The sequence below is a fragment of the Scyliorhinus torazame genome, chromosome 5, assembly GCF_047496885.1.
Source record: "Scyliorhinus torazame isolate Kashiwa2021f chromosome 5, sScyTor2.1, whole genome shotgun sequence".
NCBI lineage: Eukaryota > Metazoa > Chordata > Chondrichthyes > Carcharhiniformes > Scyliorhinidae > Scyliorhinus > Scyliorhinus torazame.
This window is the reverse complement of record NC_092711.1, coordinates 186676333-186748421: the sequence shown is the minus strand read 5'-3', so window position 1 is coordinate 186748421 and position 72089 is coordinate 186676333. Positions and strand designations below refer to the sequence as shown.

The following is a 72089-nucleotide window of genomic DNA, read 5'->3' as shown; positions in this document are numbered from 1 at the left end:
TTACCTTGTTGGCCCTTCCAAAATTAAGCACCTCACATTTTTCAGGGTCAAATTCCACTTGCCACTGTTCTCCCCGCCTGACCATCTCGTCTATGTCCTTTTGTAATCTAAAGCTTTCCTGAAGTATGCCGACCAGTAAAGAGGAACCTGCAGGTTGTGATGTTCTCATGTGCCTGCTGCCCGTGTCCTTCTAGGTGGTAGAGGCCAGAGTGTTGGAAGGTGCTATTGAAGACGCCTTGGTGAGTTGTGCCGAATGCAGGGAGGGAGGAGCTATGAGGAGCGGTTGAATAAACTCGGTTTGTTCTCACTGGAACGAAGGAGGTTGAGGGGAGACCTGATAGAGGTATACACAATTATGAGGGGCATAGACAGAGTGGATAGTCAGAGGCTTTTCCCCAGGGTAGAGGGGTCAATTACTAGGGGGCATAGGTTTAAGGTGAGAGGGGCAAGGTTTAGAGTAGATGTACGAGGCAAGTTTTTTACGCAGAGGGTAGTGGGTGCCTGGAACTCGCTACCGGAGGAGGTGGTGGAAGCAGGGACGATAGTGACATTTAAGGGGCATCTTGACAAATACATGAATAGGATGGGAATAGAGGGATACGGACCCAGGAAGTGTAGAAGATTGTAGTTTAGTCGGGCAGCATGGTCGGCACGGGCTTGGAGGGCCGAAGGGCCTGTTCCTGTGCTGTACATTTCTTTGTTCTTCTTTGTTCTTTGTTGATCGCTATTTACCAGACAACTAATTTCGTATCATCTGCGAATTTGCTGATAATAGCTTCTACTTTTGGGTTCAGATCATTAATGAAGACTACAAACAGCAAGGTATCAAGCACCGATCCCTGTAGTACACTATTGCACAGAGGTGTCTGGTCACAGAAACAACTTTTGACCATGAACTTTTGCTTTCGAGCACTGAACCAATTTTGGATCCAATTTGCCACAATTTGCATCACCTTGTCAAAAGCCATACTTTAATCTGGCCCCTTGCTTGCCAAACCACCCTAGGGTACATCTCATCTGGGCCTAAGGAGGTACGGGCAGAGTTAACCTAGCTTAGTCATGAACCCGTTGCCTTTTATTTCCTTTCCGGACCTTCTTCATGAGAGACGAGTTCCTCTGAAATGATAACAGGTTTAGGTAGTGATGGTCAGCCATTGAGAACAATAATTGTGTTAAATGATACATGAAATCGTTCCACAAGCTGCTGATGTGTAACTTTCAATTTCCAAAAACTACAAAATTAATCGCAGCGCTCCTGGGAAATTTGCGTCAAACGACAGATACCCAGCACTGAAAGTATCTGACACACATAGAATCATAGAATCATACAATTTACAGTGCAGAAGGAGGCCATTCAGCCCATCAGGTCTGCACCGGTCCTAGCAAAGAGCTCAAGCCCACGTATCTACCCTATTCCCGTAACCCAACTTAACATTTTTTTGACACTAAGGACAATTTATGAAGGCCGATCCACACGATCCACACCTAACCCGCACGTCTTTGGACTGTGGGGAGCACTCAGAGGAAACCCACGCAGGCACGGGGAGATCGTGCAGACTCCACACAGTTAAAGGGCTACAGGAAGAGATCAATCATGGTCTGATCAAATGGCAGAGCAGGCTCAAAGGACTGAATTGTCTACTTCTGTTCCTAATTCCTATTTTGCATCCCTGAAGGACATGAGTGAATCAGATGGGGTTTCATTCGGCAATGGTTTCATTGTTAGTTGCAGATTTTTATTGAATTCAAATTTCACCACCTGCAATGGTGGGATTTGAACCCGGGACCCCATGCATTGCCCTGTGTGTCTAGATTCCTAGTCCAGTGACAATACCACTATGCCACCACCTACCCCTTGTCAAATTGTAATCAAATTGTAATTGTTTGATCAGTTATTTGTTTCTGAATGGAGTGGTTGTCACATCGCTTCTTTGAAAGGGCCAACAAGATTTTAAATACCTGCTCATCTCGAAACGTTTTGTTGCACATTAACAGAATATATAATGACAGCCATTACTCTTCCTCCAAGAGACAAAAATTGGGATAAATGTAATTTTTTTGATTCTGATGTTAGATCAATTTCTCTGCTGCAGACCGAGGGTTTTCAGCCGAATTGTCCTTCCAAAACAAGATTCTGAAGTGGAATCAGACTGCACGTGTTGATGTTCTAGTCTGCTCACTTTGGTCATGAGTCGAGATTCTTCTAACCTCGTTGTCAGGTTTGCCTTATATGTGAAAGGCTCCCTGGTTCGAAACATTATCAAAACTCATTGTTCTAAAGTTCTCAAACACAGGTTCGTTGTTGAATGTGAATGATATCAATCCAAATATTTGCTGTTCACCATTTCTTAAAAAATACATTCAACAAAATAGTAAGTGTATTCTGCTGGCAGCAGGTACGTAGAGAGCTTGGGATTCCAACTTTTCCCTGTCTCACTCACTGTGGAGCTGAGAGGATCGAATCTGCACCGATCCTCCGAAAGGGCATCCCACCTTGGCCCAATTGGTAACTCATCCCCTAACCTTTGGCCACGAAGGCTGTGTTTTTCAATCTTTCTTTGCTCGGACCCCATTTTTACCAACCGACTATTCTTCGGGATCCATGGCAGCCGACGTTCGCGGCACACGCCCGCCGACCTTCGTGACCCATGTCACCGGAATGCCACGATCAATGCCACTTGGACGTCACGACCCACCATTTTTGCTTAACTTTAATGTGACAGGTGAGACTGCTTGGCCCTCAAGATCTCACTTGCTTTGGCATTGAATGTTGCACTTCTGCTAAGGAGGACAGCTGATGTGTTAAGTTCTCACTGTATCAGTTGAAAAACGTCAAGAAGCTTGTCCTCGAACTCGCCATGCTTCGTCTTGAAATGCTTTAAAGTTTGAGGGTTTTAACCTTTCATTTGTCATTTCTTCCCTGCATATAACATTCGGGAGCTTTGCACCCGGACCTACTCTATGGGCCAAATGGTCTCCCTCTACACTGCAGGAATTCTATGATATTCTATGCAGGCTGCTATAAAATGGAGGACTCTCTCTCGCGCCCAGAGCACGTGCTGTCTGTGTTCGGTGTATGTGACCTGCTCTCCTTCTCCTGGAGAGAAGACTCCATAGATGTTTAAAAATAAACTGCTCTTGGGTCAGCGCGCTGACGTCAGGAGGAGGTGGTCTGCCTCGCTGGGTCCTGGTCTGCGCACTGCTGAGGGGACGCATGCACATAAGTGCCGGCATTCTGAAAGTCGGTCGCGGCAAGCATTGAGGCCATTTCATATTTCTCCCCGCGATCAGGAGCACGCGACCGATGGCCCCGCGACCCTCCCGAGACCCGCCCGCTACCCATCCGTGAGTTGCAACCCTGTGTTTGAAAATGACTACTTTAAACCGTACAAGAATAAAGTAGTTTAGATGCCATTAATACAGAAAAGAATGAGTGATTTTCAGAAAGAAGGTTCGTCATAGAGTATTAATGGACAGACGAAGAAATTACAATATGAAAACAACTTCCTTGCATTTGCCACCCATAAAGCTCTCCACGTATTGCTATCATAGAGCAGAGAATTGTCCAAAGTACACAACACGATCTTGGTTATAACGCATTCTGTCCGGCAAGAATGGTGTCTGGAAGACGTTAGGATCAGGCTGAGGCTCAGGTACTTTGTAGGAATTCCATACGACCTGGGAGGAGCTGGAGTGCAATATCCCAGGACCTGCATTGTGTCCTTAAGTAAATATGGATTTTCATATCCTTCCCATTGATTGTGCCAGAATACCAACCTTCTTCTGATCCCTCTCTCCCGACTGACCGAAGTGACTAAGCCCACGCGTCCCCAGTATGCCTTGATGCTGCCAGATTCCTGTTCCCAATTATCGGCCTTATGGTGACTCTGGCTGGGCTCAGGCGAGGAATTCCAGAGCATTAATGTGAGTAATGCTAAGCTGTTAAAATTGGGTCTCCACACCCACAGATGTACCGCGTGTGCCATGCTACTTTGGTATTTACACATAAGGAAAATCTCCTCTCCTCACTCCCCCCACCCCCCAATTAAAACGAGAGCTATATAATTACTGGGAAACTAATGTCGCAGATATCAAGTCAGTTGATGATTGATGTGGCCATGCCAAGAATCATCACGATTGTAAAGAGAACTGTAGGTGAGAGTGCTGCAAACCAATGAACAGGAAACTTCAAACACCTGACCAGTGCTGGCTTTGTGAATTCACAAGTCTAATGTTCAAAAAAATAAGCAAAAACATGTTATACACTATTACAAGAAACCAGCATATTCTTATGTATTCGTCTGCGAGTCACATTGCCACTGAAGAGAAACATGATGTCTGCAATGTTCTTCGGCAGTCACTCTGGGATTTGTTCTTAAACTCTGCCGCACACATCATGTGCGTACAGTGCAGCAGGAGTAAAATTCAAGCAGAGTCGGTCTCGGTCCTGGGAGGTAATCTGAAAAATTGGGTATACATCATTTTGCACCCAAATTAAAACAAAATATTGTGATGAAAGCTTGGCCCTTAATTAATTCCTCACAAGATTGGTTTCTTCTGAGCGGCCAGACAGTTCCGTTATGTGGTGCAATTGCTCTTTAACTTCTGACTGAACACCACTGTGTCATTACTGTGTATGGAAGTGACTCCATCCTCAAATCACTCTGTTTGTGAGGCTTGGAATAGTAAGGGGTAGGGTGGAGTACTTCCATCCGAAAGCCTTAACTTTTGATGGATAAAGTCCTCGAAGCATCACGTAAACAGTGATCTCCTGCGCCTTCTCAATCACAAGTGTTTGCTAAGGGTCCTTTCGCAAGGTCATGTTGATGATGAATTAGAACTATTCACCTCATTCTATGCCGTCTTCCAAACGTTGAATATGAAACGAGTCCCGCAGGGCTACGGCAGTTGCCCGCCGGTAGTCCACGCACCGTCTCTGGATTCCACCCAGGTCGGGCAACATGACGACAGGGGAGATCCAATCACTGCAACTCAATTCAATAAGACAGCCCTGAGCAGATACTCAATTGTCTTCTGTACCTGCGAAAGGTTAGCTGCATTTGACCACCATGAATGTCGTTTGATTGGAAACATGTCCTCCACAGCTATGGCATTTATTGCTAACCCCGTTCGATCTAGTTTTTTTCCTGTGAATACATTCATAGAACTGCAGTGACTCTGTCACATAGCTCCGGCTCCTATCTAGGACATGGCGCAAGCATTGCTTTTAAATGTTCAGTACTTCCGAATTGTCCAAAATAATTATTGGGAAGTCACTGTCAGAATTTGATCGTCGTTTTCCCTTTGCTTCGTGACTAACAATACTTCCTGCTTGTTCTCAGCTCCTCTCACTCGACGCTTTTTAACCTGATGACTTTACGTACTCTGTGTGATTCGTATCAATCTGGAGTGAATACCAGACAGTTATCCTCGTTCACTTTCGTTTCAGTGGACCATAGCCCACTGCATCGAACTATCAGGGGTTTGCGTGACACAGTTAATAACATGAGCAACCTTCCCCTCTCTGGTTATTAAATACTGAGTCTGTGTGTTCGTATCAGTCCTGGCTTGCACTCCCTGCTGGGATGTCTTTACATTTGTTACGCTTGTTTCCCTCTGTTTTAATTAAAACAACCTCTGAATTTAATATGTTGCCTGTGTGTCTATCTCATTGCCATTTATCCAGCTAAAAAAATGATAACTTTATCTTGTTGTCTGTCTCATTTTCATTCAGCATGCTAAAGATGGTATTTTCTCACCGGTCCCACACTGGGTTCACAATTTATTCTTCTTTTGGCTTAGCTTATGAGACACGCAATCCAAAAATATTCCACGGGGGACTGTTTGCAATTAACCAGCGGCAGGATTCTCTATCATCTGTTAGACTACGCTACGCATCACTACCATCTTGAACCCTGTAATATCATTCCGTTAAATGAACTGAAAGCCTGAAATATACAACATTTCTACGACGCCTGTCATATACTTGCCCGATCTTCAATCTCCACTGAAAGTTTATTTTTTACAATAATAATTTATTTCCTTCCTCCGAGAATGCTACTGATCAGCACCGTTTCTTTTAATATCCCTTATGGACAACACATGTGTTTATCCAACGACATTATGGATTGAATCGCTTCTTTATCTCTTGACATTTTAATGTATTGTCCCCGTGGATGCTGTCCTTATGGAAATATTTTAGCCTGGCAGACAAATACCTTAAACACGCCACCTTCTTGTCATTCTGTCACTGTGCAGGGTTTGCACACATGTGCAGTCCTACTGTGTTCTCCTTTACATCGTGTAAACTCCCACCTGCTTCTCCTGCTCTCCAGCCCATAATTTCATATTTCCAGTTTTAAGATTTGTAACATCCCATGGACAACCATTTATTTAATTATTAGCATGGTAATGTGGTGTGGCCCAGATTATTACAACGAATATATCTGACATTTTACATATTTCACCCATTCAAAAGATTCTGTTGTATTTTGACGTGAAAAGTCGTTGGAGTTTCCGACCCCTCTTATCTGGCTGACATATACTCTCTTGCACCTTCCTGGTCTCTGAACCAGCTCATGGTTGCTTAGAAGCTCCGTAGCTTGTCTGACAGTCTGCTCTTCAACATGAGATCTAATCATTCTGGATAATGCATCTTTCAATTCCCCTTACAGAATTATTTCTATAAAGTGTTCATGGGTTTCTTCTATTTTCTAAACTCTTAACCACCTATCAAAATTATTTTCTTTAATCTTTCCGAATTCAAGGGAAGTCTGATTAGACTGTTTTCATACAGCTCTAAAGTGCTGTCTGTACACCTCCGGTACAAGCTCATCCTAATATAACTTTCTTTCCTGTCTCATAGTCTCCAGACCTTTCTTCTGATAAGGACACAGAGACTACATTAGCTCTAGCTACAAGTGTTGTCTGTAGGAGTAGGGTCCAATTATCTTAAGGCCATCTCAGCTATTTGTCTATTTTCTCAAAACCACAAAAAAAGCCCCGGGATTTCTCTCATCAAATTTTGGTAGAGCTTGTACATATCTTGACATGTCTCCACCAGGCTCTCTTTTAGAATGATCTTCTTACACCGTCTGCTCTAACCATTTGTTTGCCGGTGCCAGTGTGCTGAGTTGGAAATCTCTCCCTCGCGCTTTCTCTCTTTTCCCATGCGGCTTTCTCCATTTTCTATTTAAAGTCCCTCCCTTTTCGTTCCCGTTGAAACGCTCTCGCCATCTTTTCCCTGCACCTCTAAGTTCTTAATTTATATGCTTCTTTGTAATTGATGCTTCGCTAATTCAAAATGTTCACTTCTTGCAATTGTGGGTCTGGATAATTCCACTCGTATATTTAAATGTAATGTTAGGCTTTCAATTATTTCAGCCTTCTTACATCCTGTCCTAAGACTTCTTCCAATTTATCTGCCAATTCCCTCAGTTTGGCTTTAGGCACACCTTTCCAGCACACACTACAAGAAAGATGTGGCGACTTTGGAGAGGGTGCACAGGAGATTGCCAGGATGTTGCGTGGTCTGGAGGGTGTTACGTATGCGGAGGGCCTGAATAGGCTCGGACTATTTTGATTAGAACGACGGAGTTTGAGGGTGACCTGATAGAGGTCGACAGGATTATGAGGGCCATGGATTGCGTGGATGGGCAGGCGCTCATTCCCAGGGTGGAGGGGTCAGTCAACAGGGGGCATAGGTTTAAAGTCCGTTGGGTGGAGTTTAGAGGAAATGTGTGAGGCAGGATTTTTACTCAGAAGGCGGTGAGTTCCTGGAACGCGTTGCCAGCAGAGGTTGCGGAAGCAGATACATTAACAGCATTCAAAAGGCATCTTGACAAATACATGGATAGGATGAGTATAGAGGGATTCGGCACAAGGAAGTGCTGAGGGTTTTGGCCAAGGTTAGTATCATGACCGGTACAGGCTTGGAGGGCCGAAGGGCCTGTTCCTGCTGTGTCGTTCATTGTTCTTTTCTCATGCTACATTTTTATAATTTACTTCCAGATAAGTTCAAGTTAGATCAAGAGCAATTTTCTTCAGTCTTTTAACGTTGATATGACACGTTCTTACTTGGTTCCAGTTGTTTTTCACTGTCGTTAGGTTCAAAATTACAAAATCCCTACACCCAAAGAATGAAGCCGTTTAAGACCCTCGGCACGAGCCCCCAAATTCTGTCAAGTAGCACGTTGATGTTATATGCAAAGGTATCCCAACTTAGAACACCGGTTCGCGGGGGTGTATGGTTTGTTTGTTTTAATTTGAAGGGACAAGTGAACCTCCAGGGATAATAAATAGCCGAGTCGTTGTGTAACAAATAATACAGACGACATATTAAATTAAAGAAAAGACAAATACACTTACATAATTAAGATGTATGAATTACCAACCGCACACAGTTTGCAGAAACATAGAGACATAGAAAAAATAGGAACAGGAACAAGCTATTCGGCCCTTCAAATCCGCTCCATAATTCATTTTGATCAGGGCTGATCATTCAAAATAGCCTAATTGAGCCTTCCCCCTATCCTTTGACCCCTTCGCTCTAAGTGTTATCTTCTTGAAACCGTACAATGTTTTGGACTGAACGATTTCCCGTGGTAATGAATTCCACAGGCTCACCACTCTCTAAATGAAGAATTTTCTCCTCATCTCAGTCCTAAATGGTCCACTCCGTATCTTCAGACTGTGACCCCTGATCCTGGACACACTCACCATCAAGAACATCGTTCCTGCATTAACCCTGTCCTGGCCTGTTAGAATTTCATTGGTTTCAATGAGATCTCCCTCATTCTTCTGAACTCCAGCGAATGCAATCCTAGCCGATTCAATCTCTCAAAGTACTTCGTAGTGCAACATTTTTTTCACTCCTCTAAATCATTAATATATATTGTAAATAGCTGTAGTGCGAGCACTGATCCCTGTGGCATCCTGTTAGTCAATGCGTGGCATTTTGAAAAAGACCCGTTAATTTCTACTCTTTGTTTCCTGTCTGCCAACCAGTTTTCTATCCACCTCAATACACTACCCCCAATCCCGTGTACTTTAATTTTACATGCTAATCTTTTATGTGGGACTTTGACAAAGGCCTTCTGAAAATCCAAATACACCACATCCATTGGCTTCCCTTCATCAATTCTACTCGAGACATCATCGAAGAATCCCGGTAGATTTGTCGAGTATGATTTCCCCTTCATAAATCCATGCTGACTCTGTCCGATTCTGCCACTGTTTTCAAAGTACTCAGCTGTAAAATCTTTGATACTGGATTCTAGAATTTTCGCCTCTTCTGACGTCAGGCTTACTTGTCTATAAATCACTGCTTTCTCTCGATCTCCACTTTTAAAAAGTGGAGTTACATTAGCCACCCGCCAATCTTCAGGAACTGTTTAACAGTCTATAGAATCCTGGAAGTTGACCACCAATGCACACGCTATTTCGAGAGGCACCTCTTTCGGTACCCTGTGATGTAGATTATCAGGCCCTGAGGATCTATCAGCCTTCAATCCCATCAATGTCCCCAACAACTTTTCTCTACTGATATTGATCACCTTCAGTTCCTCTTTCTCACTAAACGCTGCATTCGCCTACATTTCTGACATCTTAAGTGTATCCTCATTTATGCAGACAGTATCGAAGTAAGTATTGAGTTGCTCAGCCATGTCTTTATCCCCTATAAGACTTACCCGTTTCTGACTGTAAGGGGCCTATATTTGCCTTCACCAAGATTTTTCTCTTCACGTACCTGCAGAAACTTTTAGAGTCAGTCTTTATGTTCCCTTCAACTGACTTTTGTACTCTACTTTCCCCTTCTTAATCAATCCCTTGGTCCTTCTTTACTGAATTCTAAACCGCTCCTAATCCTCAGACCTGTTGTTTTTCTTGGCCAGTTTGTATGCTACTTCCTTCGATCGCATCCCATCACTAATTTCTCTTGTAAGCCATGGATTGGCCACCTTTTCTGTTTTACTTTTGCAGACAGGAATAGACAATTCTTGAAGTTCGCCCATGTGCTCTTTGAATGTTTGTCATTGCCAATCTACCGTCATACCTTGAAGTAAAATTCCCCAATCGATCACAGCCAACTCACGTCTCATTTTATCATAATTTCCTTTGGTAAGATTCAGGGCCCTCGCCTCAGAATCAACTATTTTACTCTCCATCTTGATGGAAAATTCTGTCATATTATGGTCGCTCATCCCCAAGAGATCTCGCACAACTAGATTGTCAACGATTCAGTTGTCATTGCACAGTACCCATTCTAGTTTGGCCGGTTCTCTAGTTGGCTCCTCAACATATTCATCCAGAAAACCATCCCGCATACACTCCAAACATTCTTCCTCTTAGATTGTGTGCCTAATTTGATTTTCCCAATCTATATGCAGATTAAAATCACCTAGAATGACAGTTGTTCCGTTATAACATGCGACTCTAATTTACTGTTTAATGCCGTTCCCAACAATATTACTGTGGTTCGGCGGTCTATATGTGACACCCACTAAAGTTTATGCCCCTTACTGTTTCTCAGCTCTACCCATACGGACTCTGCTTTTCCGGAACTACTGTCCTCCCCCACTACAGTGTTATTTTCCTCCTTGGCCAGCACTGCAACCCCACTGCCTTTTCCTTTTTGTCTGTCTTTCCTAAACATGGGACATTCCCTTCACATCCCTGGTCACACTGCAGCCATGTCTCCGTAATTCCGACTATATCATACTGTTCACATCTATTTGTGGGATTGGTTCATTCACTTTAAATCGAATGTTCCATGCATTAACACACAGAGCCTTTCAGCTTGTGTTTTTAACATTCCTAGTTTCGCTCCCTATATTTTTCTCTGTGGCCCCATTTGAATCTGGCTCTTGGTTGACCTGCCTCTGACTTTTCTTATTCCCTTTTCTGTCTTTTGTTTTTGTCCTTCTTTCCTCCTCCTCTGACTCCGTGTATCGGTTCCCAACCCCCTGCCATATCAGTTTGAACCTTCCCCCAAAACGCTAGCAAATACTCGCCCGAGGACATCAGCTATAGTCCTGCCCAGGTGTAACCCGTCCAGTTTGTACTCGTCCCGCATTCTCCAGAACCGGTCCAATGCCCCAGGAATATGAATCACCCCCCTCACACCATCTCTTCAGCCAGCTATGTATCCGATATATCCTGTTATTTCTAGTCTACCTCGCACGTGGCGCTGGTAATAATCCTGAGATCACTACCTCAGAGGCCCGAGTTCCCAACGATCTTCCTAACTTCCTTTTTTACGCTTTCTGAACCTCATCCCTTATTACCCATGTTATTGGTACCAATGTGCTCCACGACCTTTGCTATTCACGCTCCTCCTCCAGAATGCCTTGTAACTGCTTTGAGACAGCCTTGACCCTCGCAACCTGGAGGCAACAGACCATCCTGGAGTCTGGTTTGCGGCCACATAAATGCGTATCTATTCCCCTTACAATTGAGTCGCCTATAACTGTTCGATTGTCACACTTTGTATTGCTCACCTCTTCAGCAGAACCACCGTGGTGAAACGAATTCGGCTGCTGCTGCTTTCCCCTAAGAGGTTATTGCCCTCATCAGTATCGAAAGCGGTATATGTTTTACAGAGGGAATGGCCACAGGACATTCCAGCACTTCCTGCCTATCTCTCTTATTCTGCCTGGTGGTCACCCATTCCCTTCCTGCCTGTGAATTCTGAGCCCGTGGTGTGACCACCTCTGTATGCATGCTATCCACGACATTCTCTGCTTTGCAGATGTTCCACAGTGTCCCAAGCCACCTCTCCAGCTCCGGAATTCGGGATTCCAAGAGCTGCAGCTAGAGACACTTCCTGCACACATATTGGTCCCGCGCATTGGCAATGTACCCGGCCTCCCACATTGAGTGGGAGGAGCAAACCAAGGCTTTGAGATTTCCTGCCTTGACGTGACCCTTTAAATTAAATCTTTAGAAGATGCTTAGAATCAGATTGTATCCAATTCTCTCGGGCACTTCTTTCCTTGTTCTCATAACCACCAATTATAGCCCTTGCAGATTCTGAACCTCAAAACGGATAGAAGTGACTCTGGTTACAAAACATGTCTGTGATACGAACCTCTATCAAACTTTCACTGTTTCCAAATCAACATCCAATTTGAATTACCAGCTGTAGTTACCACAACATACAAGGATGATACTCAGATCTGGTAAATGCATTAGCCTGGTCTAGTGAAGACATTTTAATTCATATTACGAAGGTTTACTTGGACGCTGGTTTTCAGGAGTCAGAGTGGGCCTAGGTAGAATTATCTTTCAGAGGGTCGGTGCAGCTCGATGGACAGAAGGCCTCTTTCTAAATCGTAGAGATTCTATGATTCTAAGTCAATGTGGCCATTCAGACCATTCAGTCATTACGTTTCCACACAAATTTCTACTGTGCTCATGAAACTCTTTCTGAAAGTTGCAAAGTTCAGCGAAATTAATGATTAATATTGAGCTGACCATTCCTCCTTGTAAGGACGCCTATCCAGATCCATAGGTAATACCCAGGCTGTCATAATATAAAACAATTGACATTTATCAATGTCATTGCTCATGCTGTGATGTGGAAATGCCGGCGTTTACATAGAATTTATATAGAATTTACAGTGCAGTAGGAGGCCATTCGGCCCATCGAGTCTGCACCGGCTCTTGGAAAGAACACCCTACCCAAGGTCAACACCTCCACCCTATCCCCATAACCCAGTAACCCCACCCAACACTAAGGGCAATTTTGGGCACTAAGTGCAATTTATCATGGCCAATCCACCTAACCTGCACATCTGTGGACTGTGGGAGGAAACCGGAGCACCCGCAGGAAACCCACGCACACACACGGGGAGGATGTGCAGCCTCCACACAGACAGTGGCCCAAGCCGGAATCGAACCTGGAACTGTGAAGCAATTGTGCTATCCACAATGCTACCGTGCTGCCCCAGAAAATCGCTTATTGTCACAAGTAGGCTTCAATGAAGTTACTGTGAAAAGCCCCTAGTCGCCACATCGCCTGTTTGGGGAGGCTGTTACGGGAATTGAACCGTTCTGCTGGCCTGCCTTGGGCTGCTTTCAAAGCCAGCGATTTAGCCCTCTGCTAAACAGCCCAACAGCGTTGGACATGGGTGAGCACGATAAGAAGTCTTACAACACCAGGTTAAAGTCCAAATGGTTTGTTTCGAATCACTAGCTTTCGGAGCACAGCTCCGTCACCTGAGGAAGGAGCTGTGCTCCGAAAGCTAGTGATTCGAAACAAACCTATTGGACTTTAACCTGGTGTTATAAGACCTCTTACATTGCTCATGCTGAATAAACATTAAATATTAATTTGAATTCATAACGGTTTCATTCCATTGGCAGTTAAAAACCTAAATTTTCCCCACACAATGGATTGAGTACATCTTACTTATGTCACTCCATCTTACAATAATCGCCCACCCCTTCGTCATTCCTAATGAATTAGCATTGCAAAAGTTTTAATGATTTCCATTTTTTGAACAATTCATAATCGGATAAAATTCCTTCCACAAATCCTATGTATGATTGCGCAGTTCTTGGTTTAAATTTTGCAGCACAATTCATAGCACAACTATTCTCGCCTGGGATTCAAGGTATCTCTCCCGCATACAAACACGCAGACACACAAACACCCAAACATACACACATAAACATATACACAGATACACCGTTACAGACAGACACACATACATACACGCACACAAACAGAAATACACACATACATACATATAGAACATAGATAACAGAGAACATACAGTGCAGAAGGAGGCCATTCGGCCCGTGGAGTCTGCACCGACCCACTTAAGCCCTTACTTCCACCCTATCCCCGTAACTCAATAACCCCTCCTAACCTTTTTTGGTCACTCTTGGAAAGAGCACCCTACCCAAACTCAACACCTCCACCCAACACCAAGGGCAATTTTGGACACTAAGGGCAATTTATCATGGCCAATCCACCTAACCTGCACATCTTTGCACAGTGGGAGGAAACCGGAGCACCCGGATGAAACCCACACAGACACGAGGAGACCGTGCAGACTCCGCACAGACAGTGACCCAAGCCGGGAATCGAACCTGGGACCCTGGCCCTGTGAAGCCACAGTGCTATCCACTTGTGTTACCGTGCTGCCCCTAAATATACACAGATACATACACACTAAAACACATAGCTACACACAAAAACACACACATACGCGCACACACGCATATATACACACATGCGCATACATAAACGGACACACACACAAGAACATACACAAAGACATTTAGTTTTGTACCTCCGGCTTGTCTGGGGCGTGGCTGGGGCGTGATGCTGGAGGAGGCGTAGGGCTTTGAGGAGGGGGAGATTATTTCGGAGGCTCGAAGTCAATCTGATTTAACGATGTATCCATATCGAAAGTCAAGCCGCTGAATCATTGACATTCCATTCATTTGTGTCTTCTTGATTTACATTTTTATTCGCAATAGAACATTGTTATCAGGAGCTCAGTTGGCAAAACTTTCTCCTCTTGATGTTATACCGAGGGACCGTCTTCTCTGCCGTACGGAAAGAACAACCCCCTCGCATTATTTCGAAGAAATGGAGGAGAACAACCACGAGCAATGATGGGCAATGTTCATATCCCAGTCAATTTTAAAAACACGACCTATCAGGTCAATATTATATTGCTGCCTGTGGGAGATTGTTGTGCGCAGATTGGCTGCTTCAAAGAATGATTAACTCCCCCATTTACTTAGCTGGAATATTTACGAACAGAAGAAATAGGAGCAGAAGTGGAGCACACCGTCCATCGAGCCTGCTCCACCATTAAATCGAATCATGTCCAATATTCGGTTTCAGATTTATTTTCCAACTACTCCTCGTTTGGCTAAATTCCACTAAAGACTGAAAATCATTTTATCACAACCACAAATGTACGGAACGATGGAGCAAGACTTACAACGGTGGTGGTCGAGCATTAAGCTATTTCCAGTGACACGTGAAAGGCACTATATTATGTTTTCCCTTCTTAGTTTCATTTATTCTAATAGCTGCAAAACAAATTATTGTGTTGAGCTACTAGCTCATCGACTTCTAGAATTATTCTAACCCCAAGGTGAGAAGTGGAGGGCATTTAGCTCCTCAGGACTGGACCAACGCTGTGAAATAACTTTCCTCTGCTGTTTTCTCCTAGTCCTGTTTTGCGTTTCTTGGCTCCAACTGTCGCGATTGGAAACATATTTCAGGAAATAATAGATTGATCACTGTGGTCTCACTTATGTAACTGCAGAGCAAGACATATTTCTATTATGTTAAATTGTCTGTTATATTATGTTAATCCGTCTTTTCTGATATGTTAAACTGTTTTTATAACATGTTAAACTGTTTTTCAACTATTGCTTCACTAGATCATCCCAAAGTTATTGGAAGCCGTTGGGAATGAGGCACGGAATATAGCAGAGTAAGAAAGGATAATGTGGAACCAGGGATCACGCGAACCTGGCTGAAAAATGTGTTCCATTCCTTTCCAAGCAAGGGAAATAATAAATCGGGAATTTATTCTTTATTTCATTCACGTTAGGTGGAGGTAGCCGTATTTTCACCATCACTTGCACTTATCAGCATACTCTTGACATAAATATAAGGAACTTCTGTTTAATGCTGAGCTGGTCACTATTGAAGCACGGGCGCCTCTGCATAGCCGCCCCTTCTCTTCGGCTAGATTTAATCCAATTTCCAACGGAAAACTAGGGACGTTTGTAATATTTTACAGAAAGAATGGTCAATGCGGCAGCAAACAATGCCAGCAATATTAGCAGAACCGACATTGCTGCCACGGATATGAAATATTGAGCGAAATCCGCCTTAAATATTGTCCAGGTGGTATCATGTATCAAAACCACTTCCCAAATCATTTCTGCTCATACGGAAATTAAAACTCCCACGGGCGCCACAGATTGCCCTGGTGATCGCCAATAAAGATCACACCTATTACATTAACAACAATTGAGATATTTAAGCCTTTTGCTAATCTTAAGGTGCACAGATCGTTACATTAGCCTATAGTTATATGCATCTAAAATTTTTGGGCCATCAGGAAAATATGATGAGCTGCAACATCAATGAAAGTGATTCCTTGTGATATGTAACGATCATAGATTTTATAAGGGGAAGTCTTGCTGAATTAAATTACTGGACCTTTGTTTAATGACAATCATAGAAGGTTGACGAGAATAATACTGCAGACTTAACCTACATGGACGTTCAACAGCACTTGATCAATTGCCACGCAATAGACAAATGAGCAAATAAGGAGCTCATGGAATAAAAGGACTTTGCAACATGGACACGAAATTGGCTACGTGACAGGAAACAAAGGGCTGGGTGAGTGGTAATTAATCGGACTCAAATCGGTTTTAGTGTGGAATTCCCTGGGCATCGTGTATCGGGACACGTCCTTTTCATGATATCCATTAATGGCCTAAATGTTGGTGTACAGGACGCAACTTCAAATTTAATCTTGACGCATTTCGAGCAGAGAGGGATAGCACAGAAATTTAAAATGGCACAGTTTGTTTTCTGGAAGCAGACAAGTGGAAGATGACAAATGATACAGTGAGCGCGAAGTGATGAATTGGTTCGGGTGTTTCTGTGCATAAAACTTTGAAAGGTTCATTTAGAAAAACAGACGGTTTCACTGATTAACGAATAATCGCACAGAGATAGAAGCAAGCAAATTGCGTTAAACAGTGCATAAACCATTGGCCCGTCTTCAATTAAAGTGTTGTGTCCAGTTCTGGAGACCACGCGTTAACAAAGACGGGAAGGCATTAGAAGTGGTGTGGAAAAGACTCATCGGAACTGTTCGTAAAATAAGAAACTTCAAACACATAGAGAAAATGCAGAAGTGGCAATGGTCTCCTTGGAGCAAAGAAACTTGAAGAGAGATTGTGATAGAGGTGTTCGCATTGATCAGTGGTTCGGACAGAGTAAATAGAGAGAAACTGTTCTTATTGGTGAAAGGATAGTATACCAAAGGACCCCGAGGTAAAATAATTGGGAAACAAAGTACGGCGACCTGAGGGATATCATCTTTCACGCAGTGAGTGATTGGTATCTGGGATGCATTGGTTGAGGTTTTGGTGGAGTAGGCCACCAAATCATTACCAAAATAAATCGGGTCATTATCATAACTGGAAACCAAATTCTTCTACCACGGGACAGATGCTTGGTTCCTTCAGGGGCTGAGCACGGACACGACTGACAAAATGGACCTCTTATGTTCAATAAGAATTCGATCATGCGATTATTATGATCAGAAACAGGAGTGGAAAAGGGCGTTTTGACATAAACTACAATAGCAAGGGTTGTCCAGCAGATGGTAGTGAAATAGTGATAGTTTGCATTACATATTTCGGTTATGTCTAAATCATCACTGAACTGGGCCCTGCCCCTCTCCATATTAAACTGGAACCGGCGCCTGTTTCCATTGCCCCATATCAGGTCTCTAGCCGTATTAGAGCAAGTCATTTTCAACTGTTTCTATACGCGGCCCGATCTCTGTTGTTACTATACTCGACCAAGACCCTCCTTGCATTCCATGCTCCATTGCATGTTATGACCGCTCTGAACCATCTGTCAATTGGTATGAAAAAAGGGCAATGCCTCAAATATAACTACATTATACCCTGTCTCTCTTTGCACTAAACCTGACCATGTTCCTGTTTCCTTTGGACGAAGCTTTGTCGCAGTTATAATTCTACCAGCCCCTGCCATAGTTCTATTAAACTCGAAGATTACCTAGTTAATGCTGCACCAGTCCATTTCTGTGCTTTTATCACAATGTGCCCATACATGATGTTCTTCTTGATATAATAGATAATACAGCATGTCAATACAGCCTTTATCAATAGAAGCATTGAGTTCAAAGGCAAGGACGTTATTTAAACAGTAATTCAGTATCAACTTGAGGACTTCCCTTGGTGCTTCGGAAGGGTCTGAAGATACTCGTGCTAGTGCAGAACAGTTTCGCAGGGATGATTCCAGCGATGAGGAAAGTTAGTTGGAGCGATAGATTTTAGATGTTGGGACTGCTTTCCCTGGAAACGTTGAGAGAAGATGTGATAGAGTTATCAAAATAAAAAGGGCTTTGGACAGTATGGAGGGGGCGACACTGTTCATTTGGTGGAAGAATCAAGAACCTAAGGGCACAAATGTAAGTTAACTGGGAAGAAAAGAGCAACGGCGTCATGGGAAAGCTACTTATTAATGCAAATAATGATGACGATCTGGAATTGACTGCCTGATGGTGTGGTAGAGGACTGGACAATCGAGGTATTCAAAATGAAATTGGATCATTAGCTGAAAGTACAAGGGACAAAAACTGGACCGCAGGGAAAATGAGAGGGGCTACTCAAGGTGATATGTCGAATGGTCTGTAGGATGCTGACAATACGACCAATGTTTTGCTTTTATGTTGGTCTTAAGTCATATTTATGGATTTTATCGTGATCACAGTTGAAAAAGCTCAGTTTAAGTTTGTGCTGGAGGTCTTCCAGTTGCGGCTGTGCAGAGCTAAGTCGCACGTTCGGCAGCTCCCGCTTGGAACGGACCTTTGGGCTCTTTTCAGGGCCCCAATGGCATTTTTCCGACATTTCCCAGTGTGGGAAGAAGACTGCAACATTCACCCGACAGTGTATGGCTTTGACCAGGAGCGGGGCGACTAAAAAAAGTGGTGGTGAAGCCAAAGAAAGTGCGAGGGAAAAAGAGCAAGATGGCGGCGGGCGGGGACCAGGCAGCGTGGATGCAGTGGGCGCAGGAGCAGCAGGAGGTTATCCAGCGATGCTTCAGGGAGCTCAAAGCGGACCTGATGGTGCCGATGAAGGCTTCTATTGATAAGCTGCTGGAGACCCAGATGGCCCAGGGGGTGGCGATCCGCGAGGTCCGACAAAAGATCTCAGATAACTAGGACGAGATCTTGGGCCTAGCGGTAACGGCGGAGGCGCACGTGGCGCTCCACAAGAAATGGCAGGAACAGTTTGACGAGATGAACAATCGGTCAAGGCGGAAGAATCTGCGGATCCTGGGTCTCCTGGAGGGGCTGGAGGGGTCGGACGTGGGGGCCTATGCGGTCACCATGTTAAACTCGCTGATGGGAGCAGGGTCCTTCCAGGGGCCCCTGGAGCTGGAAGGGGCCCATAGAGTGCTGGCGAGGAGGCCCAAGGCTAACGAGCCACCGCGGGCGGTGCTGGTGCGGTTTCATCGGTTCGCTGATCGAGAGTGCCCAAGAAAGAGAGGAGCAGCAGGTCGAAGAATGCGGAGGTTCGAATATGTTAGGACTGGAGCGCGGAGGTGGCAAATAAGAGGGACGGGTACAAATGGGCGAAGCTGGTGCTGCACAGGAAGGGTGTGAAGTTTGGCATGCTGCAGCTGGCGCGTCTGTGGGTCACCTACAAGGACCGGCACCATTATTTTGAGTCCCAGGAGGAGCAGGCCGAGAAGCTGGACACAAACTGAGGGTCGGGATGGGGTGGGGGGGGGGGGGGTGACGGGGCGGTGGGGGGGGGGGGGGGGAGGTCGGGCATGGGGATGGTCGGGGATTGTTCTTGTTTGTTACATTTTGAGGGGGGTGTTCTTTGTTCTTGTTTATTTTTTGTTCGGTTTGGGTGGTTAGGGTGGGTTGGGCACTGTTTTGGTTGGGTCTGTCGGGTGGGCTCTTGGAGGGGGGCAAGTAACAGAGTAGGGGGTGGATGGCCGGTAGGAGGGATGGGGCCCCGCGGGGGAGGGGGAGGCCCGAGTCGGGGCTGAGGGGACTGGGCCTCTAAAAGGAGCTGCGCTAGAGGAGGCGGCGCCGGGCAGGTGGAAAGCGCAGTTTTTTCCCCGTGCTGAAGGCTGGAGGGGGTGGGGCCGGAGCGGGGAAGCGCAGGTTTTTTTCCCGCGCTTGTGATGGAAGGGGGAGGCGGAGAGCCTGCTGGTGGGTAATGGAGGGGGAGGGGACGTCCCACAATGGGAGGAGTCGAAGGAGAGGCGGGAGCGGCTGGGGTCAGCAGCAGTCAGCTGACTTGCGGGAGTACAATGGGGGGAGCAATGGAGCTAGGAGGGGTCCTAGCTGGGGTGGGGGGGGGTGAGGGGAAAGTGGGTTGCTGCTGGTATGGTCAAGGGGGAGCTGGAGCAAGTAGAGGGGGTTGGGACGGGGGTCTGACGCCGTGGGGAACGGGCCGGGCGTGGGGCGCGGGCGCGTGGCTGGCCGAGGAGGGATTATGGCTAGTCGGCGGGGAGGGGCCGTGTAGTCATCTGATCCGTCTGATAACCTGGAACGTAAGGGGACTGAATGGGCCGGTTAAGCGGACCGAGGTGTTCGCGCAACTGAAGGGGCTGAAGGCGGATGTGGTCATGCTTCAGGAGACACACCTGAAGGTGCAGACCAGGTAAGTTTGAGGAAGGGGTGGGTAGGCCAGGTGTTTTATTCGGGGTTGGATGCCAAAAATCGGGGGGGTGACGATCTTGGTGGGAAAGAGGGTGTCGTTCGAGGCATCGAGCATTGTGACACACAATGGAGCAAATGGTAAGTGGTAAGCTGCAAGGGGAGAGGGTGGTGCTGGTCAACGTGTACGCCCCGAACTGGGACAATGCGGTTTTATGCGGCGCATGTTGTGTCGGATCCCGGACTTGGAAGTGGGGGGCCTGATAATGGGGGGGGGACTTTAACACGGTGTTGGATCCTGCACTGGATCGCTCCAGGTCTAGGACGGGTAGGAGGCCACCGCCGGCCAAAGTGCTGAGGGGGTTTATGGACCAGATGGGAGGGGTGGACCCTTGGAGATTTGCAAGGCCGGGGGCTAGGAAATTTTAATTCTTCTCGCAAGTTCATGAGGCCTATTCCCGGATCGACTTTTTTGTTATGAGCAGGGCGTTGATTGCGAGAGTAGAAGATACCGAGTACTCGGCGATAGCCATTTCGGATCACGCCCCGAATTGGGTAGACCTAGAGCTTGGGGAGGAGAGGGATCAGCGCCCGTTGTGGCGCTTGGAGGTGGGACTGTTGGCGGACGAGGAGATGAGCGAGCGGGTCCAAGGAAGCATAGAGAGATAACTGGAGGCCAACGATAACAAGTAGGTCTGAGTGGGGATGGTCTGGGAGGTGCTGAAGGCGGTTGTTAGGGGAGAGCTGATCTCCATTAGGGCCCACAAGGAGAGGAGAGAGCAGAGGGAGAGGGCGAGGCTGGTGGGGGTGATGGTGAGTGTAGACAGGAGGTATGCGGAGGTGCCGGAGGAGGGACTGTTGAGGGAGATGCCTAGCCTCCAGGCCGAATTCGATCTGTTGACCACCAGGAAGGCGGAGGCGCAGTGGAGGAAGGCCCAGGGGGCGATTTATTTATATGGGGAAAAGGCAAGTCGGATGCTGGCGCATCAGTTTCGGAAGCAGGACGTGGCTAGGGAGATCGGGGGAGTTAAGGATAGGAGAGGGAGTGTAGTGCGGAGTGGGGTTCGCATCAATGGGATCTTCAGGGACTTTTATGAGGAACTGTATCGGTCCGAGCCCCCACTGGAGGAGGGAGGGATGGGCCGAGTTCTGGGTCAACTGAGGTTCCCGAAGGTGGAAGAGGGACTGCTGGCGGGATTAGGGGCCCCGATTGGGCTGGAGGAGCTGGCCAAAGAGATAGGGAGCATGCAGGCGGGGAAGGCACCGGGGCCGGATGGTTTCCCGGTCGAATTTTATAAAAAATATGTGGTCCTGTTGGGCCCGTTGCTGGTTAGGACCTTCAATCGACATAGAATTTACAGTGCAGAAGGAGGCCATTCGGCCCATCGAGACTGCACCGGCTCTTGGAAAGAGCACCCTACCCAAGGTCAACACCTCCACCCGATCCCCATAACCCAGTAACCCCACCTAACACTAAGGGCAATTTTGGACACTAAGGGCAATTTATCATGGCCAATCCACCTAACCTGCACATCTTTGGACTGTGGGAGGAAACCGGAGCACCCAGAGGAAACCCATGCACACACTGGGAGGATGTGCAGACTCCGCACAGACAGTGACCCACGCCGGAATCGAACTTGGGACCCTGGAGCTGTGAAGCAATTGTGCTATCCATAATGCTACCGTGCTGCCAATGAGGCAAGGGAGGGGTGGGCTTTGCCCCCGACGATGTCCCGAGCACTGCTCTCCTTGATCCTGAAGCGGGACAAGCACCCCCTGCAGTGTGGGTCTTATAGGCTGATTTCGTTGCTAAATGTAGATGCCAATGTTCTGGCGAAGGTCTTAGCCACGAGAATTGAGGATGTGGTGCCGCAGGTCATCCACGAAGACCAGACTGGGTTCGTGAAGGGGAGGCAGTTGAACGCAAATGTGCGGAGGCTCCTGAACATTATCATGATGCTGGCGAGGGAGAGAGAGGCGGAGATACTGGCGGCGATGGACACTGAGAAGGCCTTCGATAGGGTAAAGTGGGGGTACTTGTGGGAGGTGCTGAAGAGGTTCGGGTTTCGGGAGGGGTTCGTCAGGTGGGTTAGGCTGTTGTACGAGGTCCCGAATGCGAGTGTGGCCACGAACAAGAGGACGACTGAGTACTTCCGATTGCATCGAGGGATGAGGCAGGGGTGTCCCCTCTCCACCCTGCTCTTCACACTGGCAATTGAACCCCTGGCTATGGCACTGAGGGAGTCGATGAACTGAAGGGGGCTGGTGCGGGGTGGGGTGGAGCATAGGGTTTCTCTCTATGGGGATGACTTGCTGCTATATGTGGCGGACCCAGTGGGAGGAATGCCGGAGGTTATGAGGATCCTCAGGGAGTTTGGGGATTTCTCAGGGTACAAGCTCAACATGGGGAAGAGCGTGTTGTTCGTGGTTCACCCAGGGGACCAGGAGAGGGGGATTGGCGAGCTCCCACTAAAAAGGGCGGAGAGGAGCTTCAGGTTTTTGGGGGTCCAGGTGGCCAGGAGCTGGGGGGCCCACGCATAGGCTTAATTTCACGAGGCTGGTGGAGTAAATGTAGGAGGAGGTTAAGAGGTGGGACGCGTTGCCGCTGTCCCTGGTGGGTAGGGTGCAGTCAGTCAGGATGACGGTGCTCCCAAGGTTTTTGTTCCTGTTCCAGTGCCTCCCCATTCTTATCCCGAAAACCTTCTTTAGGCGGCTCAACAGGAGTATAACTTGGTTTGTGTGGGCGTGAGGGACTCCGAGGGTGCGAAGAGTATTCCTGGAGCGGAGTAGGGATGGGAGGGGCTGGCGCTGCCTAACCTCTGTGGGTACTACTGGGCCGCTAATGCGGCGATGGTGCATAATTGGGTGATGGAGGGGGAGGGTACGGCGTGGAAGTGGCTGGAGACGGTGTCTTGTGAGGGTACGAGTCTGGAGGCGCTGGCAATGGCGCCGCTGCCGCTCCCTCCAATGAGGTATACCACGAGGGAACCACCGGTTTGTCCCAGGGAGAATATATGGAGGGTTTTCGGGGTGGCACAGGGCAGGGATAAGAAGGTTGGGGAACCTGTTTGTGGATGGGACGTTCGGAGCCTGGGTGAGCTGGAGGAGAAGTACGCCCCCCCCCCCCACCCCGGGAACACCGTTAGGTATCTACAGGTAAGGGCGTTTGCCAGGCGGCAAGAGGTGGAATTCCCGCTGCTGCCACCACTCACGGTATAAGTCAGGATGCTCTCAGGGGTGTGGGTTGGAGAGGGGAGGAATTCGGCAACATATCAGGTGATGCAGGACGAGGAGGAGGCCTCGGTGGAGGAGCTGAAAGGTAAGTGGGAGGAGGAGTTTGGGGAGGAGATCGAGGAGGGGACGTGGGCAGATGCCCTAGGGAGGGTGAATTCTTCCTCTTCGTGCACGAGGCTCAGCCTCATACAATGTAAGGTGCTGCACAGGGCACACATGACTGGGACAAGGATGAGCCGTTTTGGGGGGGTGAGGACAGGTGTGTTAGGTGCTCAGGGAGCCCAGCAAACCAGACCCATATGTCCTGGGCATGCCCAGCGCTGGAGGAAGTTTGGGAGGGTGTAGCGAGGACGGTTTTGAAGGTAATAGGACCCAGGGTCAAACCGGGCTGGGGGCTCACAATTTTTGGGGTTGCAGAGGAGCCGGGAGTGCAGGAGGCAAAAGAGGCTGGTATTCTGTCCTTTGCATCCCTGGTTGCCTGGCGAAGGATTCTTCTTCAGTGGAAGGATGCGAGGCCCCCAAGCGTGGAATCCTGGGTCAACGATATGGCGGGGTTTATTAATTTGGAGAGGGTGCAATTTGCCTTAAGGGGCTCGGTGCAAGGGTTTTTCAGGCGGTGGCAGCCGTTCTTAGACTTCCTGGCAGAACGGTAGACAATGGTTAGCAGCAGCAGCAACACTGGATGGGGGGGGGGGAGTTGTCTATTTTATTTTTGTTTGTGTATACTGGGGGATCTGAGGGGGTGTATATATTTGTTATGTTCGCTATGTGTTTTGGCGGGTGTTAATTTATTATTTATGTACAGGGGGAGGGGGGCACAGGGCTGTTTTGTTTTGTTTTGTATTTCATTCTATTGGGTTCCTTTTACATTTTGTTGTTGATATTTTGTGACAACCTTAATAAAAATTATTTAAAACAAAAGACTTTGTGCTGGAGTGACTATTTACAGTAAAGGCTTGCAACTGGATCCCAGCTGCTTGCGAGGAACGGGTGTAAATAATTTAATTACTTTCAATGTACAGAAAAGTCTAGGTTTGTTGAATTGTAGCCTTTTTAATAACACAATACAGTTGTGGGCTTCGTTGTGAAGAAATTATGAATTCAACAGCATTAAATTATTATGTCACCTTTTCTGCAAACAATATCATGCATGACTAGGTTTGTTGATTAAATATGTCTGTTCGTTGGAACAGCTGTAAAACTGTTGGAAGAAAATCTTCGTGTGATGACATTATTGTAGGAACTGTTCCTACCGTTCCTTTTCGATGGATTTATAATTCCTGGAACTTACATTAAAAATGTTGGATGTGAACGTTTATTACAGGTGGGATTATTGATAAGAGAATGAAACATTGTTTTAACTATCCTGTGCCTAGAGGTTTGCGACATTTCTTCACAATGCAAATCACCTCAGGAGAGCGGGGGTGGGAGCGCAGGGGAGCAGGGAATTAGATATGGTAATTGGCCTTCAGTCCACATGCTTTTAGATACAGAGGTTAAGTGAAAACTGTCTACTCTCGCTCCTAGCCAATGAACACTGTTTACTTTGACCATTTGGAATATCAAACTATTTGTTGTCACAGTTTTACCATTGTTCATGAGGCACGATTCTCCTCAGATCCATTTCAATGCTTTTAATTCAGAGAAATAAGGAGAAAGACATCACGTCTGTTGGAAGCAGCAAGGATTCCAAGCACTTTGAGGGATGCAAATCATCCACGGTATGTTCACAGATTTGATTAATTATTCGGAATTTTGCTATGTTAGAAATTATTCGGAATTTTGATATTTCAATTAAAAGTGTTTTATATCTCAATTACGGACCATCTACTGTGTTGCAACTGTCAATTACCGGGCCCGAAGCAGACTTGATCATGGTATAATAATGATCTCAGAGGCAGAATCTAATGTATGAATAACATATACTGTTTTGACTGCTTCGGCTCTTGAATGGAACAAAACAGGGTATGGAAGAACATCCGATTGCAATTTAAAAGCAAATAATAAAGAAGCATTGATGTTTTGGGCATGGTGCAGTCTTCTGTGTAATGATGAGTGACGCAGAGAAGAGTGTGGTAAAATAGTAATGGAGACATCAAGACTGACACCCGTATTAGAGACTCCATCTGACTAAGTTAGGGAGGCAGTGGCTCAGTGGTATTGTCGCTGGACTAGCAATCTAGAGACCCAGGATAATGAATACAATACGGATCTGAAATTAAACGTCTAATTATGACTACAAAATCACTGTCGATTGTCGTAAAAGCCATCTGGTTCACGAACGTCCTTTAGGGAGAGAAACTTGTGTTCATGACCTGATCGGGCAATATGCTACTTCATAGCAATGTGGTTCACTCTTAAATACCCTGAGGAATGAATAATGAATGCTGTCACAACCAGCAGGGCCCACAGCCCATGAACGAATAAAGAACAAAGAACAAAGAAAGGTACAGCACAGGAACAGGCCATTCGGCCCTCCAAGCCCGTGCCGACCATGCTTCCCGACTAAACTACAATCTTCTACACTTGCTGGGTCCGTATCCCTCTATTCCCATCCTACTCATGTATTTGTCAAGATGCCCCTTAAATGTCACTATCGTCCCTCCTCCGGCAGCGAGTTCCAGGCACCCCGTACCCTCTGTGTAAAAAACGTACCTCGTACATCTACTCTAAACCTTGCCCATCGCACCTTAAACCTATGCCCCCTAGTAATTAACTCCTCTACTCTGGGGAAAAGCCTCTGACTATCCACTCTGTCTATGCCCCTCATAATTTTGTAGACCTCTAGCAGGTCGCCCCTCAACCTCCGTCGTTCCAGTGAGAACAAACCGAATTTATTCAACCGCTCCTCATAGCTAATGCCCTCCATGCCAGGCAACATTCTGGTAAATCTCTTCTGCACTCTCTCTAAAGCCTCCACATCCTTCTGGTAGTGTGGCGACCAGAATTGAACATTATACTCCAAGTGTGGCCTAACTAAGGTTCTACATAGCTGCAACATGACTTGCCAATTCTTATACTCAATGCCCCAGCCAATGAAGGCAAGCATGCCGTATCCCTTCTTGACTTCCTTCGCCACCTGTGTTGCCCCTTTTCGTGACCTGTGGACCTGTACACCTAGATCTCTCTGACTTTCAATAAGGAAAAAGATTGTTATACCCAACGGGAGCTAATGATTACATAAGGGTTTCTGATATCTGAGGGGATAATTATGCAGAGGACCGAGGAACAGCAAGGGATCTGTTCCTTCACAACTTTTCCTTTAATTTTTTTGGATGGACGGAGGCACACGGACCGAACTTGACAGATCCGAGAAAGCGATATTTTAAGTGTTCAGTCTGGTGCTCATTGTGACGGAACGCGCCAAATACCAAAATCCCGGGAAAATAAAATTCAATTCCTCGAATATTCAATGAGATGCTATTTCTCTGAGTGCCGTCCTGTGAAATTCGTTTCAAAGAAGCGGGTTATGAATAATAGTGACTTCCTGCAAGAAATCTGACAATTATCAGCATAATCATACAGTCACTTTCGATTGAGAAGATAAGCCCAAGCAGTAAACTTATGTGATTATCATATTCCATTTGGTCCAAGTAAAGGGCAGTGGTAGGTACCAAAATTAAATAAGAAGATACATAAATGCACGAAGATAAATAGGATTATGAGGCTGATAATCGTTGAAAAAAGCCATTCAGACCATTTTGCCAGCACTTTCTCACATCCGCTCACTTAGTTTAATTTGCCATACTCCTGCAGATGTATTTATTTATGTATTACACGTGAAAACATAGAATGCGCAATGTTACTGAGATAAGGCCTGGCGTGGGATTAGGTAGAACGTTCATTCAGAGAGACAGCGAATAATTCATTGACCGAATGACCACTTTCTGCACTATGAAGATACTATGATTCTAATTCTGCTATTTTAAGTCTTAAAGTATAGAGAAGTACTTTAATTTGCAAATTGTAATGTAATTTACGAAGTAGAATTTGCTTCACGCTTTTCAACTCATGCCATCTCACGGGTTAAAAACAGTTCTCCTCATCTGAGTACTACAGTTCAATTAAATGTAATCTTCCTACTCTGGTTATTGAATGTTCTTCCAGCTGATACAGACTCTCTTCATTTACTTCATCAAAGGTATTAATGATTTTGAGCATGTATGTGACAGAGATGGACTCAGGTGTGGAGGATGACTTCAGACATAAGATTGCGGACAACGCATGCCATTTCGCAAGGGAATAGACTAAGTTGGAAGAAGTGATGTGAGAGAAAGCTTGAGAAGTTGAGGATAAAAGTGACGCAGGAGAAAATGACGCGACATTTAAGGTAGCAAGCTATCAGTCCGCGGCTTGAGGGAACCGGGAATGTCAAGTTACTGACCCAGGAACATTCAGTGATGTCGTGGAATGGAAACTCTAAACAGGTCACATTTGTCTCATTTGTAAAAGTCACTACAATGTGACCTGTGTGACTGCACTGACTCTGTGCCAAGGTTTAGGCAGGGTGACAGATGTTTCCGCCAGATTGTGGCGCCTGGACTTATTTTCTGCTCAGAAGTGAGATGTGCGGTTTGCAGCCAGCTGCAGAGAAATAGGAAGTTGGGTTACCTGACAATTAAACAACAGGCGTTAGGCACATGTGTTATCGCCGTGAAAAGTCTTCCTGCCTAGGAGGGTGAACTCACTCTGACAGAATGAAACAGAACACGATGGACTGTTTTTCGTTTTAGTATTTCTTTCATCTCAATTCTTACGTTGATGGCTAAAACATACGTGATTAGTTGGTATTAAAACATGAAAGAAAATTAGAGACGGCGTGTGCGTTACCTCTGGGAGACGAAAGATAACATTAAAGCTATTAACACGTTCATGGAACATTATTTTAAAATGTAATGATTTAAGCCAGTTATGTGTTGCCTGAGAAAAGGAGGAAGGCGGTTTAGCGAGTTAACTGGCCGTTGTGTGAGGTTAAAGTTAGTTAAGTTGTCTTTGAGAATGTTTGAGTGACTAAGCTGGTATCTGTATGCGCGTGCGAGAGGTTAATGAACCAACTTATGTTTCAGAAGAGCTCAGTGAGTTAGGTGCTGTGATGGAGAACAAAGAGCAGGTACGCGTGTCAGATGGTGTCACAGAGAAGACGGAGAGCGGAGAAGAGGTGTTAATTCAGTGACATGAAGACTCAGGAAACGATTTAATTGAGTTCGGTCTTAAAGTTACATTCATGGTCAATGGACCCTTTAGTGTCACATCGCTTTCTGAGCAAGAACGTTTGATCAAGGATAAATGTTAACGGTAGCAAATGTACAATTTCAATGAAGTATCATAATCTGCTGATAATGAAATATTTCTAATATCATTATATATTGCAGAAAAGTAAATAATTGTAAAAGCAAACACTCGGTGGACATTGTAATTATGAAAAATTATGTTTTCTACACATATAAACACACACACAGACATATCCACATATGTCTCATAATCATGCAACGAAAATCTGATTGCATTCTCACAGGCGAGTAAATATATATCATGATTGATAATATCAATATAGACAGCAGAAACATGGTCCAGTGTAATATATACATAGACAGATTCTGGTGTGACATAATGAGGCAATCACCTGTGTAATATAAAAGGAGACAGGATCTGATGCAGGATTTGTGGCCTTATGTAGAGAAAATAAAGAGAGTTCCGAGTGTGGTATAAGACGAGAAGTGAGCTAATGTAGTATAATACAGACAGGGTCTATGGCAACATAAAAATAACCATCGTCTGGGGCAATATATGCAGAGGACGATTCAGTGAATTAGTAGCTAATAAATCAGTGTCCTCTGGTTACTAAGCATGCTACCCGTGGATACAGTTTCTTTGTCAATAACGAATCACTAACATTTGTCATTTACGCTATTTGTACTTAACCTCCCCATGAACTGCTCAATTGTAAGGAAATCTACCCCAACATCCAGCTGCTTTGGTAGCGCATCTCACGCACTGTAAAGGTCATTATTTTATAGATCTCTCTGCCTCGCGCGATTCAGATATTATTGTTGACATTAATTGAATTTTAAATTATTTATCATTGCCATCGTGTCAGAATAATATCCATGACTGATAAAAGAAAACCGGCTCCCAACTCCGTGGATCCGGTTCAGACTGGACCCCGACCATGAAATTTAGGTACACTAAGCTAACTGTTAGAATGGCTAAACATCGGTTAAAAGTCGTGCTTCAGTGAAATGGATAGGCTCTCTCAGGAAAAAAATACAATGGTGAATTCCTACAACAGGTACTGGAGCCATGATCCAGGCGTGTGACTCAGTGCTGAAACTTTGTTGCATATTCAGTAGTGTCAACTTTATTTATGATGATATTTCAGCCTTAGAGGTAGTATAGCAATATTATCACGGGGCCAGTAATTAAGAAGGCTGACATAATCATCCGGAGATATGAGTCCAATTCAATTTTGGCAGCTGAGAGAATTCCAAATTAATTAATTAGTAAATCCGAAATAAAAATGCTAGCGTCCTTCATTACAACATTGAACATTCAGCACTTTCAGAAAGGGCAATTTGGTTCACTAATGTCTTTCAGGGAAGGAAATCCGCCCTCACCCCTGATCTGTCCTACATGTGCCTCCAGTTCCACAGCGATGTCGTTTACTCAGGATTTGCCAGTGATTCTCACATCCTGAGAATAAATATAATCAATGCACAGTTCTGCGTATTCTGGAAATCTAAAACAAAAGCAAGGAAATTACTAATCATGTCAGTTGTCACCAGAGGAAAGAGAAACGGATTCACCAAACGGGTGGGTGCAAAATCTTACTGATACAATTCTAAAAAACATAATTTTCTCCCCAGTGTCCTCGATCGACATTTATTCTTCAACTGAAATCTCATATTTATCACATCTGTTTGTCAGCGCTTGTGGTCGACAAATTAGTTGTTGCATGTCCAACAGTAAAGTAGTGCCTGAACTTCAACAAAAATACTTCAAAGCGTTTTAAGTGTTTTAAGTGCTCGGCTAAAGCGTTTTATAAATAGACGTTCTTTCGCGATGTGAACTGCATAAAAACAATTTGTGATAAAGTGAAATTTCTGAGATCAATCTAATTATAATTAAAAAATCGCAGCCATCTATATCAAGAGTAAAATGGTTCTTCGCCCGAGTTCTCCCTAACAGTATGTATGTATTTCATTCTGTCTGCTGATCCATCACAAGAATATCATTTGTTGGAGTGATCATCAAACAGGGCTGTTGTTGCTTCATACAGGATGTCACAGGAGTTGAGTAACATTCCCTTCCTGCGATAAGGAGAAGTTCGCAGAGTTTCAGAGCTTAAAAAAATAAAATCGACTGCAGTTCTGTTGCTTGGTGGAGTCGTTACATCAATCCGCCTCATTGACAATGTTAAGTTCCTGAAGGTGGCTCGTAGCTAAGCGGTCAGCACTCAGGAAACATACATTTGATTTACAGGATAAACATTCAGATGCCTCCTTTCAATAGCATTTGGCATGCTAGCCTCCATATCTGCAAACAGTTGGCTTGTATAATGTGAGGAGTTTGTTCCTGATCTCCAGACCCACATTGAATGGCAATAACCATCCGCACAGTGAATAGAATCAGTTTGTTCATCAGCCTTATAAAGTTCCATAAATCAATTCCTACGATAGATAGTAATATATCTTTGCAATGATATATAGTCCCGGCGTTATCATAGCATTCCTACAGTGCAGAAAGAGACATTTCGGTCCATTGAGTCGTCACGGACCCTTGGGAAGAGCACCGGACTTAGGTCCACTCCTCCACTCCATTCCCGTAACACAGTAACCCCACCGAATATTTAAACACTAAGGGTCAATTTAGCATGGCCAGTCCACCTAACCTGCGCATCTTCGGACTGTGGGAGGACCGGAGAACCCGGAGGAAACTCAGGCCGAAACAAAGAGAAAATACAAATTCGACACAGTTACCCGAGGCCGGAATTCAACCGGGTCTCTGGCGCTATACTTAAAGTGAATGCACATGAAAGAAAAAATGACATTACTGCTTATGCTGGAATCTTGAACAAAAACAGAAAATACTGTTGTTAGCAGTGCTAACCATGTGCCACCGTGCCGTCATGTTGCAAAACAGACAGCCATCTTTATCGTTTGATAATCTAACTTTATCTTTGTTGCCCCCCACCTGCACAACGGTATAAATCTGACCCTATTTCCAGTTCTCTGCAGGTTTGACAAAGAGTAATCCTGACTCGAAACGTTAGGTCCAACCTTTCTCCACAGATGCTGTCAGACCTGCTGCGATTGTCCAGTATTTTTGTTTTTTGTTTCAGATTCCAACATACGCAGTAATTTGCTTTTTTCTTTGATGTGCATCCACTTTAAGGTGTTGAAATAAAGAGTTAATTGACAAGGAAATCTTTTATTCTCAAGTAACAGATGGTAACATTAATTTCACTCCTGGAAATAGTGGAAATGTATAATGAACCATTAAATCAAACAAATCTCCTGATACAGATCAAAGGCCTGCTTTAAATATTACCCTATTGTAACAATTTAGTCCATTCTGTCGGGGTGTGGAGGGTGGGAGGCGAATCAAGTCGCCACCTCCAGCAAGGAATGAACAGGCGGCGCCTGGAAACCCGTCCCCTTCTGCCGGGTATTTAAATAGCGCTCATTTGGTCTGTAATCCATCAGTTCGGGAGTTGGTTTGTTCAGTGAGTTCCTGACATAAACACTTTCGCCAAAGCACCAGAGGATGAGGGGGGCGATTTCTCTCAGTTTGTTTCTAACGTTCTTATCCCGTGAGTAGTTTTAATAGTCTACGTTTCTCAATGCTACTGACTCAGTGTTTGTCTGACTGTGGGATGTCCCAGAATCAGCAATAATTTTTATCAGCATTAACCCTCTGGGTTTTTGGTCTATTGTTTTCAGGTGCCCAGTCCGATACTGTGTTGACTCAGACAGTGGCAACCACCGGGCGTCGAGGAGAAACACTGAGACTGACCTGTAAAACCAGCGGGTTCAAACTCGGCAGCTACTACATGCATTGGCTCCGACAAGATCCCGGACAGGGACCGCGGTGGCTGGTTGCTTACTACAGGTCATCATATAAGTATTACGCCTCAGATATCGAGAACCGATTCACCGTGTCCAAAGACACCGTAAACAATATTTTCGCTTTGGATATGACGGACATGAAGACCGAAGACACGGCCATCTATTATTGTGCAAAGGATTTTAGCAATTGGGGGGACCCACAGTAGTTAATGTCAGTACATAAATGCTCTCGGTACTAATTGACTGGGACTGGGTCAGTGCTTGTTTTTACAATATAAATTGACATGTGAAGTATACTTTGTGCCCAGCACTCTCCGAATAACGCGCCTTGAGATGGAAAATCTGTAATAATTATTAATTATCAGTTGGTTTTGTCAGTAGCATGCCCATGCGTTACTCTCCGAAATATAAAACATTCGGCTCATTTATGAAGAGTTAGCGGTATCTTCAAATTCAATTTCAATTTATTGAACGTTTTTTGTGATTTTAATTTGCCTTTGGGTTGTGAATATTTAAAAAAAACGGTGGTTTTCTGTCCACTTTTTTGTACAGCCGGTTATTGTAGTACCCATCCCAGGGAACGTAACACTGTGAAGGTTTCGACCTCTGGGGACAAGGGACGACAGTGACAGTTGCTGCAGGTAAGAAGCATGCAATCATTTAGTTACTGTTTTATATGAGTCTTTGTTTTATATTTTTGTTTTTTACATAATTCAGTCGTTCACTGAACCGTAAATATTGTGGAATCGGTAGTGATATTTGTTGCATTGTTTCATGTGATTCTGCGGAGAAGGGGGTTACAGAATTCCACTGTTCCTTGACAAAAGATGCTGCTGCGGGATTTAGTCCCTGTTTGTTGTGGTTTGATGTTTATCTGCTGATAATACTACGTAGCCGAGTTTCTTTAAATAATTAACATCTGTTAAAGAGTCTGTTGTGCCTGCAATTTTTAATCTCCGTGGAAACTAATGGCTTCTGCGGTTATCACGAGCTGCAAACATTTCATCAAAGTTACATAATTTCACCCAATATTAATAAAATGTGTTAAAGTCCTAATACTGATTTATTGAACATGTTCCACTTACTTACAATGGTGGTGTTATTATTATGCGTCTGTTTCGTTTAATAATTCATACATTTGGTAACGAGTGGCTTTTATGGATGCTAGATTGAGCTTTTCTTACAATGTTACATTTCGTTCTATGATACCATGTCATAGAATTGAGCTGCTTCTCCATTAAAACTGTTTCAGCCCGAAGTGGGACTTGTCCCCCCCCCCCCCTCCTCCCCATCCCGCTGAGGAGATTGGGTGTTTGGTTGACTTTGAATGATTCAAATTTGTGAACCGTTTAGCGTTCCTTTATTTTTTAAACAAGGTGACACTGCGCGGTTCCACGTTTAATTGTCGAATACAAACAGTCTACGCGTTTGAACGTGCATGAAGCACGATTTTCTGGCGCATGCAGGCAGGCTTCGGAAATGACTTCAAAAATAAAGATATGTTACAAATTTATTTAAAATTGATGATTACAGATTTAAGTAAGTGTGGCATAGAACGTTAATTCAGGACATGATTCGTTGCTGCAATCGTTAACGACGTAACTAACGGGTTTGCAAATTTAAAAGTAAATCTATTATGTTACAAACAATTTTATCAGGATATACTATGACTCCATATTAACTGAAAGGGCTTTTCTATTAATACCATTCATCATTAACTGTCTTTCACAATTGTGCTGTGCTCTCGCACAATTAACATGGACAGAACAGTTACGAAAATAGATTAAAAAAAATATACATGAACCTACTTCATGAAAACATCGTGATTCCACAGCAGTGGTCAGTTTCACAAGATATTTTGAATTATATTTATATCCCCGATTAACTTTTCATTCTCTTAAATGAGAGTTTTTCAGTGCAGTTCGGAAAAATATGTTTTGGTTAAAACATTATTTCAGTACATCCGCAAGCATGCTTGTCATTCAATGTCATCTGTAGTTTGATAGCGATGTACTAATATAATGTTGAACATTTTCTCAGAGTTGGAAGTTGTTGGCAGTGACTGGATTGTGCCATGATTTATTTAATTTGTCGGAAGTAACAGACTGCATATGACTAGAGACTGTCATGTCCAGATTGGAATTTAAACAAATGCATTTAATTGCAAGAGGTTAATATTCGTTTTGCATTTAATAACAACATCCAGTCTTCCATGACTCCGTGTAGAATGGAGAGAATTATCGGAAGAAAATAGGATCGAATAGAAGAACAAATTATATGTGATCCTCATGCTTATTTATTTTTTAAATATGAAATCGAACAACAAAGTCTAGCCGCCGTCAGTCATTCTGTTTCAGTGTCGCAGAGAATATGAGTAAATTGTTATTGTTATATTTTACACTAATTAATTTGAAGCTTCCTCTATGAAATGATATTATTAATAATTGCGTTACGGAGATGGAATTAAATGAAAATCGCTTATTGTCACAAGTAGGCTTCAAATGAAGTTACTGTAAAAAGCCCCTAGTCGCCACATTCCGGCGCCTGTTCAGGGACGCTGTTACGGGAATTGAACCGTGCTGCTGGTCTGCCTTGGTCTGCTTTCAAAGCCAGCGAATTAGCCCTGTGTTAAACAGCTCCCGGATGTAGCCGGAGTTATTAAATGTAAGAAGCGTTTTTATTGATCGCAAACTTCAAGCGACTTTGTTTAATTACATATGGAATTTCTCGTTCTGGCGATATACAAACTGGACAGTACATAAACTCATAGATTCATTATGTGAATTAATTTCTGAGAATAGATGGAATTTATGGTTTATAAGTGCGTTTAGAAATGTGAATACTTTACAGATTTACTGGCTTAAAGCAGGGTAGTTGGAGCGAACGTTAAGCACTAAAAGTAACGTATATGTCTGAGTTGTAATTTGAACATTATCTTACCACTATATAAGTGTCATGTTGAACTAATTAAATCACATATATTTCAGAAAGTAACAGGCCGAGACATTTTTGTGAATTATTCAAAACGTCTAATTTTTTTATTATCGAGTAGAAATCAGCTAACAAGACAACTTACTGGCAGTTGCAAATAACTTGCAATCCATCATTAGTGAAGTGATCATTAACTGAACACAAATTACCCCCTACAATTGAGCAGTGTACTGATGAGCATAATATCGATGGTTTTGACATTATTTAGTGTATTTCGAAAACATTGCTTTTCTTTTCTCACCTGTTTTCAGCTCGTTAAGATGTCTTGCCTCAAATATTTTGTGGATCACTGGATGATTTTGAAATTAGATAATTGGATAGTTTTCTAAAAATGTGCATAGTTCCTGGTTTGTTTAACTCGTACCCTATCACCGAGTCTTTGTTACGGAAAATCAAAGTACCCTGAATCTGTAATTTTTAATGTACTTCTTTTCAACGAAACTAATGTTTTCCCAGCTTTCGTCAGACAGACAATGCCGAATGGAGTTTTGAAATGAATATGAATGAATTTTAGCGATATTGTACAAAGTCTTGTCATAAATTGCGCCTGGATAGATTGCAATAAAATAGATTGAATTACATTGAAAGATTGAACGTATCCATCTTCTGAGAACTCTGAGATTAGTGCGCGTGTATTCTGTTTGTGTGCCTGTGGTGATTGTGTTGTTGGGACCAGGAATCTACTTGACTGGCTGTAAACAATTTGATCCATTTCTTGAAGAAAACTTTCATCTGTGAGAAATGTGAACGAATGACTTCACTTTTGACCACGCGTCTGAGAAATTAAATCCCTCACCCAGATTGCAACGGTCATAAAGAACGATGCAAAAACGACAGACAGACTGATGATTTGCTCTATTTTAAGACAGCCATGTATATATCTTGAAAGTTTTCGATTCGGCAATGCAGCGGGAAATTTACACCGTTTTAATCCATGGTTCAGCAGTGTGGTGAATAGAGGAAATTCTTATATATATTGTGTTGTGTACCTGTTACAGATTTTTAAAAAAAAATCCTATTACGACATGCAGGTAGACAGTGTGCCTGCAAAATATACAACAAGATGTAATAGTGGACTAATCATTGATTGTAACTATTTAATTGTTTACCTATGTCGGGCTAATGGAATTCTGTTGATAGAAAGAGGTTTCTCTGTTGGTTGGACAATTGAGGGCTTAGTTCAGATGGTAATGATACAGTTAGTGGAATAATATAACTAAATGGAATAGAATAGAATAGAATCCCTACAGTGTGGAAGGAGGAGATTCGGCCCATCAAGTCTGCAGCGGCCCTTGCTCCGATAGAGCACCCTTCCCAATCCCCCAATCCTAACCCCGTAAACGCCCTAACATTTGGACAATTCAGCACGGCCAATTCACCTAACATACACATCTTTTGACCGTGGGGGGAAACCGGAGCACCCGGAGGAAACCACGCAGAAAAGGGGAGAAAGTACAAACTTCACACAGACAGTCACACGAGGTCAGAATTGAACCTGTGACCCTGGCGCTGGGAGGCAACAGTGCTAACCACTGTATCGCCGTGCCACTATTATGATGTAACTAATTGGAGGAGCCGCGCCTGTAGCACGCAGTTTAGCTTTCAGTCTGTCAAAGGCAGAAGACCTTTCAGTTTGTCGCTGAAAGTGTCTCTCTCCCTTGCTGAAAGCACCTCAGGTTTTTATTTACCATAATAACCTGAGGTAGAGGTTAATCCTTTGACAAAAAAAACGTTCATTCCAATGTACAAAATTCTTAGTGGTCCCTGGCATTACTCCTGGGGGTGAAGTATCCTTTCCTTAGAGTAGACAAATCGAACAATTCTGATGTTTTCCGTCCCGTATTCCCAATAACAGTTCGGGATTTAATGAAATGGACAATGCAATCGGTGAGATTACTCTGCATTTTCATTTTAATTCCAACATGAGTTGTTCGGGCCACTGACAAGGCCAGCATTTGGTACCAATCCTTAAATGCGCCTTGAGAAACTATTGACATGTATCTCCTTAAATTTCCGCAAATCACGTGGTGCAAGGCACATCCACAATCCATTTAGAAAGAGAGATGCAGGAATTCTGGCCAGTGGTTGTGATGGAACTTCAATAGTTCCTTCAATAAGCCACATATCACCCCAAGTCGGTGTGATATGTGGCTTGGAGCGCCGGGGTTATGGTGGTGTGTGTGTGGCCGGGGGGGGGGGGGCGTGGAGGGCTGATTGCAGCTGACGGTGTTCCAGTCCGTATGCTGGTCTTGTCTTTCCACGTAGCAGACACTCGGAATTTGGGAGGTCCTATTGAATGAATGTCAGCGCATTGCTGCAGTGCATCTTATGTATAGTATTGAAAATAATACTGAATACGTTTGCGTCGATGATAGAGGGAGTGAAAATAAAAAAGGTGCTGAATGGAGAGAAAAACGGCATGATTTGCCCTGGACAGTGTTTAATTTCTTGTTTTGCGACAGCTGTGTTATTCCGATGAGACAGTGGTTAGCATTGCTTCCCTGCATCGCCAGGGTGCGGGTTCATTTCAAACCTCCGGCGACTGTCTTTGTGGTGTTTGTACATTCTCCCGTACCCGCGTGGGTTTCCTGCGGGTGCTCCGGTTTCCAACCACAGTCCAAATATGTGCAGTTTAGGCGGCAGAGAGGGGGAGGCACGGTAGCATAATGGTTAACACCATTGCCTCACAGCCCCAGGGTCCTAGTTTGGATTCCCGTCTGCGAGCAGTCTGCACATGTGTGGCTGCGTGGCTTTTCTCCGGTTTCTTCCCACAAGTCCCGAAAGGTGAATTGGACATTCTGAATTTTCCCGAACAGGCTCCATAGTGTGGCGACTAGGAAATGTTCTCAGTAACTTCACAGCAGTGAGCCTACTTGTGTCACTGATAAAGATCATTATGACTGGTCCTTAGCAGGGTGGCCTTTCAGAGGGGTGGCCTCCTGTCATGATTATATGGACATGCACACGTATTTAATATTGTAATGTGATGGAGGCGGAGAACGAGATGTGTCTTTCAAAAGATGAAACAGACAGTGATGATGACCAAATCATGGAACTTATAACAATACTGATTTTGTTGGAAGCAAGTGTTGAATTAAGTGTTACTTAATTCCCACAAATAACGGAGGCTATTTTTTCAACCTACCATTCTTTCTCAGCGATAACGTCTCCGCCCACTCTCTACAGCCTGATCTCCTCCTGTCAGCAACAAAAAACAAACAGCTCGGTTACGTACGGCTGTTTGGCGATGGATTACTCTCCAGAAATCACCAGCCTGACCTGGAAGAAAGATGGACAGGTGATCACCATTGGCAATAAGACTTATCCGTCAGTGAGAAACAAGAAGGGGACCTACACCTTGAGCAGCGAGTTAACCGTCATCGATTCAGAGGTAGGATGCAGCAAAATCAACTGCGAGGTTCGTCACAGCGGGTCAGAGAAGAGCATTGGAATGCAATGTAAGTGTCGTGGTACCTGTGAAAAACGGAACGTTATGATTAACCTGTATAGTGCCTTGGTAAGAATATATTTATTGTATTGTACCTCGCCCTGATCCCTGGAAAATCCAAGTTAGTGTAGATCGACTGCAAAGAACCTGCTAAAAATATTGAACTCTTTGCATATGTTATCAATTTCTTCTCCAAGGCATGTCTAACATGTGTTTCCTGAAGGTCCGAGAAAGAACACCCCTCCAACCGTCATCCTCACCGCGAGCTCCATTAAAGAAACAACAAGCAGCAACTTTGCAACCATCGTCTGCTCAATCAGTGATTTCTATCCAATGCCAATTGCCGTTAAATGGCTGAAGAATGGACAAACCATAGATTCAGGATTTGTTACCTCTCCCGTCTTAGAAGCAAACAGCAACTTTTCGGTGACAAGTCGACTGACAATCTCCGCTGGAGAATGGTTCAGCAACGATATCTACACATGCCAGGTCACACACGAAGGGGTCACCAAAAGTCGAGACGTTAGCGGAGTTGAGGGTAAGAAACAGACTATTTCAGTGCTCATAGAAGTCAGTGATTTACTGACGGTAATACAAAGCACAGAACAACGCCTGATTTCTTACATTACAATGCAGTCAGTTTCCTTTAAAAATCAGAGCTCCATTCGCATTCAGAGCTAGAAAGAAGAGTCATACGGACACTGAACGTTTGCTCTGTTTCTGTCTCCACAGATGCTGGCAGACCTGCCGTGCATTTTCAAAATTCCTGCTTCTTTTGTGTCTACAATTTATAGCTGAAACTGAGACTTATGATCTCCGGAAGGGTTTGCTCAGGCAGTGGGTAGGGAATCCAGAATTCCCTCCACAAAATCGCCCTTGAAACTTCGGTGCTGCATTTAATCTTGCGTTTAATCACGAATATTAAGGGCGTCGTGTCGGTGGATGTAGTTAAGATAGGGAGGCACGGTGGCATAGTTAAGATGGGGCGGCACGGGGGAACAGTGGTTAGCACTGCTGCCTCTCAGCTTCCGGTTCCCGGATTCAATTGCGGCTTGGGTGACTGTGTGAAGTTTACACTTTCGCCACGTGTCTGTATGGGTTTCCTCCGGCTGCTCCGGTTTCCTCCCACAGTCCAAACACATGCAGGTGAGTTGGATTGGCCATGCTAAAGTGTCCAAAAAGTTTTGATGGGGTTTCTGGGTTACGGGGATAAGGTGGAGGTGTGGACTTAAGTAGGATGCTCTTTCCAAGGGCCGGTGTCGACTCGATGGGACGAATACCCTCCTTCTGCACTGTAAATAGAGATCAGCCAACATTTAATAACATTGAGGACAATGCTCCAGGATCTGTACCTTTCCAATGTCATGATCAGATCTGCTTCTGAAGCCAGAATAATACACGAAGAACAAATTGATGCTACTTGACTAATACTTATGAGCTATGGGCAAATTACATCATACCGATAGTGAAAATTATTCTGCACCACAGCAAATATAATTAAAAAGTATTTTCCTTGTCTTTCTTTAAAAAAAAATATTTTTATTAAGGTATTTGAAAATTTTTATAATAATAACATTAACAATGACATCAACATGGTATAATAAACATCTCCCCCCCCCCACCCCCCGGGTCCCAATCTTCACACACCCCAACCATATAGCAACAATCCGGCCCTCACCCCCCCACCTTGGAATACTGCATCTGCTGACATTTAAATTTTCCCCGAGAAAGTCGACGAACGGCTACAACCTCCGGGTGAACCCAACCATTGACCCTCTTAAGGCGAGATTTATCTTCTCGAGACTGAGAAACCCAGCCATGTCACTAACCCAGGTCTCTGCACTCGGGGTCTTCACGTCCCTCCACATTAACAAGATCCATCACCGGGCTACCAGGGAGGCCAAGGCCAAGACATAGAACATAGAAAAATACAGCACAGAACAGGCCCTTCGGCCCACGATGTTGTGCCGAACCTTCGGCCTTTTTCGCCCCCTGAACTACCGGCTCTTCCGATAATCCAAAGATCACTACGTCCAGACTCGGCACCACCCGTGTTTTTAGTACCATGGACATTGCCATATCAAAACCCTGCCAAAACTCTCTAAGCTTCCGGCATGCCCAAAACATGTCGACATGATTTGCTGGGCTTCCCGCGCACCTCACACACCTGTCCTCTACCCCGAAAAACTTGCTCATCCTAGCCACTGTCATGTGTGCCCGGTGGACTCCCTTAAATTGTATCAGGCTAAGCCTGGCACATGATGAGAAGGTATTAACCCTGCTAAGGGCATCCGCCCACAGACCTGCCTCTATCTCTCCTCCTAGCGTGTCCTCCCACTTGCCCTTAAGCTCCTCCACCGGAGTTTTCTCCGCCTCCGAATGCTCCTGGTAAATATCTGAAACCTTCCCCTCTCCCACGCAGGTACTGGAGACTACTCTGTCCTGTATCCCCCGTGACAGCAGCAGTGGGAAGGCAGGGAACTGCTTTCTCAGGAAGTCTCGCACCTGCAAATACCTAAACCCGTTCCCTGCTGGCAATTCAAATTTATCCTCTAAGGCGTTCAAGCTGGGAAATCTCCCATCTCTAAATAGATCCCCTATCCTTCTGATTCCTGCCCTTTTCCAAATCCGGAACCCACCATCCAGCCTACCCGGTACAAACTGATGATTATTATAAATCGGGGTCCAAACCGATGCGCCCTCCACTCTCTTATATCTCCTCCATTGCCCCCAGAGTCTCAGACCCCCCCACCACCACCGGACTTGTGGAGTATCGGGCTGGCGAGAACGGAAGAGGTGCCGCTTTCAGTGCTCCTAAAGTGGTGTTTTTGCATGATGCAGCCTCCAGCCGCTCCCATGCCGACCCCCGACCCCCCCCCTCACTACCACTGACTGATCATGGACATATTAGCTGCCCATTAGTAATTCCCGTACCAGCCTCCCCGAACAGGCGCCGGAATGTGGCGACTAGGGGCTTTTCACAGTAACTTCATTTGAAGCCTACTTGTGACAATAAGCGATTTTCATTTTCATTTTCATTTTCAATTGCAGAAGTTCGGCAGTGCCAACCCACCCTCCCCCGACTGCGCTCCAGCAACACTTTCTTCACTCGCGGGGTTTTACACGCCCACACAAAGCCCGAAATAACCATATTAACCTGCTTGAAAAAGGCCTTTGGCATGAAGATGGGGAGGCACTGAAAGCCAAAAAGAAATCTGTGGAGGACCGTCATTTTCACGGTCTGTACCCTCGCTGCCAGTGATAGGGGGAGCATGTTCCATCTCTTAAAGTCCCCTTCCATTTGTTCCACCAGGGATAGGTTTAACTTGTACAGTGCCTCCCATTCCCGAGCCACCTGGATTCCTAGATATCGAAAGCTCTTCCCTACCATTCTAAGCGGCAGCTCTTCCAGTCTCTTCTCCTGTCCTCTTGCCTGGATCGCGAACATCTCGCTTTCCCCATGTTCAATTTATGCCCCGAAAAATTGCCAAATTCCCCCAGGATTTGGATTACTTCCCCCATCCCCTCCAACGGGTCTGAAATATACAAGAGCAGGTCATCTGCGTAAAGCGAGACCCTGTGTTTCACCCCCACACCCAACCAGCCCTTTCCAGTTCCCAGCGGTTCTTAACGCCATGGCAAATGGCTCTATGGCCAGAGCAAACAGTAGCGGGGAGAAGAGGCACCGTTGCCTTGTCCTGCAGTATAGTTCAAAATATCCTGACCTCAACCGGTTCGTATGCACACTCACTACTGGTGCCTCATAGAGCAACTGCACCCAGTCAATAAAGCCTTCACCAAACCCAAACCTTCCCAGCCCCTCCCACAGATAATCCCACCCCACCAGATCAAAAGCCTTCTCCGCTTCCATCGCTACCTCCGCCTCCTCTCCTTCTGAGGTCATCATAATAACATTCAAAAGCCTTCGAACATTGGCCTTGAGTTGCCTACCCTTTACAAGTCCCGTCTGGTCTTCCCCTAGCACCCTTGGGACACAGTCCTCTATCCTCGTGGCCGGTATCTTAGCCAGCAGTTTGGCCTCCACATTCAATAGAGAAATTGGCCTGTATGACCCACATACCTCCAGATACTTCTCCCGTTTCAGGATCAATGAAATCGAGGCCTGCGACATTGTTGGGGGGGGGGGGGGGGGGGGAGGGGCGGGGGCGGGGTGGGAGGGGTGGGGGGACGACGACTCCTTTCTCTCTTGCTTCATGAAATGTCCTTACCAGCAGTGGGCTCAATGTCTCTGAAAACGTCTTATAGAATTCCACCGGGTAGTCATCAGGCCCTGGTGCGATGCCCTCCTGGATGTCCTACAGCCCCTTGATTAAATCCTCAACCTCAATTGGGGCTCTGAGCCCTTCCACCAGATCATCATCTACCCTCAGAAACCTCAACTGATCCAAAACCTGCCTCATCCCCTCCACCCAAGCCAGGGGTTCCGACTCATATAATTTACTATAGCAGTCCTTAAACACCTCGTTCACCCCCGCTGGGTCCAGGACAGTATTGCCGCCTCTACTCTTTACTTCACCTATCTTCCTGGTCGCCTCCCTTTTCCTGAGCCGGTGCGCCAACATTCTGCTTGCCTTTTCCCTGTACTCATAAATCGCCGCCTTGCCTTCCTCAACTGTTCCACCGCTTTCCCTGTGGTCAACAGCCCAAACTCCGCCTGTAACCTCCGCTGCTCCCTCAGTAGCCCCGCGTCTGGGGCTTCCGAGTATCTCCTGTCCACCTGGAGTATCTCCTCCACTAACCTGTCCCTCACAGCCCGTTCCACCTTTTCTCTGTGGGCCCGTATCGAGATTAATTCCCCTCTGACCACTGCCTTCAAAGCTTCCCAAACTGCCACTGCAGAGACCTCCCCCGTATCATTGGTTTCCAGGTAGTTCTGGTTGGGGCTTGTTAACCCGCCCACAGATTGCTTCGTCCGCTGGCAACATCACACCCAGTCTCCACAGCGGGCGTTGCCCTCTCTCCGCACCAACCCGTAGATCCACCCAATGCGGGGCATGATACGACACTGCAATTGCCGAGTACTCAGTATCCATCACCTCCGGTATTCGCGCCCTGCCCAGAACAAAAAAGTCAATGCGAGAGTATACCTTTGGACATGTGAGAAAAAGGAGAACTCCTTCGCCCTTGGCTGTGCAAACCTCCATGGGTCTACTCCCCCTCCCCACCCCCCCCCCCCATCTGTTCCATACAACTTTTCAATTCCTTTGCCGTGGCCGGCCTCCTCCCTGTCCTGGATTTTGACCGGTCCATTTCTGCATCAATGACTGTGTTAAAATCTCCTCCCATGATCAGGTTATGTGACTCTAAGTCTGGGATCTTACCTAACACCCGCCTCATAAATTCCACATCGTCCCAATTCAGAGCATATGTTCACGAGTATGACACCCCCCCCCCTCCAACTTCCCATTCACCATTATGTACCTACCCACCTTGTCTGACACGATTCTCCCTGCCTCGAATGCCACTCGGTTTTTTGATCAATATCGCTACACCCCTGGTCTTTGAGTCCAGCCCTGATTGGAACACTTGGCTAAAGCACCCCTTTCTCAGTATCGTCTTGTCTGTAACCTTTAGGTGTGTTACTTGTAGCATTGCCACGTCCGCCTTCAGCCCCCTGAATGCGCAAATACGCGAGCCCACTTGACCGGCCCATTCAGCCCTCTGATGTTCCATGTTATCAGTCTGGTCGGGGGACCCCTTGCCGACTAGCCATCACCCTTTTTTAGGCCAGCCTCTAGCTCGCCCCCTCCGCCTCCTCGAGCTCCTCCCTCAGGCATTCGCCGTTCCTGACCTCCCATTTGTCCCCTAGTAACAGTTCCTCCCCTGTCAGCAAAGCAGCTCCCCTCCCTCCCTCCTAGCAACAACACTAGAAACCCAACCCCCCAAGTCAAGCTCCAGCTTAACACCTGCTCACCCCCCACTGCACCTCCGAGAGTCAGCTGACTCATGCTGACTTGATAGCACCCGCCCCTGGCAGCAAAACGTCTGTCTCCCCATTGTTCTCTCCCTTCTCCGCCCACTTGGACAAACATATTAAAAGCATCACATTCCGCAGTAAACAAACATCAGAAAAAAACAGTGAAGAAACAGACACTTTAGAAAAGAAAAAAACAGACAAAAACAGAACCAACCCCAAAGACAATACCCTCTCTAACAAGCTCCCTGCAAGACAAAGTTACCTTTAGCCATCCAAACAGCGCCATATTACACATAGCACTACTTATACTTATACAGCCCAGCACAACAAATCGCCACCACAGTACTCCCCAAGGCTTCAATGTCTTTTAATTCGCCTCCAGACACTTTTCTTTAATAGAAGTCCATACTTCGTCTGGTGTTTCGAAGTAGAAATCCCGTTCCTCGTGTGTGAGCCACAGACTGGCTGGGTACAGCATACCAAACTTCACCCCTTTCTTAAAGAGGGACGTTTTTGCCCGATTAAACCCAGCTCGCCTCTTGGCCAAATCCACGCCCAGGTCCTGATAAATGCGCAGCTCACAATTCTCCCACTTGCTGCTCCGTTCTTTCTAGGCCCACCGCAGAATGTGTTCCTTGTCCAGGAAGCGGTGAAAGCGTACCACTATCGCCCTCGGCGTTTCGTTCACTCGGGGCTTCTTCGCGAGGGCTTTGTGTGCTCTGTCCACTTCCAGGGGCCGAGGGAACACCTCAGCCACCATCAACTTCTCCAACATATCCGTCACATAAGCCCTCGCATCCGATCCCACACTGGGTTAAGCACGAGGGTAGCCAGGAAAGGGTTGGCCAACTGAAGGATAGGCAAGGGAATTTTTGTGTGGAGTCAGAGAAAATAGGCGAGGTACTAAATGAATACTTTGCATCAGTATTCACCAAAGAGAAGGAATTGGTGGATGTTGAGTCTGGAGAAGGGTGTGCAGATAGCCTGGGTCACGTTGAGATCCAAAAAGACGAGGTGTTGGGCGTCTTGAAAAATATTAAGATATATAAGTCCCCAGGGCCGGATGGGATCTACCCCAGAATACTGAAGGAGACTAGAGAGGAAATTGCTGAGGCCTTGACAGAAATCTTTGGATCCTCACTGTCGAAAGGTGATGTCCCGGAGGACTGGAGAATAGCCAATGTTGTTCCTTTGTTGAAGAAGGGTGGCAAGGATAATCTACAGGCCTGTGAGCCTTACGTCAGTGGTAGAGAAATTACTGGAGAGAATTCCTCGAGATAGGATCTACTCTCATTTGGAAGCAATTGGACGTATTAGCGAGAGGCTGCATGGTTTTGTGAAGGGGAGGTCGTGTCTCACTAACTTGATAGAGCTTTTCGAAGAGGTCACAAAGATGGTTGATGCAGGTGGGGCAGTGGATGTTGTCTATATGGACTTAAGTAAGGCCTTTGACAAGGTCACTCATGGCAGACTGGTACAAAAGGTGAAGTCACACGGGATCAGGGGTGAGCTGGCAAGATGGATACAGAACTGGCTAGGTCATAGAAGACAGAGAGTAGCAATGGAAGGGTGCTTTCCTGATTGGAGGGCTGTGACTAGTGGTGTTCTGCAGGGATCAGTGCTGGGACCTTTGCTGTTCGTAGTATATATAAATGATTTCGAGGAAAATGTAACTGGTCTGATTAGTACGTTTGCAGACAACACAAAGGTTGGTGGAATGCGAATAGCGATGAGGACTGCCAGAGGATACAGCAGTGTTTAGATCGTTTGGAGTCTTGGGCGGAGAGATGGCAGATGGAGTTTAATCCAGACAAATGTGAGGTAATGCATTTTGGAAGGTCTAATGCAGGTAGGGAATATACAGTGAATGGTAGAACCCTCAAGAGTATTGACAGTCAGAGAGATCTAGGTGTACAGGTCCACAGGTCACTGAAAGGGGCAACACAGGTGGAGAAGGTAGTCAAGAAGGCATACGGCATGTTTGCCTTCATTGGCCGGGGCATTGAGTATAATAATTGGCAAGTCATGTTGCAGCTGCTTAGAACCTTAGTTAGGCCACACTTGGAGTATAGTATTCAATTCTGGTCGCCACACTACCAGAAGGATGTGGAGGCTTTAGAGAGGGTGCAGAAGAGATTTATCAGGATGTTGCCTGCTTATAGAGGGCATTAGCTATGAGGAGCGGATGAATAAACTCGGTTTGTTCTCACTGGAACGACGGAGGTTGAGGGGCGACCTGATAGTGGTCTACAAAAGTATGAGGGGCATAGACAGAATGGATAGTCAGAGGCTTTTTCAAAGGGTAGAGGGGTCAATTACTAGGGGGCATAGGTTTAAGGTGCGATGGGCAAGGTTTAGAGGAGGTGTACGAGGCAGGTTTTCTACACAGAGGGTAGTGGGTGCCTGGAACTCACTGCTTGAGGATGTGGTGGAAGCAGGGACGATAGTGACATTTAATGGGCATCTTGACAAATGCATGAATAGAATGGGAATGGAGGGATACGGACCCAGGAAGTGCAGAAGATTTTATTTTAGATGGGCAGCATGGTCGGCACAGGTGTGACGGGCCGAAGGGCCTGTTCCTGTGCTGTACCTTTCTTTGTTCTTTGTTCATTGTCCTTTTGCCCTCAAGGAGACCGACGATTCTCAGGTTCTGCCTCCTGAACCTGTTCTCCAAGTCGTCCAGCTTCTCCTGCATTCTTTTCTGGCGGCGTTCGTCATCTCCACCGTGGTCTCCAGCACGGTTATGTACCCCTCGTGCTCGGACACCTTTTTCTCCACCTCCTGGATCGCTCTCCTGTGGGTCTCTTGATTCTGCACAACTTGATCAATCAAAGGCCTTAATCGGGTCCAGCGTGTCCTTCTTCAGCTTGGCGACGCAATCTTCAAAAAACTCCACCAGCTGCCCCATCGGCCACTGTGCCGTCTCCCCGCGGCTGTTGCTCTCCACCATGCTTTCATGCGTTGCCGGCTCTGCTCGCATCTTCCTTATAGGACATTGTCTTCTCGCATGTCCACTTCTAGTCCAATTCTCCATACACCGGAGGGGGATTTCTCCTCACTGTCTCACTCTTCACCGATTTATCCCATAAAATCTGGGAAAAACCGGGGGGAAAAAGGTCCAAAACTCCGTCACAGGCGGAGCTATCAAATGTGCGACCTACTCCACCATGGCCGCCACCGGAAGTTCCTTGTAATTCACCCCTCTATTGACAGGCGGGTGTCTTCAAAAAGTTTAAACAATAAATAAACTATTAAACAACTATGAAGCAAAATTTTGCTCATTGGAATTATAAACAGAAAATGCTAGAAGCTCTCAGCAGCTCTCAGATTATGTGGTGAGATATAGCCAGTTAACATTTCGAGTTCATATGACTTGTCTTCAAAAACTTCATTTTGATTTATTTGGTGTCAGAAATTCGGGATTTTGATTTGAAATTCAGTTTGAGACAGCATAATTTTCAGGTCCGAATCATAACTTTGGAACCGGAAATATGATTTAAAAAAAAAAATGTTTATTCAAGGTTTTCAATACATTTTTGCAAAACAGTCCAAAAAGGAAAGAAAATATACATAAGAAAAATAAAAAAGGGAGGGTCTTACTCCATCCCCTCCAAAAACTTAAACCACTAAACATTAAACTATCTAACAAACTAAGAACAAAAATGGGGCAAACGCCCCTACAATAATAAAAACAAGCCAAAAACCCCTCCACCCCCCCCCCCCCCCCCCCATGGGTTGCTGCTACTCTTGACCTCCACCTAATGTTCTGCGAGAAAGTCTAAGAAAGGTTGCCACCGCCTGGAGTACCCCTGCACAGACCCTCGCAAGGCAAACATTATCCTCTCCAACTTGATAAACCCTGCCATGTCATTAATCCAAGCCTCCACGCTTGGGGGTTTCGCATCCCTCCACATTAGTAGGATCCTCCTCCGGGCTACCAAGGACGGAAATGCCAGAACTCCGACCTCTTTCGGCTCCTGTACTCCCGGCTCATCTGATACCCCGAATATTGCTATCCCCCAGCTCGGTTTTACTCGAGTGTCTAAGACTTTGGACATAGCCTTTGCGAAGCCCCTCCAGTACCCCTCTAGTGCTGGGCACGCCCAGAACATATGGGCGTGATTTGCTGGGCTCCCCGAGCACCGCACGCATCTGTCCTCCACCCCCAAAAACTTTGCACATCCTCGCCCCTGCCGTATGTGCCCTGTGAACCACTTTGAACTGGATCAGGCTAAGTCTGGTGCAAGACGAGGAGGAGTTAACCTTGCCCAGGGCCTCCGCCCACAAGCCCTCATCCAGTTCCTCGCCCAGCTCCTCCTCCCAATTGCCCTTCAGCAACTCTACCGAGGAGGGTACGCAGAGGTAGTGGGTGCCTGGAACTCACGACCGGAGGAGGTAGTGGAAGCAGGGACGATAGGGACATTTAAGGGGCATCTTGACAAATATATGAATAGGATGGGAATAGAAGGATACGGACCCAGGAAGTGTAGAAGATTGTAGTTTAGTCGGGCAGTATGGTCGGCACGGGCTTGGAGGGCCGAAGGGCCTGTTCCTGTGCTGTACATTTCTTTGTTCTTTGTTCTTTGTTCTTTGAGGCTCCCTCCCCCTCCTGCAACGCCTGATAGATCGCCGTGACCTTGCCCTCTCCCACCCATACACCCGAGGTCACCCTGTCCTGAATCCTCCTTGTGGGAAGCAACGGAAATTCCCTTACCCGCCTTCTCACAATTGCCCTCACCTGCATGTACCTAAAAGTGTTTCCGGGGGTAACCCAAATGTCTCCTCCAATGCCCCAAGGCTAGCAAAAGCCCCCTAAATAAATAGGTCCCCCATCCTTTTAATCCCGGCCCGATACCAGCTTGGGAATCCGCAAAGTATCCTGCCTGGTGGAAACCTATGATAATTCCACATTGGCGACAAAATTGAGGCCCCCAACTCACCCCTGTGCTGTCTCCATTCCCCCCAGATCCTCAGTGTCGCCGCCACCACCGGGCTCCTGGTGTACCGCGCTGGCGGTAGCGGCAAAGGTGCAGTCACCAGCGCTCCCAAGCTAGTGTCCACGCATGACGCCACCTCTAATCATTTCCATGTCACGCCCTCTCCCTCCATCACCCATTTCCGAATCATTGCCACATTGGCTGCCCAATAATAACTACTCAGGTTCGGTAGTGCCTGCCCACCCCTGGCCCGACTATGCTCCAGAAACAGCCTCTTGACCCTCGGGGTCTTATTTGCCCATGCAAATCCCATAATGCTCCTGCTTACTCGCTGAAAAAAGTCCCTGGGGATGAGGATGGGCAGGCACTGGAACACAAACAGGAACCTAGGGAGGACTGTCATCTTAACAGACTGCACCCTGCCCGCCAGGGAGAGTGGCAACACCTCCCATCTCCTAAATTCTTCCTCCAACTGGTCTACCAACTACGCCAAATTAAGCTTATGCAGGGCCTCCCAACTCCTGGCCACCTCAATGTCCAAATATCGGAAATTCCTCTCCATCCTCTTAAGCGGCAGCTCCTCCAGCCACCTGTCCTCGCCCCTCGCATGCACCACAAGGAGCTCACTCTTCCCCACGTGAAGATTGTAGCCTGAGAAGTCCCCAAACTCCCGAAGGATCACCATGACCTCCACCATCCCCTCCACTGGATCTGCGATGCGCAAAAACAGGTCATCAGCGTACAACAAGACCCGATGTTCCACCCCTCCCCGGACCAACACCCTCCAGTTTCTCGATTCCCTCAACGCCATGGCCAGTGGCTCAATTGCCAAAGCACACAACAGAGGGGATAGGGGGCAGCTCTGTATCGTCCCACGGTACAACCTAAAATATTCTGATCTCTGCCGGTTCGTAGATATGTTCGCCACCAGGGCCTGGTATAACAATTTGACCCACCCTATGAACACCTCTCCGAACCCAAACCTGCGAAGCACTTCCCACAGGTACTCCCACTCCACCCGATCAAAGGCCTTCTCTGTGTGCATTGCCTCCACCACTTCTGCCTCCCCACCCTCCGAGGGCGTCATAATCACATTCAGGAGCCTCCGCACGTTTGCATTTAACTGCCTGCCCTTCATGACCCTGTCTGGTCCTCGTGTGTCACTCCCGGGACACAGTCCTCCATCCTTGTGGCTAGGACCTTTGCCAGCAACTTGGCATCTACATTAAGGAGCGAGATCGGCCTATACGAGCCACACTGCAGCGGGGCCTTGTCCCGCTTAAGGATCAGCGAGATCAGCGCCCGAGACATTGTCGGGGGGGGGGGGGGGGGGAGAATCCCTTCCTCCCTCGCCTCGTTGAAGGTTCTCACCCGCAGCGGACCCATCAGATCCACAAACGTCCTGTAAAATTCGACCGGGAACCTATCAGGCACCGGGGCCATGCCCGCCTTCATGCTCCACAACCCCGTAAGACGCTCCTCTATCCCAATCGGGGCCCCCAGGCCTGCCACTTGCCCCTCCTCCACTCTCGGGAACCTCAATTGGTCCAGGAACCGCCGCATCCCCTCCCCCCCCTTCCGGGGGTTCTGACTTATACAGGTTCCCATAGAAATCCCTAATACCTCATTTATTTTATCCAAATTCCGCACCGTGTTCCCCCCTCTGTCCCTGATTCCTCCAATTTCCCTCGCCGCCTCCCTCTTGCGTAGCTGATGCGCCAGCATCTGGCTCGCCTTCTCCCCAATTTCGTAGACTGCCCCCTGCACCTTCCTCCACTGGGTCTCAGCTTTCCCCATGGTCAACAAATCAAATTCCGTTTGGAGGCTCCGTTGCTTCTTCAGCAGCCCCTCTTTAGGTGAATCCGCATACCTCCTATTCACCCTTAATATCTCCATGGCCAACCTCTCCCTCTCCGTCCTCTCTCTCTTCTCCCTGTGAGCCCTAATTGAGATTATCTCTACCCTAACCACCGCTTTCAGAGCCTCCCATACCGCACCAACTGGTACTCCCCATTATCATTGTCCTCTATGTGGCTCGGAATACACCCGTGGACCCACCTACAAACCTCCTCATCTGCCAACAGTCCCATGTCCAAGCGCCACAGCGGGCGCTGGTCCCTTTCCTTCCCCAACTCCAACTCCACCCAGTGAAGGGCGTGGTCCAAAATCGCTATGGCCCAATATTCCGTTTCCTCCACTCTTGGAATCAGTGTCCTGCTCACCACAAATAAGTCTATCCGTGAATAGGCCTTATGCACGTGGGAGAAAAAAGAGAACTCTGGCCGCTGGCCTAGCAAACCTCCATGAATCTACTCCCCCCATCTGATCCATAAACCCCCTGAGAACCTTGGCCGCAGCTGGCCTCTTGCCCGACCTCGACCTGGATCGGTCCAGTGTTGGGTCCAGTAGCGTACTAAAGTTTCCCCCCCCCCCCACCCCATTATCAGGCTCCCTGCTTCCAGTTCCTGCACTAAGAAGGGGGCCACGCTTCTTAGCGCAGGAAAAAAGCCACTGATTTTCTACCCGGGCATGCCCCGTCCCCAGTGGCGCAGCTCCTTTCTCCTGCCACCTCTCACCAATTCCCAACGACCCAGGGCCTCGTGCCCCCCTCCCCCCCCCCCCCTTCGAACGTGAGGAGCGGCCCCTCCAAAAAAATCCCATGCCCATTAAAACACACATATCACATCCAATCATCCCTTCCCACTCCCCAGCATTCCCAAAACCCACAGAAAACCATTAGTTCGAGCAAAATTCTTCGTTCTGAATAAAGGTCCACACCTCCTCTGGTGTATCGAAATAATAGTGGCGGTCCTGAAAAGTGACCCACAATCGCGCCGGCTGCAACAGCCCGAACTTCACCCCCTTTCGGTGGAGAAGCGCCTTGGCCCGGTTGAATCCTGTCCTCTTCTTGGCCAGCTCTGCACTCCAGTCTTAGTCGATGCGGTTCTCCATATTCTCCCACCTGCTGCTCCGTTCTTTCTTCGCCCATCTCAGGACGCACTCTCTGTCCGTGAAGCGGTGAAACCTCACCAATACGGCCCTTGGCGGCTCATTTGCCTTAGGCCTCCTTGGCAGGACTCTGTGAGCCCCTTGCAGCTCCTGGGGCCTCGGGAAGGCCCCCACACCCATTATGGTATTCAGCATCGTGGCTACACATGCCCCGATGTCGGACCCCTCCACACCTTCAGGGAGACCCAGAATCTGGAGATTCTTCCTCCTCGACCTGTTCTCCAGGTCTCCTGCTACTTATAATGCAGCACCTCTTGCGCCTCCACTTTCACCGCCAGGCCCAGGGTCTCGTCCTCGTTTTCAGAGGCTTTCTGCTGCACCTCTCTAATCGCCATCCCTTGAGCCTTCTGGGTCTGCACCAGGCTCTCAATCGACGACGCTTTGATTGGGGCCAGCATCTCTGCTTTCAGCTCCACAAAGCAGCTTTTCCGGAACTCCTGCTGCTCCCGCGACCATTGCGCCCACGCTGCCTGGTCTCCGCCCGCCGCCATCTTACCTTTTCGCGCCCGTTCTCCTCTATTCTCCAAGATCACTTTTTTAACCGCTCCACTCCTGGTCCACTCCATGCAATGTTGGGGGAACCATACTGCTGCCTTCCCACACCGGGAATCGTCGTCCATGTGCCGCTGGGGCTCCTCAAGAGGGCCCAAAAGTCCGTTCACGGCGAGAACTGCCGAACGTGCGACCTACCCAGGCATAGCCGCAACCGGAAGCTCTGGAAATATGATTTCAGACGAGATATGATATTAGGCGCAATGACTGTTGGTTGGGCATAAATTAATCAGAGATTCCGAGGGCAATATTTACTCAGTTTGCACCTCAATCATGCCACAATTACATGATTTAGACGTGATGTGGAGATGCCGACGTTGGACTGGGGTGGTCACAATAAGAAATGCCCACCCCAGTCCAGCAGCACATAGGTTCACAGCGCCAGGGTGCCAGGTTCAATTCCCCGCAGGGTCACTGTCTGTGCAGAGTCTGCACGTTCTCCCCATGGCTGCGTGGGTTTCCTCCCGGTGCTCCGGTTTCCTCCCACAGTCCAAAGATGTGCATGTTAGGCGGTTTGGCCATGGTAAATTGCCCTTAGTGTCCAAAAAGGGTTAGGAGGGGTTATTGAGTTACGGGCATAAGGTGGAAGTGAGGGCTTAAGTGCATCGGTGCAGGCTCGATGGGCCGAATGGGCTCCTTCTGCACTGTCTGTTCTCTGTTCTAAGTCTTGCAACACCAGGTTAAAGTCCAACAGGTTTAGTTAGAATCACTAGCTTTCGAAGCGTAGCTCCTTTATCAGGTGATGAAGGAGCCCGATGAAGGAGTTACGGTACGAAAGCTAGTGATTCCAAATACACCTGTCAGACTTTAACCTGATGAATTATACGGCAGGTGCTTATTCTGCAACAGTTGTATTTTGCTGCCAGTACACAATTTCTATTTTAGGGTTACATTGGAGCTTTTCTAAACCATTATCGTTCCAAAAAAATATGTTTGTTGATAAATAGTCAGAAAAAGATAGCTCGAAGACGATTTATTTCCATCTAGAAAGTGAAGGCGAAATGCTGCTTTCCTGATTACGAAGATTGACCTGTGTTTTCTTTGCGTTTCTCTTTCACAGGTCCTTCCCCATGCGGTAATCCCACAATTACTCTTCTGCCGCCGCCAATAGAACAGGTCTTATTGGGGGCGACGGTGACCTTAACCTGCATCGTTTCTGATGCACTTCATAGAGTGAACGTGTCGTGGACCCAAGAACATAATGCTTTGAATTCAAAGATTGCTGTCCAAACTGGTGAGGCCTCTGACAGCGTGATCAGTAAGTTAACCATTTCAACGCAAGCATGGCTGAGTGGGTCAGAGTTCTCCTGCCTGGTGACCCATGAGAATCTGCCGACTCCTTTAAAGAAATCCATCTACAAGGTAGAAGGTGAGCAATGAGATTCAAGCAATACGGTGATTACGGCGTTTGTGTAGGGTCCGATGTTAGCATTCAGTGCATTAATTGTTTACTCTGTTTGGTAGTTCCATCAACTGGAAACACAGAAAATAGATACAGCAGTAGGGCATTCCGCCCGTCGAGCCTGCATCACCATGACCGCATGGTAACACAGTGGTTATCACTGTTGCTTCACAGCATCAGGGACCCGGGTTCGATTCCCGGCTTGTGTCACTATCTGTGCGGAGTCTGCAAGTTTTCCCCGTGTCTGTGTGAGTTTCCTCCGGGTGCCCCGGTTTCCTCCCACAGTCCAAAAATGTGCGGGTTAGGTGGATTGACTATGCTAAATTGTCCCGTGGTGTTACTGGGTTATGGTGGTCGGGTGGAGACGTGGGCTTAAGTAGGGTGCTCTTTTAAGGGCCGGTGCAGACACGATGGACCGAATGGCCTCCTTCTGCACGGTAAATTCTGTGAAACCATTCAATGTGATCAGGCTGTTTATTTTTCTCAATACCATACTCCTGCTCTCTCCGTGTACCCGTTACCCTTTAGAGTCTATTAATCAATCTACTTCCTTCTTAAAATATTCACCGTCTTGGCCTCCACAGTCTTCTGTGGTAGAGAATTCCACCGGCAGCACACTGCGTGAAAATAAATAATCCTGATGTCAGTCCTGATGTCTTACATCCTAAACTGAGAACGTGGCCCACTTTTTCTTGGTCCCCCGGTCAGGTAAAACAATATTCCTCTATCCAGCCTGCCAGCTCTGTCAGAATTTAAATGCTTCAATTAAATCCCCTCACATTCTTCTGAACTCCAATCAATACAGTCCGCATCGACCCAATCGCTCCTCATACGGAAATCCTGCCATCCTACTAGTTAAGGGGAATAAAATTGCAAATAATGCTCCAGTGACATTCATGTTCCTGGAGTCACGTCATCATGCAGCGAAGGTCAACATACAATTTTCCTTCTCAATGCTCGTTGTACATACATGCTTGCTTTAAGTTATGACAGCAAGGTCCCTTTTACATCAACATTTGGCAATTTGTCAAAATGTAAAAAATAATCTGCTTATCTCTTTTTGCCACCGACGTGGACAATTTCACACTTAGCCACGCTATACTATATCTGCCAGGCATTTGCCAACTCCCGTGACTTGTCTAAATCACTTGAAGTCTCTTAAGTTCCTGTTTATCATTCTTCCCCACCAAGTTTCGTGCCTTATGCAAAGTAGGGAATAATATTGCTCCGCACATCCATATCATTGATGTCTATTGTGAATAGCTGTGGCCCGAGCATTGATCCCCGCAGGACACCCATTGTCACCGACTGTCGCTCTAAAAAAGACCCGTTTGTTCCTATTCTCTGGTTCCGGTCTGCCATTGAATTCTCAATCCATCAATATACCACCTCCAATCCCGTATGATTTTATTTTGCACACTAGCATATAACGTGGGACTTTATCAAACGCTTCCTGAAAATCCAAATACACCACATACACCCGTTCTGTCTCACCCATCCTGTGAGTTACATTCTCCAAAAAAGAAAGCAGCTTTTGTCAAAACTGATTTTTCTTTCATGAAGGCATATTCACTTTGTCTGATCCAGTTCATATTTTTGATGTGTTCTGTTATCATCTCCTCAGAATATAATCGAGCATTTCCCCCACTACTGGTGTCCGGCTAACCGTTCTGTAATTCCCCACGTTCCCCTTCCCTCAGAGTTTTTAAAATTGTGGGTTACTTTCCCACCTTCCAATTTTTAGGGACTTTTCCAGAATCTATGGAATTGTGTAAGATGTTAACTAACGCATTCCTTATGGTCCTTTATTGCCCTGGGGTGTAGATTTTCAAGCTGCGGCGATTGATAGGTTTTCAGCCCCATAAATGTTTCCAGCACTTTTTAAATTCATACTAATCTCATTTTATTTCTCCATCTCACAAGACCCCTGATTCCTTAGCATTCCTCGAAATATATTTGTGTTTTCCTCCGTGAAGAAAAAACGAAAGTAACTGTTTAATTGCTCTGCTATGTCCTCATTCTCTGTGAATTATCCCGTTTCAGATTGCAGAGACCTCCGTTGTCTTCACTAATCTTTTAAAACGAAATTAATATTAGAAAATTTTACAGTCCGCTTTAATATGACTTGCAAGTTTACTTTCATACTCTATTAACCCTCCCCTTAATAAATATCTTGGGTCCTCCTTTGCGGAACTCTGAACTTCACTCAATCCCCAGGGTTGCTCCATTTTCGAGGAACATCTATGACTCCACCTATGACCACCTGATAAGTGGCTGAACTAACTTGAATTGAAGGTAATGCTGCTGCGCTCAAATTGCATAAGGTGGGAAGAGTCTGATTTGTACCTTGCAAAACAACACAGACCAGTTGGGCTGAACATCCTGTTTCTGTGCTGTACACTCTCTGCAACTTTCCAGCCCAACTCTATCAGTTCTCAGAGAAAATAATTGTGTCCACCGCTGCTTCGAGTGGGGAAAACAATTGATACCAAATTGAAAAATGGAAACCGATAGAATTGAACACAGCTCACATTTCTCGCAGCTCTAAATAGCTCTATTCATATGATTCGTTAGTTTATTAACATGTATTGTAAATTTTCTGCAGTTAAAGATCTGCGGGAACCATCCGTGTCTGTCCTCCTGCCCTCGGCAGTAGAAGTATCCGCTCAGAAATTCATCTCCCTCAGCTGCTTAGTGAGAGGATTCTCCCCCCCGAGAGATCTTCGTCAAGTGGACCGTGAATGACAAGCCAGTGAATCCCTGGAACTACAAGAACACCGAGGTGGTGGCAGAGAACGGAAATAGCTCCTTCTTTGTATACAGCCTGTTATCCATTGCAGCGGAGGAGTGGGCCAGCGGTGCGTCCTACTCCTGTGTGGTGGGACATGAAGCGATCCCCTTGAAGACCATCAACAGAACGGTTGATAAATCCAGCGGTAAACCGAGTTTTGTGAACATTTCACTTGCATTGATGGACACCATTAATTCATGTCAATGAGATTTATCAGTTATATTTCCAATTTCAATAAAAATAATAAAGGCCTCTTCCAGCAATAGTCTTTTAAACATACAATCACCTCATGAATGTTTTCCACTTTAGCAATATTAGATCTTTTCAAGTGAAGTCGGATAGATACAGATCTCGAACCCAAGCCTTGTACAACCAAAACTCCCAGATCAGATATATCCTCCGTTAGAGACAGAGTGTAGTTCATTCACTAATGTATTATGCAAACCCGCTTTTCGAACTTTCCTCCCGCTGAGGATAATTCTTACAATTTTCCGTTTCTGGCAAGCAAGCACAGCGCATTTATATCTCGGTGTTCTTGCTTGTCCTTTCATTCTTAATATTGTCGTTAGATTTAAGTCAATCAATCACAGCCACTGGGAGTTGAAGTGTGGCTCACACAATAATCTCCACCAGGGAGAACATAAAGAAATTGTTAACTCGCCGTACACCTACTCCCCCACCAGATAGGAGCAGCTCTTCGTTAATTCACTGTACTCCCACTTCCCAACAAAGATAGGAGGAAGGGATTAATTAATCCACTCTACCGCCAGTTAAAGAAAATTGAGAGGGAAGGGACAATGGTTAAGCTACAGTACCTCCGCTCCCACAACAAAGGGAGGGATCAGGGCATTAGTTGCCCCACTGCACCTCCACTTCCTGATTAAAGAGGGGGGGGGCATTATTTAATGCACTCTACCTCGAATACGCCAGCAAAGAGTGGGGGGGGGGGGTTGTTATCTCAATGTATCTGAACTTCCCCAACTAGAGAGGTTGAAGGGAACTAATAACCCACGGTGCCAGCATTAGTTAGTCAATTGTACTGCCTTTAAACACAAGTGAGGGGATGGGCAACTGTGAATCCACCGGACCTCCACTCAGGAACAAAGCACGGAGGGGAACCTATTTAATCCACTATACGCCCATTTACAAACAACACGAGCAGTCAGGGCATTAGTTAATTTTCTGTACCTCCACTTGCGCACAAAAAGAGAGGGAAAAGCATGACACCGCTAGTTGCCCCCACACCTCCAACAAGAAGAGGGTCAGAGGCATTAGGCCAGCAGTGGACCCCGACGTCTCAAACAAGTGGAGGGGAAGGACCATTTGGCGACCTATTGTACCTCCACTTACCACGAAGAGGAGGAGGTCGGGCATTTGGTCATCTATTGCATCTATTGCACACCCCACTTCCTCAATAACAAGAGCAGGAGTCGCATTAGATCATCCATTGTACCTGCAATTTCCTAACGAGGAGAGGGTAAGGGCTATTGGGTCACCCTCTGTATACCAATTTCGCCAACAGAGAAACGGTCTTGGGCAGTAGTTCGCTCAATGTACTCCTCTCCCCGCCCAAACAAAGAGAGGGGGAGGGACATTTGGTGACGCAGTATGCCACCACTCATCAACAGGGAAAGCTGAAATGGAATTAACACATTTTACCTCCACTGCCCAAAAGAACATTTAAATAACGTCATTATTCACTCCATTCTGCCTCCACCGTCTCAAAAGTGACACCCGAAGGAGAAATTCCTTAGACTTCGGTATCTACGTTTGGAAGTGTTTATATGTTTGGAAGTAAGCCGCTCTCTATGATAAGGACTCTGTTGCCAAAATTGTAGGATGAATTATAGCATTGTGGCTGAGGATTTTAAGCTTCCGTCATACTAAATGTGGTGTAAAATATGCAACGCAATGTTAGAAGACTTTAGCACTCAGTTAATCACAATTCAGATCGAATCTTGTGATTGAATCCCCACAGGGTTTGAAGATTCTGTCCCTGCGTTATATGCAATGCATCGTTGAATTCCTGCATTAGTTCACCTGATGTCAACTTGCATTTCACAGGAGATAGATTCATCCGCTGAAAACTGAAAATATTATCAATCGCTCAGATCGCCAGGCTCTGACTCGGTTATTTTTACCTGACAAAACGTTTAATAGAGAAAATGAATTATCTGACTAAATTATACATACCTATCACAAATGCACAAACATAAATACACACACATGCACAAATGCACCAGATACTACATGCACATACATGCAGGCATGCACACAGACATACACTTAGAGACTCACACGAGACACCGATATGCACAGGCACAGAAGCACATGCACACAAATACATGGAACTCACAGAAACACGTATAGACACAAAACATGTATACGAAGACATGAACATATATCAGTACATTGTTCGGAACTTTCAACAAAATATAAATACAGATAGTAACAAATACATGCGCAGAAAAAAATGCATACTAACGTAAGAAAATACTAATTAGAAGGATGAGTCGGCCACACGGCCCCATGAGCCTACTTCGCCGTACAGTAAGATTATAGCTGATCTGATTGGAACTTGAACCCCACATTGCTGAATATCCCCGATAACCTCTCACCCGCTTGTTAATTAAGAAACAATTTAACACTGCCTTAAAAATATGCAATGACTTTTCTTCTACTGCCTTTTGAGGAAGAGAGTTCCTGAGTCTCACAATCCTCTGAGAGAAAAAAACGCTCCTCATTTCCGTCTTAAATGAGCGATCCTGTCGTTTTAAACAGTCACCTCCTAGTTCAAGCTTCTCCAACAAAAGGACTTCCTTGACAATTAAACCCGTTCAATTTTGGGATTAGAACATAGAACATAGAACACTACAGCGCAGTACAGGCCCTTCGGCCCTCGATGTTGCGCCGACCTGTGAAGCCACTCTAAAGCCCATCTACACTATTCCCTTATCGTCCATATGTCTATCCAATGACCATTTGAAACCCTTAGTGTTGGCGAGTCCACTACTGTTGCAGGCAGGGCATTCCACACCCTTACTACTCTCTGAGTAAAGAACCTACCTCTGACATCTGTCTTATATCTATCTCCCCTCAATTTAAAGCTATGTCCCCTCGTGCTAGACATCACCATCCGAGGAAAAATGCTCTCACTATCCACCTTATCCAATCCTCTGATCAACTTGTATGCCTCAATTAAGTCACCTCTTAACCTTCTTCTCTCTAACGAAAACAGCCTCAAGTCCCTCAGCCTTTCCTCATAAGATTTTCCCTCCATACCAGGCAACATTCTGGTAAATCTCCTCTGCACCCTTTCCAATGCTTCCACATCCTTCCTATAATGCGGCGACCAGAATTGCACGCAATACTCCAAATGCGGCCGCACCAGCGTTTTGTACAGCTGCAACATGACCTCATGGCTCCGAAACTGAATCCCTCTACCAATAAAAGCTAACACACCATACGCCTTCTTAACAACCCTCTAAACCTGAGTGGCAACTTTCAGGGATCTATGTACATAGACACCGAGATCTCTCTGCTCATCCACACTGCCAAGAATCTCACCATTTGCCCAGTACTCTGTATTCCTGTTATTCCTTCCAAAATGAATCACCTCACACTTTTCTGCATTAAACTCCATTTGCCACCTCTCAGCCCAGCGCTGCAGCTTATCTATGTCCCTCTGTAACTTGTAACATCCTTCCGCACTGTCCACAACTCCACCGACTTTAGTGTCATCTGCAAATGTACTCACCCATCCTTCTACGCCCTCCTCCAGGTCATTTATAAAAGTGACAAACAGCAATGGCCCCAAAACAGATCCTTGTGATACACCACTAGTAACTGGACTCCAGTCTGAACACTTCCCATCAACCACCACCCTTTTTCTTCTTCCAGCTAGCCAATTTCTGATCCAAACTGCTAAATCTCCCTGAATCCCATGCTTCCGTATTTTCCTGCAGTAGCCTACCGTGTCGAACCTTATCAAACGCTTTACTGAAATCCATATACACCACATTAACTGCTTTACCCTCATCCACCTGTTTGGTCACCTTCTCAAAGAACTCAATAAGGTTTGTGAGGCACGACCTATCCTTCACAAAACCGTATTGACTATGTCTAATCAAATTATTCCTTTCCAGATGATTGTACACCCTATCTCTTCTAAACATTTCCAAGATTTTTCCCACAACAGAAGGAAGGCTCACTGGTCTATAGTTACCGGGGTTGTCTCTACTCCCCTTCTTGAACAAGGGGATAACATTTGCTATCCTCCAGTCTTCTGGCACTATTCCTGTTGACAAAGATGATTTAAAGATCAAAGCCAAAGGCTCAACAATCTCCTCCCTAGCTTCCCAGAGAATCCTAGGATAAATCCCATCCGGCCCAGGGGACTTATCTATTTTCACCCTTTCCAGAATTGTTAACACCTCCTCCTTATGAACCTCAAGCCCTTCTAGTCTAGTAGCCTGAATCTCAGTGTCGTAACCCGTCGCTGATCTGTTTCCAACTGATGATTAACTTTACTTAGATAAGGAGAGTAGTATTGTATGCAGCACTCTTGATGTGGCATCGCCAATTCCCTGTACAACTGAAACATAACCTCCCTCCTGTTGTAATCAATTCCACTCACAGTAAACGGACGCATTCTATTAGCTTACATAACAACTAACATTTCCTGCATGATAGACTTTTGCGTTTCATACGCAAAGACACCCAGGCGCCTCTGCACCACAGAGCTCGACAGTTTCTCATAATTTAGAAAATAATCTTCCCTTTTCGTCCTGCCAAAATTGACAAGTTCACATTTTTCCACATTATACTCCCTTTACCAGTTTTTTGTCCTCTTCACAATTTATTTTTCTACATACATTTTTGACATGACCAAATTTAGAAACAATACCATCACTTACTTCATCCAAGTCAATTGTATAAATCGTACCTAAATAAGTCCCAGCATTTTGCCCTTTGGCATACCATTCGTTATATTTTGCAAACCAGAAAACACCATATATGCCAGCTCTGTTTCCTGTTAGCTAGCCAATCTTTAATCCATGCCAATATGTTACCGCATACACCAAAAGCTTTTATTTTGGACAACCTTTCATGTTGTATCTTATCGAATACATTCTGGAAAGCTAAGTACAGTGCATCCATCGGTTCGCCATTATGTATAGCTTCGTAATCGCCAATCAATTGATAAACATAACTCCCCTTTCACAGAACATGTTGGCCAGAATTCTACGGTTATTGCGATTCAATTTTCTCACCGGCAGCGAACTCCACCAGCGCGTTACAAGGCGGGATTCTCCCGTTCCCCAGCCACATGTTCACAGGCGGCGGAATCTATCTTCCCGCCGTTTGTCAGTGGGATTTCCCTTTTTTTAACCAACGTAGCCCGCCGTGGTGCGCTGCCGGCGGGAAACGTGATACGCTAGGCCCATGGGTGGGATGGGGTGCCTGGGAGGGGGGGGGGGAGGAAGTCGGGAAATCCCATCAGCGGGAAGAGAGAATCACTCTATCAACAAACAGCGCGGCGGCCCAGAAACACCTGGTTGGCGGATTGGAGAATCACGTCCATTGACTCTGCCTGAATGTGTTGTTGTTTCCCCCCCAAGTACTCTCCTGTAATGCTTTTGCCAATAGTTTCTAACATTTTCCCGAGGCTTACTGGCCTCTAGTTTCCTTATTTTGGTCTCCCTCTAGTTTTAAAAAATGGAGTAGCATTTTATATCTTCCAATTTAATGGAAGATTCCCCAATTTAGGCAATTTGGGAAAAGTAAAACTCATGCACCATTCCTTGGAAGACGTTAGCGTGAGGTGCATCTGGAGGCGAAGATTTATGAACACATAAACCCAACAATTCGTCAATACCACTTTCTGTGATCCTGTTGATCGTAATTTTACTTTCTTCCACCAATTACCTGATTTCAGTTATTTTATTTACTTGTGTTCTCAATAGTGAAGGCTGATGCAACATTAATTTTAGCCTTGTTTTGCATTATCAATCCGCTGACGCACTTTCCGTACGGCCAAATCTCACTTTGTTAAATAGTTTCTTATTTAAATCTCGATATAAACTCGTCCTATTCATCTTTGTATTACTATCTCGCTTTCTCTGGTACTCCAGCTGTGCCAGTGTTTGACAATATGGTCGGAATTCTCTCGCCGTTGGAATTCCTATTCTCGCTGGAAGCCACCTTCGCCAATAGTTTTCGTGGGTTGGCTTCAATGGCAAATCCCATGGACAACCAGAAATAGAAAATCCCAGCGCTTGAAAACAGCGCGCTGCCGAGAAACACATGACTTTGGGACTTGAGAATCCAGTCCACTGTCCTTAAATTTTTACTTAGCCATGGATGACTGCCTCCCATGATGGTTGCCATCCATGTAACGTTTCTTTCTCTTTGAATTGCGTCCATTCTGTGTATCCAGATATACCCATGTAAAAGTCTGCACTAGACTGCTACTAATCTATCTCTGAATCTAATTGACCAGTTCACTCTTTGCTTGGAAGCACTTATCTGTCCCTCAAAATTAATGTAAACGTCAATTATGACATTGGGTGGCTTCATTATGAGCTTACCAATTAACACAATCTAGTTGCACAATATCGCCTCCTGTATAGCCGGGTCTCTGGGTCCACAACGTGCTGTTCAAGAAACTATCCCGAAAACTCTACATCCTCTTAGTGTACGATATTTTTTCCATTTAATTTTTGCAATCTCTATGATAGCTCCATACCTTTCCGGCAAGCTCCCATTATCTCTTCTTTCGTGGAATCAAAGAAGTATCATAGGATCCCTACAGTGTGGAAGGAGGCCAATCGGCTCATGGGGTGAGCACCGACCCTCTGAAAGAGCACCCTATCTAGGCTCATTCCAACGTCCTTTCCCCGCAACCCCAACTAACTTGCACATCTTTGGACACTCGGGGGGAATTTAGCAGACAAAACCACCTAATCTGTACATCCTTGGACTGTAGGAGGAAACCGGAACATGTGGGGAAACACATGCAAACTCGACGGGAAGGTGCAAACTCCGCGCAGTCACCCAAGGCCGAAATTGGACCCGATTCCTTGGCACTGAGGCAGCAATGCAAACCGCCACGAGCGACACGGTCGCATGTTCTGTCCTACTGTACAGGAGTGATCCTGTATATCACTCAAAAAATTCGCTTTTTGCCTTTATCATTTCTTATCTAACCCAAAATTGCTTCTACATTCTGATTTCATGAACTTAAATCATGCCACACTAATATGACAATGCCATCATTAATTACAAGGCACCCTCCATTTTGTTTTCTTCCTGCCCTTTCTAAATGTCACATAACCCGTACAATGCAGGACCCAATCTATGCGATCCTGCAGCCATTCCTCTGCAATGGATATCGGATCGTACTTATTAATTTCAAATTGTGGTATAATTTTATAAATTTATATCTGGCAACACGCACGCACACACAGAAAAACACACGTGAGACACAAAATAAAAACTCCGGAATAGGGATCAGCAGGCATGAATATATAAAAACCAATTAACACAAACATTAATGAACACTCCAATTGCACACTTTTTCATGCAGACTGACAGGAAAACAAAACATGAAGAGAGTTATTGACACAACAATACATACGTATTGTGTGGCACGGTAGCACAGTGGTTCGCACTGTTGGTTCACAGCGCCATGTTCGATTCCCGATTCTTGGATCACTGTCTGTGTGACGTCTGCATGTTCTCCCTGAGTCTGCGTGGGGTTCCTCCGGGTGCTCCGCTTTCCTCCCACAAGTCCCAAACGAAGTGCTGTTAGATAATTTGGACATTCTGACTCTCCCTCTATGTACCCGACCAGGCGCCGGAATGTGGTGACGAGGGGCTTTTCACAGTAACTTCATTGCAGTGTTAATGTAAGCCTACTAGTGACAATAAAGATCATTATTGAGCCAACACTCACTGGCACATCAACAAACAAAATTCACTCATACACACAAACAAAGAACAATTGAAAACACAGGATACTCGTGCACACATACGAAACTGGAAATAAACACAAGTATTAACGCCAGGCTATTTGTGAAAGTACAATTCAAACGTCCCACTTTTTAAACGACATAACCATTAAAATGTCTCTAGCAAACATTTCTCTCTACCAAAACAATGACCGCGAAGCACTTGCATCACAAATAAACAAACATGATGGGAAATCACATCCGTGTCTTAATAATACTAAAAGTCGCAGTTTAAAGCTCAGTGCCTGAGTGCATCTCCCTCAATATTCATCAGCATGTGCTCCAAATTACAATTCAATGAAATTGGTCGAAAATTTAAATGCTGAAGAATTTTGTAATACCTTCCGGCATGGAAGATATTCGGATGCGAAGGAAATATTTTAGAGATGTGTTCTGGAATGTAAGGAACTTCATTTTAGATATTGAAAGTTAAATTAGAGAATAAATTAATATCTTATGAATTGAATACTATAAATCAAAAAGCAACAATAAAATGTCCTGGATTAATAACCAATCTAATTATTTTCCCTCGTCCCTATCCCCATAGATTACACAGACCGTAGCTGGATTGAAAGCGATAAATATGATAAAGGCAAAGTCTGTACCACCGCTACCACATTCATCATCCTGTTCTTCCTCAGCATTTTCTACAGCGCGGCCGTCACTCTGGTGAAGGTGAGAAGATGCAATCGACTTACACATCAAACTGACAGAAGCAGTTTGAAAAATCTCTGAATATTTCCTTAGTTAAAAATATGTAACCGTAATGCCCCAGATTATAAACATGTGCTTCAATATTTTATCCCTCATTTACAGGTCAAGTGACCAGTTGAATTTTGTGACTCGAGGAGTATTTCTCAGCTTTTTATTAAGTTCCCTGTGATACAAATGCAATATCAGCTCTTTCTGGCTCTTACAGTAAAATACCTTTAGTTTATAATTTAGAACCTGTAACTTAGACAACCATGGACTTTAAATATGTTCTTTTTATGCTTTAAATCTGCGAGATGATTATGTTTGTGTTATAAATGTAGCTTGTAATGTCCCTGTTCTTGTAATGCCATCTGTAAATACATAATGTGTTTCGTTGCTGATCCAGATGTATTCTTTTTCGTTTATGTGGAGTTGCTGTTTATCTTTCTGCTGTCTGTTACTGTTCTACATACAGTTGGCAGCTCAGACCTCATGTATTCTGTTCTCAGTTTGATTTTCAATCGTTTTATTCACTTTAATTAACTTTGAAATGCTCTCTGAAATTGTCAATAAACCTTGAATGTGATTACTCTGTGCGGTAATGATCAAGCTCGGCTATTGTTTCCACAGTGACTAAATTGAGTGCTCTAAGCCTTCCTCTGAATTTTGTCAGTGGGATGTCTTCAATCATATGAGTCGATTAAGTATGGCTTTACTGAACTCCTTTCTCCAAGATGAAGCGTCACAGCTCAATTTTCCCTAATAAACAGCTTTTACCTTTGCCAGACAGGTGCTTTTCAGCATGCCTGTTTGGGAGGTTTTTGAGCTGAAGGCCCTTCTGTGAAAGAGTCACTGCGCCACCCAGTGACCCATACGGGTTTGGACACCTTTACGACTGCCTTTTTGCAGTTAGCTCCGGAGACAAAACGATTGAACAGCGAGGGGAACCTCGGTGATTTCACTCATACTCTGGACTGACACATGTCAGCTGGTTCAAAATATAATGTGCTCTGCTTTATCAGAGGCCGACCGAGGTGAGTATATGGGTCAACAAAGCTTTCTGGCCACTGTCTCCGCTGCTTCTTCCAGCAGCAAGTGTTAGGTACAGATCGATGCCTTTTACACTTGCGTGGGATGCGGTAGCGTCTGGTAGTATCACTGTTGCTTGTCCTTGAACGGCTTGTCTTTCTACACCATTCCGCAGGGCTGGTGAGATTCACCCATTGCTGTAGCTGTGGAGTTACTTGCATGCCAGTCCGAATAAGGATGATAGATTTCCTTCCATAATAGTTTGCACTGCTGCCTGAAAGCGCCAGGGACTCGAGTTTGATTCCGAACTGTCTGCCTGTGTGGAGTTTGCACTTTCTCCCCGTGTCTGCGTGGGTTTCATCCGGATGCTCGTGGTTCCTCCCACAGTCCAAAGCTGTGTAAATTAGGTGGATTGGCCAAGATAAATTGTCCGTTAGGATTGTAAGGTTGGGAGAGGATAAACGGCTAGAGCAGGGATTAGGCATAGGCATCGTTCTCTTTCGAAGGGTCGGTGCAGACTCGATGGGCCGAATGGCCTCCTTATGCACTGTACGAATTATATGATAAAAGACAGCATTGAACCAGATAGGAACTTGAACTAATCGCCGATATTTGTCACGATCACCAATCCAGTACCGAACTTTTGGTTCCCTATTTCATTGATTGAATTCAGATTACAAGAACTAAGAGCAGGAGTAGGCCATCTGGCCCCTCGAACCTGCTCCGCCATTCAACGAGATCATGGCTGATCTTTTGTGGACTCAGCTCCACTTTCCGGGCCGAACACCATAACCTTTAATCCCTTTATTATTAAAAAAAACTATCTATCTTTATCTTAAAAACATTTAATGAAGGAGCCTCAACTGCTTCACTGGGCAAGGAATTCCATAGATTCACAACCCTTTGGGTGAAGAAGTTCCTCCTAAACTCAGTCCGAAATCTACTTCCCCATATTTTGAGGCTGTGCCCCCCCAGTTCTGCTTTCACCCGCCAGTGGAAACAACCTGCCCGCATCTATCCTATCTATTCCCTTCATAATTTTATATGTTTCTCTAAGATCCCCCCCTCATACTTCTAAATTCCAACGAGTACAGTCCCAGTCTACTCAACCTCTCCTCGTAATCCAACCCCTTCAACTCTGGGATTAACCTAGTGAATCTCCTCTGCGCACCCTCCAGCGCCAGTACATCCTTTCTCAGGTAAGGAGACCAAAACTGAACACAATACTCCAGATGTGGCCTCACTAACACCTTATGCAGTTGCAGCATAGCCTCCCTAGTCTTAAACCCCATCCCTCTAGCAATGAAGGACAAAGTCCTTCAGAGACCCCATCCTACATCTGTCCCCAGTTCGTCCTCCCATTTTTGTCTGGTCTCGTCCAGTGGAGTTCGGGCTCTGTCCAGTAGCTGTCCGTATCTTTTCCCACGTTCCCTTCTCATTGCTTGTGCCTATCAGGTCCTCTCGTCGTGTGGTTCATGTGGCCCCGGTGTACCCTACTGTGTTTTATTTGGAGGTGTCTAATTTCCTGTCATTTTGCTAGCCTCCACTTCCTCGTCAGTTCTTCTAGTGTCGCCAGTCTGTGCCCTACGTAGAAGTCCCCGACCGTCAATGTGCCCCCACCCCGCCTCATCCTTTGAAGGTGGTATCCAGCATGGCTGTGGGGAATCTGTGATTGCCGCATATGGGAGCCATGGGGGACATTTTGGCTATCCCGAAGTGTTGTCTCAGCTGGGTCCACGTATTCAGCATGGCCTCTATCACTGGGCTCGTTGGATTGGATTTGATTTGTTTATTGTCACGTGTACCGAGGTACAGGGAAAAGTATTTTTCTGCGAGCAGCTCAACAGATCATTACGGACATGGGAAGAAAAGGGAATAAAAGAAAATACATAATAGGACAACACAAGATATACAATGTAACTACATCAGCACCGGCATCGGATGAAGCATACAATGTGTAGTGTTAGTGAGGTTAGTCCATAAGAGGGTCATTTAGGAGTCTGGTGACAGTGGGGAAGAAGCTGTTTTTGAGTCTGTTCGTGCGTGTTCTCAGACTTCTGTATCTCCTGCCCGATGGAAGAAGTTGGAAGAGTGAGTAAGCCGGGTGGGAGGGATCTTTGATTATGCTGCCCGCTTTCCCCAGGCAGCGGGAGGTGTAGATGGAGTCAATGGATGGGAGGCAGGTTTGTGCGATGGACTGGGCGGTGTTCACGACTCTCTGAAGTTTCTTGCGGTCCTGGGCCGAGCAGTTGCCATACCAGACTGTGATGCAGCCAGGTAGGATGCTTTCTATGGTGCATCTGTAAACGTTGGTAAGGGTTAATGTGGACATGCCGAATTTCCTTAGTTTCCTGAAGAAGTACAGGCGCTATTGTGCTTTCTTGGCGGTAGCGTCGACGTGGGTGGACCAGGACAGATTTTTGGAGATGTGCACCCCTAGGAATTTGAAACTGCTAACCATCTCCACCTCAGCCCCGTTGATGCTGACAGATGTGTGTACAGTACTTTGCTGTCTGTATCTTGTTGAGGGTGATGGGAGTGCTGCTGTGGCAAGAGACCGCAGGATGCCTCCTCGATTTGTACCCAATCTGTGTCTGGTTCTTGTACCTCACTCTTTCTGCCGTTGCTGCCCGGCGGTAGTATTGTAGGTTTCCTTCTTTGCAGTGTCTGTTTGGGAATTCTCGGGTTCTAACCGCCGCCTCCCCCCCCCCCCCCCCCCCCACCCACACGCACACACAAACACCATGATTAGACTGTCTACGTTTTGGAAAAAGGCCTTGGGGATGAAGATCAGAATGGATCTAAACAGGAAGAGGAACCTTGGCAGTACGTTCAGCTTGATCGTCTGCACTCTCCGCCAGGGAGAGAGGGACGACAGAAGCTACTTGAGGAATTACTGGACGCAAACATTCTAGGTGGAGAAAATTGTAGCAAGATGTATGAATGACTGGTGGAGACGGCCAACACTGTCCTGAACGCAACATGGAGGAAATGGGAGGAAGACCTGGGGATCGAAATGGGGCTGGGGACTCTGGAGCTGCGCACATAGGGTCAACTCCACGTCCACGTGCGCAAGACTCAACCGAACGCAACTGAAGGTGGTACATAGAGTCACTTAACAAAAACTGGAATGAGTAGGTTCTGCCCGGAGGTGGAGGACAGATGCGAACGGTGCCAAACAGGCCCGGTCAACCACGCTCACATGTTCTGGTCTTGCCCCAGACTTTTGGGGTACAGGACAGCCTTCTTCGAGGCAATGTCCAAAGTGGTGGGGATGAGGGTGGAGCCGTGCCCTAAAGTGGCGGTCTTCCGGGTATCAGACCATCCAGATCTCTACATGGGGAGGAGGGCGGACCCCTATTGCATTAGCCTATCTGATCGCCCGCCGTAGAATCCTGCTCGGCTGGTGGTCAGCAGCACCACCTAAAGCTGCAGATCGGCTGTCCGACCTATCGGAATTTCTCCAAATGGAGAAAATCAAATTCGCCATCCCGGGGTCGGAACATGGCTTCCTCAGAACATATCAGCCATTCACCCAACTGGTCCAGGACCTGTTTGTGGCCAACGAACAAACAAATAGATAATCAAGTAGCCAAGAGCCAGGGGAAAGGGAGGGAGGAACCGGGGCGGGGAGGGGGAGGGGGGGGGGGTGGTGCAGTGCAAGAGGGGCAGCCAAACACTGTTGAAAAGAAAGGGGAGTTGCAGAGAGGTAGGGGAGGGGGGAAGGCGACAGGGAAGGGGTGAAGGGTGGGGGCACGGAAGCAAGAAGGACAAGGGGAGTAGAATAATAGAGGGTATCCAGAGGGGAGGAAAGATGAGGGAACACAAACTGGAAGGAGCGCACGGGAAACGACAACGACCACAACAAACGCAGCAAGGCAAAAGAGAGTAAGAAAGTGCAGGAGGAAGGAATGACAGACGGCCGAGGCAGAGGCAAACGCACAAAAACAAAAAAACAAACCGACCGGGAGAAGCAAGTAACAGCAGGGGCACCACCCACGCGCCCCTCCTACACAGCTTTCTTTTGCCTGTACTGTATGTATTTTAATAAACTAGAAAACAAAAACAGAAAAATGGGGGTGGGGGAGAAAGTGTAATGAAATATTCTCTTCATTGTTTCTCTGTATATACACTTCCTCTGTTATTATTTTCCCACCCTTTGGTTTATTAACCATATAGTGTTTTTGTTATTTATTTTTGGTTACCCTGTGTGTACATCTGTAAATATATCAAGCATAAAGCCTAATAAAAACATTTTTAAAAATCCACTGTGTGTTGTGCATACATTGACTGACTGGGTTCAATATTTATGATATGCTAATTAGTATTGTCCATCTCTTCATTCTCACACCTGCTCCAAAATATGTGAAATAATTCTACTTATTGTAATAGAATCACTTCAGTGCATAAGGACGCTATTAGACCCATCAACGCTGCAAGGACCCTCTGAAAGAGCACCTTACCTAGTGTCAATACCTCTGCCGCCCCCTGCAACCGCATCTAACCTGTGCATCCTTGGACACTGAAGAGCAATTTATGGCTAGTCCACCTAACCTGCA

General features: G+C 45.9%; 1 protein-coding gene and 1 long non-coding RNA gene across 2 annotated transcripts; both read left to right on the top strand.

Annotated features, from left to right (window-relative positions):
- Positions 1 to 20555: 20555 nt before the first annotated feature.
- On the top strand, positions 20556 to 39557 carry LOC140418082 (Ig heavy chain Mem5-like; the record flags this gene model as incomplete). The annotated part of the gene is made up of 8 exons (XM_072501505.1): positions 20556 to 20567; positions 25304 to 25381; positions 27768 to 27821; positions 29033 to 29036; positions 32600 to 32908; positions 33322 to 33366; positions 38875 to 39174; positions 39388 to 39557. Coding segments are annotated over exons 1-8 (972 nt in total), but the record flags the coding sequence as incomplete, so codon positions are not given.
- Positions 39558 to 39561: 4 nt separating this feature from the next.
- Positions 39562 to 58042, top strand: LOC140422729 (uncharacterized). The gene is made up of 3 exons (XR_011947567.1): positions 39562 to 39702; positions 54664 to 54972; positions 57611 to 58042. It is a non-coding gene; the product is annotated as an uncharacterized lncRNA (long non-coding RNA).
- Positions 58043 to 72089: the final 14047 nt, after the last annotated feature.